Genomic DNA, 72,089 nt, shown 5'->3' on the forward strand with positions numbered 1-72,089 from the left:
CAAAACATGTCATCATGATGCTATCAAAATAGCGTGGGAAGCTACACAAAAAGCGTGCATTCCTAGTTAATAGTTCACTGGCACATGGGAAGACCTTGTTACATGGCTACCAGGTTCTTGCTTAATGGCTTTCTCTAGTCTGTCACAGCAACCACATTTCTAATTTGATCTTTCAATGCACATCTCCCCCTTAAAAGTTTTTGCATCTATCACCATAGGTCAACCACATTTCTGGTTCCTCTAGTTTGTTGGCAACCACATTTCTAATTTGGTCTTTCAACGCACAACCCCCCCTCAAAAGTTTTTGCATCTACCACCATAGGTCGACCATTTTGGGTCTAATAGACATTGCAATAAACTTCTATTTTTGTTATAGCTTTCGAGCCCCTTCGGGTGCCCTTTTGGGGATGTTTAAGAATAAATCCAACCAACCCCATGTGTGGGGACCATTATGGTAATAATGGCAGGATGTTTAAGAATAAATCCAACCAACCCCATGTGTGGGGACCATTATGGTAATAATGGTCCAAGTAAGCATGTATCCTAATTAGCAGTATTCAATAAGCATGTATCCTAACAGGCAGCATTCCATACCTATCTAAGTCGTCTGTCTCTCCACCATTTGTCGTCGTAGACTACCATCATGGTAATAATGGTCCAAGTAAGCATGTATCCTAATTGGCAGTATTCAATAAGCATGTATCCTAACAGGCAGCATTCCAAACCTATCTAAGTCGTCTGTCTCTCCACCATTTGACGTCGTAGACTACCATTGTTAGTATATATTCAATGCCTGCCTCTTAGCACGTATCTCACATTGATGTATGGTGCACATTTGTACGGTCCCCATTATGAGAGGAGAAGCCATTGGTGCACATATCTTTAGTGGGAACCCCAGCTTGGATGCTAGAAGGGGCTGTAGTTGTAATCGTTGATGGTTAGGAGATGATAAGGGGTACAAGTGTTAGTTGGGGTCCAGGGAATATTCTCGAAAAGGTATAAGGAATATTCTTTAGAATATTCTCTCGAATACTGATTTCGTCATTAGTGGGCGGTGGTTGGTTGGGATGTGTTACGGATATGCGGGCGGTGAGCCATGTCAATACAATGTAGACGCATCCATCTTAGACGCATGTCAATACAATGTAGGCGGTGGTTGGTTGGGATGTGTTACGGATATGCGGGCGGTGAGCCATGTCAATACAATGTAGGCGCCCACATCTTAGACGCATCCATCGCACTACCTGTAGCACTATAAATGGACATAATTAGCACAAGTTAAGGCATCCACCAGTGCTTGTGAGCATATATTTTCTATATTCTCAGTATGCCCTCCATCTAGAGTTTATCTAGATTATCATCTAAGCTCTACGCTAGAGCGCATGGGTGGACAGCACCATCATATTGTACCTATCTCTTGTTTGTCATAATTAGAATTTTAAAATTCTCTCCATTCTCTGTATTGCATTGTCTAGTGTACTTTCTCTTGTATCTCTTTCTATTGCGCCATATTCTTATATGGCATCAGAGCTGTAGGTGCTCTTAGCAACAATAGTACACAAAGTGTAGTCTTTCTTTGCATAGAAGTAGCTCAGAGTGATGTCTGCTTTAGGGTCCAGTGTTGCATTACTATTGCTATTCCAGTGCTGCGCATCCATCCACCTGCCTCATTGAAGACAAGTTAGATGGGACAAACTATAGTCTTTGGAAGTTCAAAATCAACACCATATTTGATTCTTATGAGCTATTAGAGATCGTTCTACGAATGAACCAAGAAGCGGTGGAAACCATTGACCCTAGTGATAACCAAGAATGATTCCATCGGATGCTACTCTTCTTCGGGCGGCATGGAAGCAACGCAATGCAAATGCACTTTACGCCATCGTTACCACTATAAGTGATTTTATTCTTACTCTGATTCACACACAACCAAGTCATCTGTGGCTTGGAATACTAAGAAATTAGTATGAGACCTAGAATTATACTCGAAATCAAATTAGGATTCAAAACCTGGAGAATCAGCTTGCTGCTAAAAAGTTTGTTGAAAGAGAGGCTACAGAAGCGTTTATCTCTCGGATCAAAAACCTGCAAGACCAAATGGCTGTGGGAATCCTGAAGACCAGCAAAGAGTTGGCTCAGAGATGCATCTTAATTCTATCGCATAAGTATGATGGCTTGGTTACACTATTAAATACCCAAGTTAGAGTACCACCTCTTTTTTTAAAAGAATTTAGTACTATGCTATTTGAGGAGGAGATGCAGTTGAAGACCCCATGGTGGTGACACTGCATTTACAGCAGCCAATGCAAAAGGCAAATGCGAGGCTACTTCTGAAGACAAGAAGAAGAAGAAGTTTTTTGGTACGTGCTACTACTAATAAGGGTCCGTGCTACTACTACTGTGACAAGAAGGATCATGCCATCAAAGATTGTGGAAAGAAGCAGGCTGATGAGAAGAATAGCACCATGAATATTTCATGGAAGGGAAAGGAGTCAGCCAACAACACCCAAGCTAAGCTGGAACTCTGGGTCACCATAGAAGAGGTATGCTTATTGGCTTAGGCTCCAAGTTGTTGATTGTTCATAGATTTTGGATAGTGGGGCATCCCGACATATGGACCAGCAAAAAGGACTGGTATAGTTCTTGGCAGCCTTTACAAGAATCTATCAATGTTATTGTTGGGAATAATGCTAAATGTCCAACCAAAGTGTTTGGAACCATCTCATTTATGGCAGCTATAGGTGAAGAAAAGAAGGTATCCAATGTGCTCTATGTGCCTCAAACAAAGAGAACTTGCTCTCAGTTTTTCTACAACAATAACAGATTGTGAAGAAAACATGAGTGGAGATTCTACACGATTTGGCCATCTGAATTATGACAGTTTGTTATGCCTTCAAAGGCATGATATGGTGTCTGACTTGCCAACTCTTGAGACCCCTACTAGACATGTATGTGAGGGGTGTATTCTTGGTAAAATGCATCGGGTATCATTTCCAAAGGATGGATCTGTGAGAGCTGTTAAGAAATTACAGCTTATACATAGTGATGTATGTGGTCCTCTGAGGACATCATCTATTGGGGGATATCTCTACTTCGTCACTTTTATTGATGATTACTCCAGATATAGCTGAGTGTATCTATTAAAGCAAAAGTCAGAGGCTTTTATGTGCTTTAGGCACTTCGTATCCATGGTTGAAAATGCATGTGAATGTAAGGTTGGCAACCTTTGTTCAGATCGAGGGGGGGAGTATATGTCCAAGGAATTTCATGCATATATGGCTGAAAAAGGCATAAGGCATCAATGTACATTACCATACACACCTCAGCAAAATGGTGTGGCTGAGAGGAAGAACATGTCTCTCATGGAGATGGCACGATGTATGGTGAAAGCCCAAGATTTACCTCATGGTTTTTGGTTAGAGGCAACTATGTGCGCAAACTATGTGTTGAACAAATGTCCTACCAAGGCCTTGCAATCTAAAACTCCTTATGAAGCTTGGCATGGCAGGAAGCCTTCTATGGCTCATTTGCGTGTTTTTGGTTGTCTTGCTTATGCTCTTGTGCCTGAGCAACAACACAGTATGCTTGATGATAAGGTAGTTAAATGCATATTTGTGGGATACAGTTCAGAAAGCAAGGGATATAGACTCTACCATCCGGTCTCAAAGCGGATTTTGGTAAGTAGAGATGTTGTTTTTGTTGAAAACTCAGTTCAGCCCATGCTTTCATGCAAAAAAATAGCAGAATGTATGCTCACAGGACATGTTTGATTCGCCCCTACCTTTGTTTAATGGAGGGTAGCCATATGTAGATCAATTGAATGCTCAACCAAGTGCTAAAATTCAGCCTTTGCAGGTGCAAAATCAACCTTTTGATGAGGTAATTATTGAGGATGTAGTGGATGAGGAGAGATCAGCCATAGAAGAATCTAGGCGTATGCCAAAATGGCTTGTGCAAACATTGAGGGATAGCAAGTCGGTAGCTCCTTTACCTAGCAGAACTCATGCAGGTTCTCATCATGCAGATTATTCTCATGTGGATCATGTTCTCATTTCTACTTTATGTAATGAGGAGAAACCTGTTTCCTTTGAGGAAGCACAGTATGATGATCATTGAATGCATGCTATGCAGGATGAGTATAACTCTATACTCAAGAATGACACCTGGTATTTGATAGATCTACCTCATAGTAAGAAGGCCATTGGTACTACAAGTTAAAACACAAATCAAATGGTAGCATCGATCGCTACAAGGCCAGACTTGTTGCAAAGGGGTATGCCCATCAAAAGGGCATTGATTATGATGAGACCTTTGTACCCACATCTCGTATGACTACCATTAGGTGTCTTATTACTTTGGCAGCACATCATGGGTGGAATGTACATCAGTTGGACATTAAGACTGCATTCTTGAATGGTGATTTACATGAGGAGGTGTATGTATCGGAGCCTCTTGGTTTTGATGTGAAAGGAGAAGAGTCTAAAGTATACAGGTTGAAAAAGGCTCTTTATGGCCTTAAGCAGGTTCCTAGAGCATGGTATGAGAAGATTCATGCATACTTGGTTGCAAATGATTTTTGCAATAGTCCAATAGAGAGTACCCTCTATGTGAAGAGGAGTAAGGACACATTTTGGTCATCGTTCTATATGTTGATGACATGTTGCTCACGGGACCTGATATAGATCAGATTTTAACCTTTAAGGCTGATTTGCAATCATCGTTTGAGATGTCAGATTTGGGGCCCTTGCATTATTATTTGGGGATTCAATTTATACAGCACAATGATGGCATTATTATGCTGCAGCCTAAATATATACATAGGCTATTGAAGAGGTTCAATGTTGAAGACTGTAAACCTGTGGCTACACCTATGGAGACATGTACTTGACTTAGTCTTCATGATGATGCAGGAGACACTTTTGATGCTAGTTTGTATTAGCAGGTTGTTGGATCCCTTCTTTATGTATGCAACACGAGGCCAGATATATAGTATGTGGTCTCACAGTTGAGCAGATTTATGCATAGCCCAGGTACAAGGCATTGGCAGGTAGGTTTTTTGCTATTTGCAGGGCACTCAGTATTTTGGATTGTTTTATTCAAAAGAGGGTGAGTCACAGCTGTACGCTTTTAGTGATTCAGATTGGGCTGGATGTTATGACACACGAGTGTCCACTAGTGGGTTTTGCTTTTGCCTTGGTGATTCATGTATACCATGGCTCAGCAAGAAGCAGCCTACAGTGGCCACTTCTAGTTGTGAAGCTGAGTACAGGGTAGCTTTTACAACTATAGTTGAGTGTGTGTGGCTCAGACATTTTATGGGCTGATTTGGGTGTTGGACACTCATCTAGCACTACAATTTTCACTGACAGCCATAGTGCATTAGTAGTTGCGAGGAACCCAGTGTTTCATGCTCACACTAAGCACATTGAGGTGCATTACCACTTTGTTAGGGAAACACTCTCTGGCAGAGATCAGCTTGGTCTATGTGCCTACACATGACAACATGGCAGATTTATTCACAAAGGCTCTTCCTCGTGAAAAGTTTGAAGCTTTTTGTAAAGCTTAGGGCTTACTGCCTTTTCAGGATTGATCGGCCATACCCTGTACATGTTCACATTATCACTCCATGGGAGATTTGTAGCATTATATGGTAGTGATGTGTATGAACACACTTAGGACCTCCGGGATACTTTTTCCCTCGCTAGGAGGTTTTTCCCCCCGTGCGTATGTACACCCTCTTATCTACTCATTTTGGGGTGTGTACTTATCTTTTGTACCATAGCTTGCCATTGTTAGACTTGTAGACTGACAACACAAAGAATGAGGAGGAGGACATAAATAGAGATAGAGAGAGGCCCCTTCTACTAGTTCTATCCATAGACCTAGTGAGAATAGTAAAGTTTTAAAATTTTATGTATACTTAGCAATTATAAATGTATAGTATGTATAAATGTAAAAGATAATATATTGGCCATAGGAGGTCAATGCTAGTTAGCTACTTTGAATAGATTTGATATAAGTTAGCAGTTAGGTTAGCATAGAAAAGTACAGGTTAACTAAAATTCACATTAGCAAGCGTAGTAAGGTTAATCAACTAACTTCCCTTAGTAATTATAATAAATAATTGGCTTAACTAATTGATTATAGTTGGGATTTAACTTTAGAGTATCTCTAAGAAGCTAACTAGCTAACTATAGCTAGTTTTAGTTAATAAGGTAGTTATGATAATTAGTACTAGTTAATAAGTGCTAGCAATAAGTGGTAGATCGAAAAGATTAGAATTAGTTAAAATATTTAGCAATAGGTGTTAGATCAAAAATATTAGAATTAGTTAAAATATTTAGCAATAAGTGGTAGATTAAAAAATTAGAATTAGTTAAAATATTTAGAAAGTTTAAATTGAAACCCCCACAAAAACATTTACATGCCCTATGTGCGCCTAGAATTGCGAAAGAGAGATGGAAGAATTTGCTCTCACAAACACTGAACATCCAAGGATGAAGGAGCTTGGGTAAGGAGAAGTGTAAAAGTTGTGTGTACATGAGTTTGCTCTCACATCCAAGAATGGAGGAGCATAGGCAAGGGAGAAGTGTGAAAGCTCTGTGGAAGATTCAAGATGTCCATTGGAGTCAGTAAATCGGGCCAACCTAATTTGATATTAACTTATGGTGGTAGAGGGGGCATTATAATGATAGGGGGCACTATATTAAGTTTTTACAGTAGAGGTTAGTTTTGTTCTTTTAAAGTTTTGACTTGATGGCTTGGAGCACTTCAGGAGGGTGAGCAAGAAAGAAGAAGCGCCTAGTCTATAGTTTCCTAATGAGATTTGGGAATTATAACTTATTGTGCAAACCATTCACAACCACCATTGACCATTTCTAATTAAATTCTAATCAAATGAAGGTGGCCTCAACACATGAATCTTGTAATGGGCCCTCTTTCCTTTTAATATGGGGCCAACCAGCTCACAAACCTAGAGATGAGGTCTCACATCAAACATTTTTTCGCACACATTACACCACATGAAACCTCGACATGCTTCCTAACTCAACGGCAAACCAAATCCTATCTCTAATAGACCCCCAAGTATGTGGACTGATCTCATCACACCGATTATAATAGATCCTGAAGCATGTGGACTGGTCTCATCATACTAATTATAATGGATATCAAAGCATATGGATTGGTCTTGTCCTCTAAACCCTCTCTATGATCATGCATTAGGAAGGGGGGTATGTTAACCACTTCATGGGTTAGCAGCATGGTTTTACCTACATTACTATAGTAAGGTGCTTCGTCAACTTACCTGCATGTAACAGAATCCCAATTCTTATAAGTTAGTGCTAGACTTTATAAAGTAGCCTTACCTTGACCTTAACATGGTTTTACCTACATACCTACCGCCGTAAGGTGCTTTGCCATCTTACCTACATGTAACAGAATCCCAACTTATAAGTCGGTGCTGGACTTTAAAAAGCTTATTATGGTTTCATTAATTGAGTGGGCCTCCTAACATGATGTGGCCCATGGGAAGCCTTAGGGAAATCCTCTTATACAACGATTGCAGGCATTAGGGAAAGCTAAGATTTAATCAATGTTTGAATGGGATTAAGAGATTGCTATGCATTGCTTGTTCTCTTGATTAGTGTAGTGGATTTAAGGGATTGAGAGATTGATTGAGGTGTTGAATGGTTGAATCGTCAAGTGGTGGTTTGTGTATGTGAGCTCTCCCTCATGGGATAAGCCTTCATGCACTAATCGGGTCGAGTCCTCGGATTGACATTGTGTTTCTTAACACATTTGTTGATCAGTAGTACTCTATGAGCACTATATTGCACCGTAGAGAGAACTGCTCTACAAAACCCTCATCTAAAAAGAGTAGATCTAATCATTAAAATGGTAGACGGAACATTTTCAAGGCCCATTGAGCTTTTGGCGAATGTGAGACTTTATGTTTCGCTACTACCATCATACATTTGTAGTAATGGACTTTCTGCACCAACCAGACTCATATGACATAATACTGGGGAGACCCTTCATGAGGGAATCCAAATTGGTGCACGATTGGGCATTAGATCATGTGTACGTGCGTAGGGATTCACAAATTTTAAAGATAGATCGAAGATCATAGAGCGAGCACACCCCATGGAAGGGCAACTGTTCGGTAATGATTCAGTCACAACCAAGCGGACCACATCCGTAGAGATCTGCCAACCCACGATGGAAAATTCCAAAGAGCAAGAGGAAACGGAAATGTATGCATCACTTCCGCCTTTAGACTTTAGTGAAAACTGGATGCATGTGCTAGCTACCATAGATGTGAGGGAACCTCGAGAAACACAATATGTGGAATCTGGAACTGTTCCCACTACCTCTGTCTATATGGTTAATTGGCAAACCATTGGTGAGGAATCAGAAGAGGAGGCCTCTAGCATAGAAGGGTCTGGATCACAAGGTCGTACCAGTGCCCAATGCCTTAGAAGATGGCGAAAGCATAAACAATATATTGCTCAACGAAAAACCCATGGATGCCTAGTGGCGGAGATACCTCGAAGCCACTAAGGTACACGATGAGTTTTCTAAGAATTGGGGTGAGGAATTGAGTAAGATATCACTTGAAGGGAAACATAAGGAGAAAGTCATCCTTCAAGAGCTAGAAACACCTAAGCTTGCAAAATCTGGGCATCGAAAAACGAAACAAAGCTTTGGCAGAAGCTGAGCGAGAGGCCAACAAAGTCATGGCTAAAACAAAAAGTGAGAATGAGGATAAACCAGACTTGCTTTCCGTACCAGACCACTTCAAGACCTACACTGTTTGACAAACGGAAAGTGATCCAACTAATGAAAAAACAGAGTTAAGGAAGATGGGCTGGCCACATCTACGATGGCCTAGCTGAAGACAAGGAAGTTGATATTGTGGGACCAGGGGAGGAAGCCAAACCTGTTTATATCGCTAAGGAATTGACTTCAGTTGAGGAAAATGAGCTTGTTACTCTTCTTAAGGAGTTTAAGGATTGTTTTGCTTGGAACTACAAGGAGATGAAGGGTGTATCACCTGAGGTGGTGCAATATACGATCCCAATCATGGAAGGATCAAGGCCAACCAAGCAGAAACCATACCAGATGAATCCTAAATATGTGGCAATTGTAAAGGAGGAAATCAATAAACTCATTTTGCCGCGGATTTCATCTATGAGATAGAACATACGGATCGGTTGTCTCACCAATCATAATAGTGCCAAAAAAGAATGGGAAACTTAGGGTATGTGTCAATCTTAAAAAGGTCAACGCAGCTACTATGAAAGGTCATTATATCCATTGCCCTATACGGAACACGTCTTGGAGAGAGTCGCTGGTTAGGAAGCTTACATCTTCTTGGATGGATTTTTAGGCTATAATCAGGTGTCTATAGCACCATAAGACCAGCATAAGACAGCTTTTAATACAATGTGGGGGATGTTTGCATACAAAGTCATGCCTTTCGGTCTCACCAATGCCCCGGCAAAATTCCAACGATTGATGTGCACAACCTTCAAAGACTACTTTGCAGAAGTTGTTGGAGGTATTCATTGATGATCTGTGTGCACACTCTCGATGGGCAGACCATCTGGCTTGCTTAAGGGAAGGTGTTTGAGCGATGTCAATTATATCGTATATCCCTAAACCCTTTAAAGTGTCAATTTTGGGTCAAACACAGTGTGATATTGGGACACATTGTCTCTAAGAATGGTATATCCACAGATGACAACAAGGTCAAGTTGATCTTGGAACTGTAACCACCCACTAATTACAAAGGTGTGCAAAGATTTATGAGCCACGTTGGGTATTATCGCCGCTTCATAATCTTCTATGCTGAAATTGCTAGGCCATTTTACAAGCTACTCATTGTCTTTGAATGGACTGAGGAATGCCAGGAAGCATATGATCGATTGAAGCAAGCATTGGATAGCACGCCAATTCTAAGACCACTCAATTGGGACCTTATATTTCATGTGCATATATCGATGCATCGAACTTTGCTATTGGTTGCGTACTAGCATAGCTTGGTGAAATTGGACTATCCAGTCTACTTCGCTAGTTGTCATAATTGAATGATATAGAAGTGAATTATACTACCACAGAGCGAGAAGGGTTGGCCATGGTTTATGCAGTAAATAAGTATCGACATTACCTATTGGCCAACAAATTTGTATTCTTCGTGGACCATCAGGCCTTATTATATTTGGTGAACAAGCCTTGCACCACGGGAAGAATCACATGTTGGTTGGTTGCTGTTACTATTTGAATTTTACTTTACAGTTACGGTAAGAAAGGGAACACAGCATGTGTTGGCCAATCATATGTCAAGAATTCCAAATGGGAAACCAACAAACTGGTGTTGATGATGACCTCCCTGATGCTTGTTTGTTCAAACTGACATGTTGCCCGAATGGAACAAGGAGATATTAGATTATCTAGTTTGTGGTTTTTCGCAAGAAACACCCTTGAACAAAGATAAAATGCGACAGCTTATCAAGCTTGCTGCACCTTATCAATTAATTGCAGGAGAACTATATAAACTAGGTAAGGGAAATGTCCTAAGAAGATGCATGAGAGAAGATGAGTTCGTCCTCAACGATATTGGATGAAGCTCATTTAGAGGACATTTTGCTGGAGAGATTATGGCTTGCAAGGTACTTCAAACAGGACTATGGTAGCCTACGTTGTTCGTAGATGCCATAGAGTTTGTCAAAAGGTACGAGGAATGTCAATGATTTGCTATCCCACAACAAAGGGGCAGGATGCACCCTCTGTTATTGTAAGACAACCTTTCGAGAAACAGGGGATTGATTTTGTTGGACCTATTAGTCCAGCGGCACATCCATCACAAGCTCAATATGTAATCGTGGTTGGCCATGGACTATTTCACCAAATGGGCAGAAGCCAGAGCCTCGAAGAAGCGAGCTGATACATGAACAACATCAAAATTCTTATATGAGAAAATTATCTCAAGATTCAGCTACCCATTAGAATAAGTTAGTGATCGCGGTTCACATTTCATTAATGAGGTGATTGATCATTTACTTGCTGGATTCTTACTAGTCCACCGGAAATCATCACCTTATTATCCACAGGCTAATGGTCAAGCTGAGAGTACAAACAAGATTTTGTGTACTATCTTGGACTGGGAGCATAAGCTCACAGTAGCCTTATGGGCATACCAAACATCATATAAGGTAGCGAGCGACGGGATACAGTCCCTTCCGTCTAGCTTATGGTGTTGAGGCAGTAATGCCTATGGAATACCTAGTTCCGAGCTTAAGGATTGTAGTGCAAGAACGTCTGATGGGGAATGTATTAGTTGAAAGGCTAATCGATTTAGAGAAGATTTATGAGACCAGACTAATTGCATTGCATGGACTCATTGTCGAAAAACTAGGAAGAAAACATTGGTTCGACAAAAACATGAAACAAAAAGAACTAGAAATGGGGGACCTTCATGTATGCTGTAGGGAGCACCAAAAAAAAGAAACTCAAGTGCAGAGGCCTAGGACCCTTCTGAGTGTCTGAGGTCACACCTCAGGGGTTGGTTAGAATTGAGACAATTGAGGGCATACAGATGGAGGGTTATGTTAATGGGAGCAAACTTAAAAAATATTTTGGACCACTGACCCAAGAGATGCTCTTGCGAGAACATCTCTTAAAACAATAAAAGCAGCTTGCAAAAGAAAAAATATAGCAAGCTCAAGAAGAGGCTAAGGCAAGGGGGGCCAAAGCCAAACAAATACTCCAAAAGAGAATGTTGCACGTGAACATGGCTTCACTTACTCTCCTGGACGAAGAGGAACTAAACATTGAACCAGCACGACTTAGGGTGGGACTCTCTACTACAGATAAATGTCATGCAACAAGCATTGCATTGAAAGATATGGGATCAAGTCATAACTTGATCTCATATGAGACATGGGTAGACTTAGATAAACTGCACCTTAAAACCACCAACGCACAAGTACGCAGTGTGCACTTGACAACTACAAAAGCTGAGGGATTTGCAAGTGTTAATATTTCCATCAGAAATAATTCCTTGGTTGGGAAGGTGTTTGTCATGCTTGCAGGTTCCATGGAAGAGGAAATGATAGTATTTCCATCATAAATAATTCCTTGGTTGGGAAGGTGCTTGTCATGCCTGCAGGTTCCATGGAAGAGGAAATAATCCTAGGACAATCCTGGATTTGTTCCAGCAACTGTAATATCCAATGGGAGAAGAGGACAACACTGCTAAATGAGGGCAACAATGTCATATCCATGCCCTTATGCAGCCCGATAAACATAGGGAAGCAGGCCATGATTGAGGAGATAGAAACACCAAGCATGGTAACATCAACTCATGAAGCAAAAAAGGCAGCATTTTTGTAATCCCTACGCAAAAAACAGCCCAAGTCATAGGGTACACAGCATTGGGTGCCTAAGGATCAACTTAGAAACTAGCTCCACAAGGAGGAGGAGAAGGGGGTCAATAAGGAATCAACAAGAAGGGTTCAAAAGGGAGACAAGGAACATAAATGGTCTTCACAGATAAGTTGGCAATACTCTAGACAAATCAACACTCCACAAAGCATTCGTAAGCAATGGGTCCGAAAACACTTGCTAATGGCACAAGGTTACTACCAAGGCAATATGACAGTATGGGTGCCCAAACCCCACCCAGTGGCCACCGTTGTGCAAACACCTCCGAATACAAAGGAAAGGGTAGTAAAGGTATTCAGAGCCAACTCCCAAATAAAACCAATGCTAAAAGTGCACAAACACTGGTGTGGAGGAAGAAGCCAATGCAACAATGTGGGTTAAATATAGCCAAACCTATATCTATAACCACCTCGATCGAGGAGCTGGACAAGGACCTTGAAAGGAGAAAAAAGATGGTTCAACGAATGGACACTGATACAAGTCCCAATAATCCATAGGACTCAGTAGAAAAACTGTTCAGTTGGGTGGAGGGAAGAATCAAGCACTCCCACACGGAGTTAAAACGCCTACAACAACACCTACCCAAAAGTGCCAAAGTGCCACCTTGGTTCCCATGGCAATAAAAAGATGAAGGTATCCATTAGTCACAAAATGGATATAAGGTAAAACTGGGTATCATTCACTTCTTTAAATGCATGTTTGAATGTCTGAGAATGAAGAGAAATAGAAGGCATCAATCTTGCACACACATGATCCAAAAAAGTTCACACGCCGCCGTGAACTGGTACAAAAAGGTTCACGCCGTGAACCGATCTTAAAAGGTTCACACCATGAACTAATCCAAAATAGTTCATGCTGTGAACTGATCCAAAACAGTTCACGCCATGAACTGGTGCAAAACAATTCATGCCATGAACTGGTCCTCCAAAGTGCTTCACGCTATGAAACGGTTACTTTTTTCGGACCAATCGTAGGACAACACATGGCATTCTTCATTAAGGTAGTTGCCCAGTCCAATGGCTATGCCATAAATTCAAAATTCTTTCCTTTTTTCGTCATTTTTCAATCACCTTTCATCGTGTGCACAAACGCAATCACACTTTCTTTGCATCGCATCCTTCCTCGCTTCTTCGAGTTTAGTTGACACCTATGTATTGAGGTGGGAGCTTGGACCTTTCTTTGTTTTTTACATACGGATTGGTTATCACTAATCGTAAATAGTGCCAAAGAAGAATGGGAAACTTAAGGTATGTGTCAATCTCAAAAAGGTCAATACAACTACTAGGAAGGGCCATTACCCATTGCCTTATACTGAACATGTTTTGGAGAGAGTAGCTCTGGTAAAGAAGCTTACAGCTTCTTAGACAGATTTTCACGTTACAATCAGGTGGAAAAGCACCCAAAGACCAGCATAAGACCAACCTTCAATACAATGTGAGGGACGTTTGCTTTACAAAGTCATGCCTTTCGGTCTCACCAATGCCCCAGCAACATTCTAATAATTAATGTGCACAGCCTTTAAAGACTACTTGCAAAAATGGTTGGAGATATTTATTGATGATATGTGTAGACACTCTCGATGGACAGACCATTTGACTTACTTGAGAAAGGTGTTTGAGCGATGTCGATTGTATTGTATATCCTTAAACCCTTTAAAATGCCAATTTTGGGTCAAACACGTTGTGATATTGGGACACATTGTCTCTAAGAATGGTATATCCACATATGACAACAAGGTCACGTTGATCTTGGAATTGCCCCCACCCGCTAATTACAAAGGTGTGCAAAGATTTATGGGCCACGTTGGGTATTACCGTCGCTGCTGCTTCATAATATTTTATACTGAAATTGCCAGGCCATTATATAAGCTACTCATTCTCTTTGAATGGACTAAAGAATGCTAGGAAGCATATGATAGATTGAAGCAAGCGCTGGCTAGCGTGCCAATTCTAAGACCACCTAATTGGGACCTTATATTTCATGTGCACATCAATGCATCGATCTTTGCTATTGGATGCGTATTGGCACAGCCTGGTGAGTTCAAATTGGACTACCTAGTCTGCTTCGCTAGTCCACCAATTGAATGATGCAGAGGTGAATTATACCACCACAGAATGAGAAGGATTGGCCATGGTTTATGCAGTCAAGAAGTATCGACATTACCTATTGGCCAACAAATTTGTGTTCTTTGTGGACCATCAGGTCGTATTATACTTGGTGAACAAGCCTTACACCATGGGAAGAATCACACGTTGATTGTTATTACTATTGGAATTTGACTTCACGGTTATGGTGGTGAGAAAGGGAACACAGCATGTGTTGGCCGATCATGTGTCGAGAATTCCAAATGGGGAACCGACCAACGGGTGTTGATGATGACCTCCCTGATGCTTGTTTGTTTAAACTGGAAATGGTGCCCGAATGGAGCGAGGAAATATCCGATTATCTAGCTTATGGTTTTCCACAAGAACGATCCTTGAACAAAGATAAAATGTGGCTGCTTGTTAAGCTTGCTGCACCTTATCAATTAATTGGAGAACTATACAAGCTAGGTAGGACAATTTCTTAAGGAGATGTGTGAGGGCAGACGAGTTCGTCACGATATTGGATGAAGCACATTCAGGGGTAGCTGGAGGACATTTCCGTGGAGAGATTACAGCTCATAAGGTGCTTCAAGCATGACTATGGTGGCCTACATTGTTCGGGGATGCCATAGAGTTTGTCAAAAGGTGCAAAGAGTGTCGGCGATTTGCTATCCCGCAACAAAGGGACAAGATGCCACTTACCCTTGTTATTGTAAGACAACCTTTCAAAAAATGGGAATTGATTTTATTGGACCTATTATTCTAGCTACGCATCCATCACAAGCCGTAGCCACAAACTATTTCACGAAATGGGCAGAAGCCAGAGCCTCTAAGCAAGCTGATGCATGAACAGCAGCTAAGCTCTTATATGAGCAAATCATTTCGAGATTTGGTTGCCCATTAAACTTAGTCAGCGAGATCACAGTTCACATTTCATTAATGAGGTGATTGATCACTTACTTGTTGGATTCCGTGTAGTCCACCGCCACAAGTCATCACCTTATTATCCACAGGCTAATGGTCAAGCAGCGGAGAGTACAAATAAGATTTGTGTACTATCTTGACAAAAACATTGCAAACAGATTGGGAACATAAGCTAATAGCAGCCTTATGGGCATATCAAACATCGTATAAGGTAGCGACGGGATATACTCCCTTCCGTCTAGCTTATATGGTGTTGAGAACTCATTGTAATCACCAAAGGTCTCATTGTCTTCCTCATGTTCATCTTCAATGACCTCAGATAAGACCATATTGATAGTGACATTTCTGAATTTGCATGTCTTATTATGCTCCTTATGCCACTTCTAACCACATTTATAGCAAAGGCCCTTGTTTCTCAACTCATTAATTTGATCTTCCTTTATGAACTAGCTTTTGTTACCACCATTGTTGGCTTTCCATCCCCACCACGAATACTGGAAGCTCATGGTAGGCCCTCCATAAAAATAAACACGAGAAGAATACTCAAGGCTCAAAATAGATGAAAAGCTTATGCACGGGACACAAGAATGGGTTAAATCTCCCCCACCATGAGAGTGACTCACATCCTCTTCATGGTGTATTTAAATATATTTCCTTGTACAAAAAGCAAGAGCCAAAAATACATGTTGCCAAAAATATGGATCTCCACTTTGGGCTTGATAAGCCTAAATACAAAAGTGTGAACACTCTAAGGTTCACTCATGAAATAGAACTAATGTATATCAAAATGTTGCACACTAATGTGCACATAAAATATCATTGCCATTGCCGATCATAAATAATTGCCACGTGCCATGCGGATCCATGCACATCCTGCACACTAACCTTGCCATTGATCTGCACTGGCATTCACAATATAAGCTCAAAATACGTGACAAGTTAGAGGTGATTAGTCTCGCTTGCACATAAAATAAATATCCATCAAATAAATCTATAAATGCCAAATAATTCTAATAATTCTAACATTCCTCCCTCGTGAAAAGCAAATGTCCTCAGTTGCTAAACATGCAATACCTCAAAGTCGGTACCTTTGCATATTTAAACAACTACGTGCAATACCTCAATTCGGTGACCTTTGCACACAAAAGAAAACATCTAGTTCAAAATATCCATCACAAAAAATCTGATTCCACAATATCAAAACCTCATGCAATACCTCAATTCGGTGACCTTTGCACAGAAAATAACCATGTGTGCCACATCAATTCGGTGACCTTTGAACAGAAAATACCATGTGCGACACATCAATTCGGTGACCTTCACACATACCCATGCCAAATACCAAAATAAAGTGCCAATCGTGTGATACCTCAAAGCGATGACCTTCACACGACTACACCGGTCTCAATATTAAGTGTAAGATTCACTACAACTGTTTGTGAAAGGAGTCAATCAGGATGGTAGAGTGTGTAACAAGGGCATGGTCTAGAATCCACTGAGATTCTTCTACAAGATGAAGAAGAATCTCAGTGGATTAGGGCAGAGTGTGTAACAAGGGCATCTTGTCGGTGGCCGGTGCACTGGCGACTGTCCAGTGTTGCAGTGTCTACTATAGATGCGTGTCCACTCGGGCGGTGCTCTGACAAACTATTGTCGTACTGGGTTTCGTGGCAGTGTTCCTTATCTTCACGCAAGGACAATAGTCTCGGGCCATTTGGGTGCCGAATTCACAAACTTTTTTTTCCTGACAGGAAGGTACGATGATAGAAGTACAACAGATCTCACAGTAGGCCCTTCATAAAAATAAACATGAGAAGAATACTCAAGCCTCAAAATAGATGAAAAGCTTATGCACGCGACACAAGAATGGGTTAAATCTCCCCCACCATGAGAGTGGCTCACGTCCTGTTCATGGTGTATTTAAAGATATTTCCTTATACAAAAAGCAAGAGCCAAAAATACATGTTGCCAAAAATATGGATCTCCACTTTGGGCTTGCATACGCCTAAATACAAAAGTGTAAACATTCTAAGGTTCACTCATGAAATAGAACTAATGTATATCAAAATGTTGCACACTAATGTGCACATAGAATATCATTGGCCATTGTCGATCATAAATAATCGCCACGCACCATGCGTCAATAAATTTTTGTCGATGCAAGCCCCTAGTGGATGCATGCACATCCCGCACACTAACGCTGCCACTGATTTGCACTGACATTCACAATATAAGCTCAAAATATGTGACAAGTTAGAGGTGATCAGTCTCGCTTGCACATAAAATAAATATCCATCAAATAAATCCTTAAATGATAAATAATTCTAATAATTCCAACAACGAAGCTTTAGGAGTCAAACCAAATCTAAAATTTGGGTTGGAACCACCACCATAGATGGTGGGACACCTAATAGGAATGGTGGGAGTTGATGAGATTGCTTCTTGGAGAGTAGAAGGCCTTTGTGCTCTTACATCTACCCCGATGTTTACTTTGAGACCCTTGATGTATTTTAGAATCTTAAACTTTTTACTAAATCCATCCACATGGAGAATGAGCCTCAAGAACTTTTGTGTGTAGTCCTTGACCTTGCTAAAGCCTTGTTCCAAGTCATCCCATTCACCAATCAACTTGGAAGTAAAGGCATTTTGCATTTCACCCTTAACCTTGACCTTGACCTTGCTAAAGCCTTGTTCCAAGTCATCCCATTCACCAATCAACTTGTTATTTCTTAACTTAGAAGTAAAGGCATTTGTATTTCACTCTTAAAAGCATCCAATGTGGAGATCTCATACCCATTGTTATGCAACTGTCGGCACCAAGTGTGTGCATAACCCTCCGTGTGGAGTACACCTTAGCACGATCACTTCTTAGGTTCATCTCAAAGTACATATCCAACTTATCAACCCACTCATCATATTCTTCATCTCAAAGTACATATCCAACTTATCAACCCACTCATCATATTCTTCACTGCTTGATCCCTCCTTTGAGAAGACCTCCTTATCCTTGATACCCTTGAACTCATCATCACCCTCTTTGGCATTACCCATGCGTGGCCTCATGGGTGAAACATCATGATCCCAAGACCCACCCACATGTAAAATCAAATGCTACCTGCTTCCCTTTTGCATCAATGTAGATGGAATATTTGTAGGCAAAATCCCAAAAGAGAATGGCTTTGGTGGTAAATTTTCCTTGTTGCCCAATTGCACATGCATATTGCTGTCCGAATTCTTGTGTTGATTCATGAAGTCTTCAAGTTGTCGAGAAGGACTCAAGGATTTGCCCTGGTCCATCAAGCCTTTGTCTCAGTTCATCAGATTTACGTCACGTTGCATCGATGACTCCTCCACCAAATCTCGTTGCTTGGAAGCATTCCCCTTTGAAAGCCTATAGCAAGGATGCAAGATTTCGGTTCGTGCTTTCAACCAAGGTGGCTTGATTCTTGTTCATACTTTCAACCAAGCTCCCAAATGCATTAGCTTGTTGAACTTGAACATTGTTGATGGTCTAAACACACATCATTTCAACCATTGATTGCATTTCATTGTTCACCGTAGCCATTTGTATACTCGGGCTAGCATGCCCACTTGCATTCACAATGGTACTACTGGTGGACAGCTCGCCAATAGCATGCACCAATCCTTCGTCAACTTTAAGTATTCTCTTCTAGTATAATTTGCCATATCCTCCAGCTCTTCAAGTATTGCCTCTTTTGCTTTACGAGGTCTCTCTTTGGGCATCTGAAAATGGGAAATGGAAGTCGAAAGCCCAAAACTTGTCAGAATTTAGATTTTTTTGGTTCTATAGAGAGCTCTAGGTGTGTACTACGCAACTATAAAAAAATAGTAAAATTCTGAAGTGTCATAATCTTCTCTATTTTAGGGTTTATGTGATAGTGTTGAAAATCACTTTTTAGTCCTAAAACATTGGTCCAAATCTTGATTTGTTTACTTGCGGGGGAAAGCTATTGTAAGTAATATCTAGTAGACCCCAAAAGGTTTCACTAAAGTCAAAGTTTAGGTACACTTTGTTTTGACTTTTGCAAAAAGTCAACTATATCCTTTGACCAAGTCAACAATGTCCAAATCAAGCGATCTTGGGTTTGTTGTTGGCGAAGCTAATGGCATGTATTATCCAACCACATGCCCAAATACCAAAATCAACTCATTGTTTACTGGGCCCACTTTTGTCCTTGTGGTGAACCGTGCCGGTTGGACAAGAAAATGGTATCGGAATTGGACACTTGAGGGCTCCAAACGTAGGTATTATAATGCTATGCAAACACCTTGAAAACATCCCCAACCATTCTGGACTAAATTAGGGTTTCATGCTAGAGCAGAAAAGTGCCCCTAGTTGCTATTGAATCCTCCCAATCACATTTGCGATGTCTTGGAGCCTTTCAAAAGCATGTGTAACACCAATTGGTACCCTTATAAACACCCAATTTCAACTCCAAGTGTAATGCATGTGTATTTTGGAAAAAACTTTGCATCATCTCCTTTGTTTTGGCAACCAAATCTCAAATGAAAAATTACATCCAATATCAATTTTCAATGCCTGCACCAATTATCTCAATTGCATTTGCTCGTTTTACCACTTGTGATATGTTGAAGAAGCACTCTTGCTTGCTGATCTCCTGGCCAAGCCTTCCCACCCCCTTACTAAAGTTTATAGTTCGATGGCAAGGGTTGAGGCCATGTCTTCACACATGTACCTAATCCCTCTCCGACAGCTTTTCCAAGGCAATCACGGCAAGAAGAGTTCAAGTTGCTCTCCCCCTTGGCCTCTTCACCAACACCAAGGGTACCCTCACACACATTCTAGATTCTAGGAATGAAGTGTACAATTAGGGCTCATAGTTATCTTATATGCTCTTGTCCATGTTCACACTTATTACCCTGGCCCCCACATTGGACCATGCTCATGGCCCTTTTTATGCCTTAGCACTTCATTATAGCTTTGTAAGCTTAAAAAAAAACCTTTTTTAAGTTATACGGTTGGGATCGGTTGGGAAGAAAACAATTTTTGTAGTGATGATTCGTCACCAATTGTAATCAGATGATTGCTTACGATTTAGCTTAGTCAAAGTTAAAATTTCAAGAATTTGCTTTGGTAGATAAGCTTGGGTAAAAGCTTTAAATTTTGATTCAATTAAATGGTAGTCTGCAGACGATTTGTTGAGAGAGGAGGATAAAAAATTTGTGCGCCCTTTATTATGGATATCCTACTGTGACCACCAATCCAAAAACTTAGAGTGGGGTAATGATCCTCAAACTTTGCTTGCGTTTATTCTTTTGAACCTTGTCCACTCTTTCAACACATGTTTACCCTTTTGACCCTTATCCAATTGGCCATAGAGAGCATCTGCTAACGAAAAAGGCAGCCATGTGTTCATCCTTTTGACCCTTGTCCAGTCTTTCAACACTTGTTTGTCCTTTTGATCTGTGTCCACTCTTTCAACCCTTGTTCACCCTTTTGACTGCCCCCTTATCCAAAAGGGTGTGTCCACCCTTTTGATCACCTCTTGTCTAAAAGGTCACGTGTCTACCCTTTTGACTGTTAGCTACCCTTTTGGATGGCCAAAAGGATGGTCGTCTGAAAGGGCAAAGGGCAAAGGCCAAAAGGATGGCCTTTGTAATCCCACCCTTTCCAACCTTTTTTTTTGGGTAGTGCTCCCTTGTCCACTTCCACCCAAACCTGTACAAGCTAGCTAGGCAACAAATTACCTTAACTACAAATACTAACTTGCCTTAATATTTCTAAATTGCTCTCGATAGGGATAGTTATACCCTTCTTTCCAACCTCCTATCTCCTATGCCACAGTTCTCCCACCCTTACACCTGTGTAGCCCTCCAAGGCTTTTTACATGTGGAAAGAATTTACTCCATTTTGAGCTACTAAGCTCCGCAAGTTGTGGAGGCTTGGAGGACACCACCAACTTGCTGATGGAGAATGTTCCTCGTAGATATGCACATGCGTTTGATGTGGGTTGCTAATTGCTCAAGGTGAGCTATGTTGTTGTTGTTGTTGTACCGAGTGTTGGTGGACATTATCTGATGCATCTCCTCCACCCGTGGAGGGGATGCTCGTTGTTACTGACTGTTAAGGTTTTTCCCTACTACTGTTGTTCAAGGACACTCAACGCTTGTAGTGCTCCTACTCCAATCTTGCCATTACACTCCTTCACACCCCTTACTAGCTGACCTGCTTGTGCCTTCCCATCCCCTCTAGAGCCGACCATTCTCCATTGAAAGGTGGGTAGGGCCTTGAGTATTTTCCTTAATGGTGTAGGTATATTATGTGTCTCTCACAAAGCCATTAAAGTGCGTGCTAATACATTGAATAATAATATCATTTAGAAAAATAGTACACTACTTTTAAAAAGATGGTAGCATGGCTCAGTTTAGAAAAAGAACAAAACGTATTTAGCACTCTTACACATGCGTAGGTTCCAGAAATTAAAAATTCATTCGAATAAATCATAAATCAAAACAAACACAACCGTTGGATCCTCATAGATGTTGCCCACCAGAACCCGTTTTCTTTCTAGAGAAGATGAATCGCAACCGTTTGTCGTTTAGAATCGAACGATCATTAAACCTCGCAAAAACGGTTATATTAGGCAAGCCAATTAGAATTTACCACGTAGCCCTAAAGGCAGGTCTCCAATAGACGATAAGAACAGCCCGGGGTAGCTTATCTTTCATCGCCCCCTCCCTGAACCTCCCTTAGTGCTTCCTGTACGCAGCCATGCAGATCTTCGTCAAGACCCTCACCGGCAAGACCATCACCCTAGAGGTGGAGAGCTCCGACACCATCGACAACGTCAAGACCAAGATCCAGGACAAGGAAGGGATTCCGCCCGACCAGCAGAGGCTCATCTTCGCCGGAAAGCAGCTTGAAGACGGCCGCACCCTCGCAGACTACAACATCCAGAAGGAGTCCACCCTGCACCTGGTCCTGCGCCTCCGCGGCGGCATGCAGATCTTTGTGAAAACCTTAACCGGTAAGACCATCACCCTGGAGGTGGAGAGCTCTGACACCATCGACAACGTGAAGACCAAGATCCAGGACAAGGAGGGCATCCCTCCAGACCAACAGAGGCTCATCTTCGCCGGAAAGCAGCTAGAGGATGGTCGCACCCTTGCAGACTACAACATACAGAAGGAGTCCACCCTCCATCTCGTCCTTCGCCTTCGTGGGGGCCAGTGAAGACCGTGGGTTGTTTCCATGGTTTGCATGTCTCCTGCCTCCCCATGTCTCAGTTATGTGTCCGCATTCGTACATGTCTGTCTGTCCAAGCGTGTCTTGTCTATCGTGCATGTCACCGTAGCTGTTTTCTCCATCTCGCCTTAACGTATTTTGTTCGGTCCTTGTAGTCGCAGCTATTCGTAGGCAGTCATATGTAATGAGTGTCATATGTAATTGATAGAACATATCATGTGCAATACAAGTATATGGAGGTAAACAGTGAATGTGTAGTACTTGGCAAACATTGAGAGAGGGATTGTGATAGGGTTACATGTTCATATCATTCTTCACCAGAGAGAGAGAGAGAGAGAGAGAGAGAGAGAGAGAGAGAGAGAGAATGGTCTTATCCATTATCAACGCAGGCCTGCTAGTGGCCTATTGCTGCCGTCAATAGCATTGCCTCCTGTAGTTGCCTCGATGCACTCAAAAAAGCAGCAGTTGCACTTCTATTGTTGCATTTTGCTGAAGAACGAGATGCTATACCTTGTTGGGATCCTGGACATGTGGATTAGCCTTTCTAATTTACATTTTCTCGAGATCCCTACATGCTTGTGCTGTTATGCACTTCTCGTACTCCCCATTATGTTTAGATAATGTGTCGTGATGGAATAATGGTAGTATTTCTAGGTGGTGTATATCCGACGGGGAGAGTAATGGTTGCAGGTCTTCTTTGTCCTTGGTGGTCTGTCAAACTAGCAGCAAACTAGCAGCAGTTGCTACCACTTCTCCAGACTACCTCGAATAGCATAGGTGATGGCAGGATGCCACCGGTGTAGTGGGAACGGGTGTGGGGTGTACCATCCATTTTGGGGTGGATTAGGCACTGGAAGGGTTTTGCCATTTTGCAACATGAGGAAGGGGTTTCGGATAAATTCCAAAAGTTTTTCAGTCCCCAATTTGGGGTGTCAGTCAAAGCGGTTTCGGATAAATCCCAACCCCAAAATTCGGGTTTCAGTACTTTACAAGTTGAAGAACTGAAGTAAGGCAGCTGAAGAGGTCGTTGAGATATTTGCATGGCTGTTTTTACAAAATGATCGAAAAGTAATGTTTGATCAAGAGTAAAGAGAGGGGAAAAAAGATAGAGAGAACTTTGGTGTGAGGGAGGAAGTGAAGGAATGTACTGCCCAGACAGATTTAGGGAGAGAGGATAGAGGACACAGAGAACCATGGTGTGAGGGAGGAAGGAAAGGAAGATATAGTGAAACATGGTATGCAAAACAAATGAACTGTCATGATCCCTAGCCAAGCACATCTCAAGTGATATTTAAACGGTCCTGTTTTGGACCAACGTCCTTTGTTCTCAGTGTATTCTACATGTGACGTGGGTTGCCCTGTATGTCATGTGGGTCGTCGTGTGTTGATGGAGTCTCATCTCTTCTCTTTGGATTTTAGTAGAAAGTTTGGTATGCCCCTGATTTGCCCTCTCTACGGCTTGTGAAATTGGGCACTGCAGAGCTTGGGTAGGGCTTGTGGAATTGGGCAGTGATTTTGATTTGTGATGCGTTATATTTTTGGTGATTTGGATCACCAATTTGGCTTGCTTTTTTGCTCTCATCATTTCTTTCTTGTGCTTCATTTGAATTGCTTGCTTTTGCTCTCATCATCAGCATTTTGATATACATAGTTGTGCTATCGCATCCTTTAAGGAAGTTTGTACATTCATCACGCGGGCACTGTGGGGCGTGAATTGGGCAATGTGAGGATTTGGATAACCATATGGCTCGTTTTGCTCTCATTGTTAGCATGCTGCTACACGTAAGGTCTTTCTTGTCCTTGGTCTGAATTGCTTCTTTTTGTTCTCAACATCAGCATTTTGTCCTACATATTTGTGCTATCGTGTCCTTTGAGTAAAAGCTTATACTTTCATCATGCCTTGTTTTGATTGTGTCTTACGTCTTTTTTGGAATATGGTTAAGCTAGGTGTGCTCTTGCTTTACACTCCCTAGGGCTTGATTAGTTGTGCACTCTGATTTAGATGTGATAAGATGTTTGATTGATTGTGCACACTCTGATTTAGATGTGATAACATGTGTTACTATGGATTTGCTTGGACATATGGATTTCTTTTGCTCTCATTGTTGGCATTCTGCTTTTCTTGTTCTTCTTTGAATGAGCTTACTTGCTTTTATCACACGAGGAAGTCTTTTTTTGTCCGCTATTTGAGTGAGCTCTTGGCTTGTTTATACTTTATCACTTTCACCATCATTTGATACTTTTCTTTCTTGTCCTTTCATATGACAAAGATTGTATTTGTCCATTGTTTGAATTGTTACCAAAGAAGTGGAAGGTTTAAGAGCCTGTCCCCGGTGTATGGATTTTTATCAAAGAAGTAAAATGTTTGGTAATTCATGTCAACTCAGACAATTACCTTCACCTTCACTATCATTTTATACACAATATTGTCCTTTCATATGTCAAACAAAGTGTATTGTCTTTTAATTCCCACCAAGGAAGTAAAATGCGAAGAGTGTATTTGTTTATTACTTGAAATCTCACCAAAGAAGTGAAAAGATTGAAGAAAGAGTTTGTTGCTTGAATTCTCACCATAGAAGTAAAAATGTGGTCCATCATCATCAAGATGTACTATAGTGTACATTTGGAAATGGTATGATAAGTAGCTTTGAGATGGATAGTATTGGTAGCTGAGAAAAGTTATGTCAAGTTGAAGCATTGCTATCAATTGCTTGGCTTACAATTATAACCTAGCAAATGAAAGCATTAATTGCTTGGCTTACAATTATAACCTAACAAATGAAAGCATTGGTAACTGAGAAATGTCAAGCCAACTGATCGATGATAACACCTTCATATATGTGTCAAGCCAATGTTAATAATGGCCTTGGCTTTAAATTTGAAGGTGTATTGTTGAGATGGATATAAGGGGATAGTAAACCTTTGCAAATGACAGCGTTGTTAACTAAGAAAAGCCAAGCCAAGCCAAGCCAAGCCAAGCCATTGATAACACATTCAATTATAAGCCAAGCAATTGATAACACATTCAATTATAAGCGAAGCAATTGATAACACATTCAATTGGAAGCCAAGCCAAGAGTATGATGAAGCTTGGCCAACGGATAAGATTAATAAAAATAATGTACTACTATTGTGAAAGCTGTGTGATTTAACCGAGTTAAAGGTGCATCCATGAAAAATTCCTATAGTAGCTTGTTAGGTTGCAAAGCGCGGAATCAAGGGTGCATCCATGAAAGATTCCTATAGTAGCTTGTTAGTTTGCAAAGCCCTAGAACTTCTTTTTTGTGACATATGTCAGCATCTTTAGTATACACTTGGTTTATTTGGTTTCTCGTTGATTTGGCACGACTTAACTACTTGTGAATCTTCTTGAGAAATTTCCTCTATTGTGTCATGTGTTAATTTCTTGAGAACTTATCTTGTAAATGATCTTGAACTTTCCTTGTGCATGATTTGGTGGAAGAGGTGGTATATTCAACTTAGTTGTATGAAACGTGTTAGGATATCGTGAAAGCTATGTGAGTTAAGCGAGAGTATATATGTTGATAGCTTTGTTAGATCTGCAGTTGCGGAATCAAAGGTGCATACATGAAAGATTCCTAAAGTAGCTTCATAGTTTGCAAAGCCCTAGAACTCTTCTTTATTATGACATGTGTCAGCTTCTTTAGTAAACACTTTGTTTATTTGGTTCATCATGTGTTAGCTTCTTGAGAACTTTTCTTGTGAATAATCTTGAACTTTCCTTGTGCACGGGCTAGTGATTTTACTAAAAAAAGTATATTGTGGTGTAATCTTGCACATCGAGCATATCGTGAATGGCAACATAGTTGTGTAAATTACATTCATCATGTGCAAAGTAAATATATGTTAATGTACGTTACATCTATTTTGATAGTTGGTTGGAGTGGCTATCTCTATGCACTTAGTTAACTTATTTCACATAGTTCCATGTACATTAACATTTATTTTGTTAAATGGTTGGAGTGTCTCCTAATCCTTCTTTTTTGGACACAAATGAACCCTACAGACTACCCCACCAGCTTGTAAGATCTTCAGCAACAAATAAACTTTCTATATCTTAATAGAGTAGGGAAAGGCCAACTCATGTCCTTACAATTTTTCAAATTTCTCAATGTGGTTAAATTTTTTAGCTCTCTATTTTCTCTATTTTTAACATAAACCATGGTCTTGTGGAGTGAAACAAATTTTCTCTTTTCTCCTTATTGATGTGGCAATTTTTTTTAGCTCTCGATTTTTTAACTTAACATGTGTTTATGTATCAAGGTTTTATTGGCCTTACATTATTAAACATTTTCATTGCTTATGTGCCACATCCACCCAATTGCTCTCATTTAAGTAAAAAATTCATGACATTGTCAATGTGTCATATATTGAGGTGTTGTCAACTCCACATATCAACACACAAGCGGGATTAGCCAAGTACACATAAAGATGTTTCTTCCAACACTCCCTATGTAACAAACGAGGAGAGGGTGATGTTACGTTCTTGTTGTACAAAGTAGAGGCACAACCAATGAACTAGCTCAGAGATGTATGGCACTCAGATCAAGGTAAGTGTTGGGATTTGCAAAGTGTGTGAGGTGAAGGTAGGTGAGGCTTTTGGGAAAGGAGGGCAAGGTTATGGTGCCAAAGAAGCAGCCACCTTAAAGGTCCAATGTGTGAAGAGGCTATAAGCTAGCAAGGTAAGAAGGCACGGGGCTACATACATAACTACAATCTTCTTTGTCTAGACACATAGGAAGTTGAAGAGTCGGGACCTTGTCGGATGCCTTATTGTAGGTGTTGCAACTCACAACACTCTTCCCATGTCTTGAACTGTGTATTTTTCTTTCTTACATGTTGCGCCGCAACTCTCTTTAGATCTAGAAGAGCTTATTTTTCTTGTAGACTAAATGTATACCACCCTATAATAGCATTTGATATCAATACACCCAATATTAATTTAGAGGCTCAAAATAGTTGTAGGGAAAGAAACATTAGGTTGCACATTAGGGAGGGAGAGAGAATCAAAACTAGAGAGAGAAAAACATTTCAATTTGTTACCAGTTCGGCCTTCCACTAAGTCTTCAATCATCATCAAGAAAGTAGCCTTCCCCTAATTAGGCCATAGCATTCACTTTAATGAACTGTTTTAGAGAAACCAAGATCAAGGACTATTATTCCACTTTAAGGTAAAGGATGCAGGTCCAAAAGTAAGAAGGTAGAATTGGCTTTTTCACACACCTAAACCCTTAAAAGAGGTACTAGAGGTCTCATTCTGACATGAATGTGTTGATGTGGTGAGCGAGTATTAGATTTGTTGCATAAAAAGTTGTGCAAGAAGAGTGTCCTTCTACTCACCTTCACTCAATACATTCTTATGGGCTTTTTTTGAATAATTACGTGCATTTTATCTGCTTTAATAATCAAGAAAGTAAGGGCTATGTTGAGCTTGGAGAAAAAGTTACGATTGAGGTCAAGGTAGGTGAGGCTTTTGGGAAAGGAGGGCAAGGTTATGGTGCCAGAGAAGCAGCCACCTTAAAGGTCCAATGTGTGAAGACGCTATAAGCTAGCAAGGTAAGAAGGCACATGGCTACATATAGTAGTACAATCTTCTTTGTCTGGACACATAGGAAGTTGTAGAGTCGGGACCTTGCCAGATGCCTAATTGTAGGTGACACCTTGCAACTCACAACACTCTTCCCATGTCTTGAAATGTGTATTTTTCCTTCTTACATGTTGCGCTGGAACTCTCTTTAGATCTAGAAGAGCTTATTTCTCTTGTATACCATCTTATAGCATTTGATATCAATACACCCAATATTGATTTTGTGGCTCAAAATACTTGTAGGGAAAGCAACATTAGGTTGCACATTCGGGAGGGAGAGAGAATCAAAACTAGAGAGAAATAAACATATCAATTTGTTACCAGTTCGGCCTTCCACTAAGTAGGCCATAGCATTCACTTAAATGACTGTTTTAGAGATACCAAGATCAAGAAGGACTATTATTCCACTTTAAGGTAAAGGATTTAGGTCCAAAAGTAAGAAGGTAAAATTTGCTTTCTTTTACAAGAGAGGTCTCATTTCTGACACGAATTTATTGATGTGGTGAGCGAGTATTAGATTTGTTGCATAAAAAGTTGTACAAAAAGATTGTCCTTCTATCCACCTTCACTCAATACATTTTTATGGACTTTTTTTGAATAACTATGTGCATTTGATCTGCTTCAATCATCATCAAGAAAGTAGCCTTCCACTAAGTAGGCCATAGCATTCACTTTAATGACTGTTTTAGAGATACCAAGATCAAGAAGGACTATTATTCCACTTTAAGGGTTTAGGTGTGTGAGAAAGAAAATTCTACCTTCTTACTTGTGGACCTGATCTTTGTTGATGGGGTGAGAGAGTATTAGATTTGTTGCATAAGAAGTTGTGCAAGAAGAGTGTCCTTCTAAACACTTTCACTCAATACATTTCTATGGGTTTTTTTTGAATAACTATGGCATTTTATTTGCTTCAATAATCAAGAAAGTAAGGGCTATGTTGAGCTTGGAGAAGAAGTTGCGAGACGACTGAGGTCAAGGTAGGTGAAGGTTTTGGGAAAGGAGGGCAAGGTCATGGTGCCAAAGAAGCAGCCACCTTAAAGGTCCAATGTGTGAAGAGGCTATAAGCCTTCAAAGGTAAGAAGGCACGGGGCTACATACATCAGTACAATCTTCTTTGTCTGGACACATAGGAAGTTGAAGAGTCGGGACCTTGTCGGATGCCTTATTGTAGGTGACACCTTGCAACTCACAACACTCTTCCCGTGTCTTGAACTGTGTATTTTTCTTTCTTACATGTTGCGCCGCAACTCTCTTTAGATCTAGAAGATTTTATTTCTCGTGTAGACTAAATGTATACCATCGTATAGCATTTGATATCAATACACCCAATATTAATTTAGAGGCTCAAAATACTTGTAGGGAAAGCAACATTAGGCTGCACATTAGGGAGGGAGAGAGAATCAAAACTAGAGAGAAATAAACATTTCAATTTGTTACCAGTTCAACCTTCCACTAAGTAGGCCATAGCATTCACTTTAATGACTGTTTTAGAGATACCAAGATCAAGAAGGACTATTATTCCACTTTAAGGTAAAGGATTTAGGTCCAAAAGTAAGAGAAGGTAGATTTTGCTTTTTCACATACCTAAACCCTTTAAAGAGGTACTAGAGGTCTCATTTCTGACACGAATTTACTGATGTGGTAAGCGAGTATTAGATTTCTCGCATAAAACGTTGTACAAGAAGAGTGTCCTTCTACCCACCTTTACTTAATACATTTCTATGGGTTTTTTTTGAGTAACTACGTGCATTTGATATGCTTCAATCATCATCAAGAAAGCAGCCTTCCACTAAGTAGGCCATAGCATTCACTTTAATGACTGTTTTAGAGATACCAAGATCAAGAAGGACTATGATTCCACTTTAAGGTAAAGGATGCAGGTCCAAAAGTAAGAAGGTAGAATTTGTTTTTTCACACACCTAAACCCTTAAAAGAGGTACTAGAGGTCTCATTCTGACATGAATTTGTTGATGTGGTGAGCGAGTATTAGATTTGTTGCATAAAAAGTTGTGCAAGAAGAGTGTCCTTCTACTCACCTTCACTCAATACATTTCTATGGGCTTTTTTTGAATAACTCCGTGCTTTTTATTTGCTTCAATAATCAAGAAAGTAAGGGCTATGTTGAGCTTGGAGAAGAAGTTGCGAGACGACTGAGGTCAAGGTAGGTGAGGCTTTTGGGAAAGGAGGGCAAGGTTATGGTGCCATAGAAGCAGCCACCTTAAAGGTCCAATGTGTGAAGAGGCTATAAGCCTTCAAAGGTAAGAAGGCACGGGTCTAGATACATCAGTACAATCTTCTTTGTTTGGACACATAGGAAGTTGAAGAGTCGGGTTCATGCCGGATGTCTTATTGTAGGTGACACCTTGGAGCTCAACAACACTCTTCCCATGTCTTGAACTGTGTATTTTTCCTTCTTACATGTTGCACCGCAACTCTCTTTAGATCTAGAAGAGCTTATTTCTCTTGTAGACTAAATGTATACCACCCTATAGCATTTGATATAAATACACGCAATATTAATTTAGAGGCTCAAAATAGTTGTAGGGAAAGCAACATTAGGCTGCACATTAGGGAGGGAGAGAGAATCAAAACTAGAGAGAAATAAACATTTCAATTTGTTACCAGTTCGGCCTTCCACTAAGTAGGCCATAGCATTCCTTTTAATGACTGTTTTAGAGATACCAAGATCAAGAAAGGACTATTATTCCACTTTAAGGTAAAGGATTTAGGTCCAAAAGTAAGAGAAGGTAGAATTTGATTTTTCACACACCTAAACCCTTAAAAGGGGCACTAGAGGTCTGATTTTTGATGGGAATTTATTGATGTGGTGAGTGAGTATTAGATTTGTTGCATAAAAAGTTGAACAAGAAGAGTGCCTTTCTACCCACCTTCACTCAATACATTTCTATGGGCTTTTTTTGAATAACTACGTGCATTTGATCTGCTTCAATCATCATCAAGAAAGCAGCCTTCCATTAAGTAGGCCATAGCATTCATGTTAATGGATTGTTTTAGAGATACCAAGCTCTAGAAGGACTATTATTATCTTTTTTAGGTAAAGGATGCAGGTCCAAAAGTAAGAAGGTAGAATTTGCTTTTTCACACACCTAAACCCTTAAAAGAGGTACTAGAGGTCTCATTCTGACATGAATTTGTTGATGTTGTGAGCGAGTATTAGATTTGTTGCATAAAAAGTTGTGCAAGAAGAGTGTCCTTCTACTCACCTTCACTCAATACATTTCTATGGGCTTTTTTTGAATAACTACGTGCATTTTGTTTGCTTCAATAATCAAGAAAGTAAGGGCTATGTTGAGCTTGGAGAAGAAGTTGCGAGACGATTGAGGTCAAGGTAGGTGAGGCTTTTGGGAAAGGAGGGCAAGGTTATGGTGCCATAGAAGCAGCCATCTTAATGGTCCAATGTGTGAAGAGGCTATAATAAGCCTTCAAAGGTAAGAAGGCACGGGGCTATATACATCAGTACAATCTTCTTTGTACTGAACAAGACCTTGCCGAATGCCTTATTGTAGGTGACACCTTGCAGCTCAACAACACTCTTCCCATGTCTTGAACTGTGTATTTTTCCTTCTTACATGTTGCGCCGCAACTCTCTTTAGATCTAGAAGAGCTTATTTCTCTTGTAGACTAAATGTATACCACCCTATAGCATTTGATATAAATATACCCAATATTAATTTAGAGGCTCAAAATAGTTGTAGGGAAAGCAACATTAGGGTGCACATTAGGCAGGGTGAGAGAATCAAAACTAGAGAGAAATAAACATTTCAATTTGTTACCAGTTCGGCCTTCCACTAAGTAGGCCATAGCATTCACTTTAATGACTGTTTTAGAGATACCAAGATCAAGAAAGGACTATTATTCCACTTTAAGGTAAAGGATTTAGGTCCAAAAGTAAGAGAAGGTAGAATTTGCTTTTTCACACACCTAAACCCTTTAAAGAGGTACTAGAGGTCTCATTTCTGATAGGAATTTATTGATGTGGTGAGCGAGTATTAGATTTGTTGCATAAAAAGTTGAACAAGAAGAGTGCCCTTCTACCCACCTTCACTCAATACATTTCTATGGGCTTTTTTTGAATAACTACGTGCATTTGATATGCTTTAATCATCATCAAGAAAGCAGCCTTCCATTAAGTAGGCCATAGCATTCATGTTAATGGACTGTTTTAGAGATACCAAGATCAAGAAGGACTATTATTATCTTTTTTAGGTAAAGGATGCAGGTCCAAAAGTAAGAAGGTAGAATTTGCTTTTTCACACACCTAAACCCTTAAAAGAGGTACTAGAGGTCTCATTCTGACATGAATTTGTTGATGTGGTGAGCGAGTATTAGATTTGTTGCATAAAAAGTTGTGCAAGAAGAGTGTCCTTCTACTCACCTTCACTCAATACATTTCAATGGGCTTTTTTTGAATAACTCCGTGCATTTTATCTGCTTAAATAATCAAGAAAGTAAGGGCTATGTTGAGCTTGGAGAAGAAGTTGCGATGACTGAGGTCAAGGTAGGTGAGGCTTTTGGGAAAGGAGGGCAAGGTTATGGTGCCAGAGAAGCAGCCACCTTAAAGGTCCAATGTGTGAGGAGGCTATAAGCCTTCAAAGGTAAGAAGGCACGGGGCTACATACATCAGTACAATCTTCTTTGTCTGGACACATAGGAAGTTGAAGAGTCGGGACCTTCCCGGATGCCTTATTGTAGGTGACACCTTGCAGCTCAACAACACTCTTCCCATGTCTTGAACTGTGTATTTTTCCTTCTTACATGTTGCGCCGCAACTCTCTTTAGATCTAGAAGAGCTTATTTCTCTTGTAGACTAAATGTATACCACCCTATAGCATTTGATATAAATACACGCAATATTAATTTAGAGGCTCAAAATAGTTGTATAGGGAAAGCAACATTAGGCTGCACATTAGGGAGGGAGAGAGAATAAAAACTAGAGAGAAATAAACATTTCAATTTGTTACCAGTTCGGCCTTCCACTAAGTAGGCCATAGTATTCACTTTAATGACTGTTTTAGAGATACCAAGATCAAGAAAGGACTATTATTCCACTTTAAGGTAAAGGATTTATTAGGTCCAAAAGTAAGAGAAGGTAGAATTTGCTTTTTCACACACTTAAACCCTTAAAAGAGGTACTAGAGGTCTCATTTCTGATAGGAATTTATTGATGTGGTGAGCGAGTATTAGATTTGTTGCATAAAAAGTTGAACAAGAAGAGTGCCCTCCTTCTACCCACCTTCACTCAATACATTTCTATGGGCTTTTTTTGAATAACTACGTGCATTTGATCTGCTTCAATCATCATCAAGAAAGCAGCCTTCCATTAAGTAGGCCATAGCATTCATGTTAATGGACTGTTTTAGAGATACCAAATCAAGAAGGACTATTATTATCTTTTTTAGGTAAAGGATGCAGGTCCAAAAGTAAGAAGGTGGAATTTTCTTTTTCACACACCTAAACCCTTAAAAGAGGTACTAGAGGTCTCATTCTTACACGAATTTGTTGATGTGGTGAGCGAGTATTAGATTTGTTGCATAAAAAGTTGTGCAAGAAGAGTGTCCTTCTACTCACGTTCACTCAATACATTTCTATGGGCTTTTTTTGAATAACTCCGCGCATTTTATCTGCTTAAATAATCAAAAAGTAAGGGCTATGTTGAGCTTGGAGAAGAAGTTGCGACGATGACTGAGGTCAAGGTAGGTGAGGCTTTTGGGAAGGGGTACATACATCAGTACAATCTTCTTTGTCTGGACACATAGGAATTTGAAGAGTCGGGACCTTCTCGGATGCCTTATTGTAGGTGACACCTTGCAGCTCAACAACACTCTTCCCATGTCTTGAATTGTGTATTTTTCCTTCTTACATGTTGCGCCGCAACTCTCTTTAGATCTAGAAGAGCTTATTTCTCTTGTAGACTAAATGTATACAAGCCTATAGCATTTGATATCAATACACGCAATATTAATTTAGAGGCTCAAAATAGTTGTGGGGAAAGCAACATTAGGCTGCACATTAGGGAGGGAGAGAGAATCAAAACTAGAGAGAAATAAACATTTCAATTTGTTACTAGTTCGGCCTTCCACTAAGTAGGCCACAGCATTCACTTTAATGACTGTTTTAGAGATACCAAGATCAAGAAGGACTATTATTCCACTTTAAGGTAAAGGATTTAGGTCCAAAAGTAAGAGAAGGTAGCACACACCTAAACCCCTAAAAGAGGTACTAGAGGTCTCATTTCTGACACGAATTTATTGATGTGGTGAGCGAGTTTTTGATTTAGTGCATAAAAAGTTGCACAAGAAGAGTGCTCTTCTACCATCTTTACTCAATACATTTCTATGGGCTTTTTTTTTAATAACTATGTGCATTTGATTTGCTTCAATCATCATCAAGAAAGCAGCCTTCCACTAAGTAGGCCAAAGAATTCACTTTAATGACCGTTTTAGAGATACCAAGATCAAGAAGGACTATTATTCTACTTTAAGGTAAAGGATGCAGGCCCAAAAGTAAACCTAAACCCTTAAAAGAAGTACTAGTATAGAGGTCTTATTCTGACATGAATTTGTTGATGTGGTCTGTGAGTATTAGATTTGTTGCATAAAAAAATATGCAAGAAGAGTGTCGTTCTACTCACCTTCACTAAATACATTTCTATGGTCTTTTTTTTAATAATTACGTGCATCCTATCTGCTTCAATAATCAAGAAAGTAATAGCTATGCCGAGCTTAGAGAAGAAGTTAGGACTGAGGTCAAGGTAGGTGAGGCTTTTGGGAAACACGGGCAAGGTTATGGTGCCAAGAAGGAGCCACCTTAAAGGTCCAATATGTGAAGAGGTTATAAGGGAAGAAGACATGGGGCTACATACATCAGTACAATCTTCTTTGTCTGGACACATAGGAAGTTGAAGAGTCAGGACCTTGCTGAATGCCTTATTGTAGGTGACACCTTGCAACAACTGTATATTTTTCCTTCTTACATGTTGCGCCGCAACTCTCTTTAGATCTAGAAGAGCTTATTTCTCTTGTAGACTAAATGGATGCCACCCTATAGCATTTGATATCAATACACCCAATATTAATTTAGAGGCTCCAAATAGTTGTAGGGAAAGCAACATTAGGCTGCACATTAGGGAGGGAGAGAGAATCAAAACTAGAGAGAAATAAACATTTTAATTTGTTACCAGTTCGGCCTTCCACTAAGTAGGCCATAGCATTCACTTTACTGACTGTTTTAGAGATACCAAGATCAAGGACTATTATTCCACTTTTAAGGTAAAGGATTGACATCCAAAAGTAAGAGAAGGTAGAATTTGCTTTTTCACACACCTAAACCCTTAAAAGAGGTACTAGAGGTCTCTTTTCTAACACGAATTTATTGATGTGGTGAGCGAGTATTAGATTTGTTGCATAAAAAGTTGTACAAGAAGAGTGCCCTTTTACCCACCTTCACTCAATACATTTCTATGGGCTGTTTTTGAATAACTACGTGTGTTTGATCTGCTTCAATCATCATCAATAAAGCAGCCTTCCACTAAGTAGGCCATAGCATTCACTTTAATGACTGTTTTAGAGATACCAAGATCAAGAAGGACTATTATTCCACTTTAAGGTAAAGGATGCAGGTCCAAAAGTAGAAGGTAGAAAATGCTTTTTCACACACCTAAACCCTTAAAAGAGAAACAAGAGGTCTCATTTCTGACACGAATTTATTGATTAGTGAGTATTAGATTTGTTGCATAAAAAGTTGAACAAAAAGACTATCCTTCTACCCACCTTCACTCAATACATTTCTATGGGCTTTTTTTGAATAACCACGTGCATTTGATCTGCTTCAATCATCATCAAGAAAGTAGCCTTGCACTAAGTAGGCAGTAGCATTCACTTTAATGACTGTTTTAGAGATACCAAGATCAAGAAGGACTATTATTCCACTTTAAGGTAAAAGATGCAGGTCCAAAAGTGAGAAGAAGGTAGAATTTTGTTTCTTACACACCTAAACCCTTAAAAGAGGTACTAGAGGTCTCATTTTGACACGAATTTGTTGATGTGGTGAGAGAGTATTAGATTTGTTGCATAAAAAGTTGTGCAAGAAGAGTGCCCTTCTACACACCTTCACTCAATACATTTCTATGGGGTTTTTTTGAATAACTACGTGCATTTTATTTGCTTCAATAATCAAGAAAGTAAGGGCTATGTTGAGCTTGGTGAAGAACTTGCGAGACGACTGAGGTCAAGGTAGGTGAAGGTTATGGTGCCAGAGAAGCAAGGTTAAAGGAAAGGAGGGCAAGGTTATGGTGCCAGAGAAGCAGCCACCACCTTAAAGGTCCAATGTGTGAAGAGGCTATAAGCCTTCAAAGGTAAGAAGGCACGGGGCTACATACATCAGTACAATCTTCTTTGTCTGGACACATAGGAAGTTGAAAAGTCGGGACCTTGCCGGATGCCTTATTGTAGGTGACACCTTGCGACTCACAACACTCTTCCCGTGTCTTGAACTGTGTATTTTTCTTTCTTACATGTTGCGCTGCAACTCTCTTTAGATCTAGAAGATTTTATTTCTCGTGTAGAGTAAATGTATACCACCGTATAGCATTTGATATCAATACACCCAATATTAATTTAGAGGCTCAAAATACTTGTAGGGAAAGCAACATTAGGCTGCACATTAGGGAGGGAGAGAGAATCAAAACTAGAGAGAAATAAACATTTCAATTTGTTACCAGTTCGGCCTTCCACTAAGTAGGCCATAGCATTCACTTTAATGACTATTTTAGAGATACCAAGATCAAGAAGGACTATTATTCCACTTTAAGGTAAAGGATTTAGGTCCAAAAGTAAGAGAAGGTAAATTTGCTTTTTCACACACCTAAACCCTTAAAAGAGGTACTAGAGGTCTCATTTCTGACACGAATTTATTGATGTGGTGAGCGAGTATTAGATTTGTTGCATAAAAAGTTGTACAAGAAGAGTGCCCTTCTACCCACCTTCACTTAATACATTTCTATGGGTTTTTTTTTGAGTAACTACGTGCATTTGATATGCTTCAATCATCATCAAGAAAGCAACCTTCCACTAAGTAGGCCATAGCATTCACTTTAATGACTGTTTTAAAGATACCAAGATCAAGAAGGACTATTATTCCACTTTAAGGTAAAGGATGCAGGTCCAAAAGTAAGAAGGTAGAATTTGCTTTTTCACACACCTAAACCCTTAAAAGAGGTACTAGAGGTCTCATTCTGACATGAATTTGTTGATGTGGTGAGCGAGTATTAGATTTGTTGCATAAAAAGTTGTGCAAGAAGAGTGTCCTTCTACTCACCTTCACTCAATACATTTCTATGGGCTTTTTTTGAATAACTCCGCGCATTTTATCTGCTTCAATAATCAAGAAAGTAAGGGCTATGTTGAGCTTGGAGAAGAAGTTGCGAGATGACTGAGGTCAAGGTAGGTGAGGCTTTTGGGAAAGGAGGGCAAGGTTATGGTGTGCCAGAGAAGCAGCCACCTTAAAGGTCCAATGTGTGAAGAGGCTATAAGCCTTCAAAGGTAAGAAGGCACGGGGCTACATACATCAGTACAATCTTCTTTGTCTGGACACATAGGAAGTTGAAGAGTCGGGACCTTGCCGGAATGTTGCGCCGCAACTCTCTTTATATCTAGAAGAGCTTATTTCTCTTGTAGACTATTATTCCCCTTTAAGGTAAAGGATTTAGGTCCAAGAGTAAGAGAAGGTTGAATTTGCTTTTTCACACACCTAAACCCTTAAAAGAGGTACTAGAGGTGTCATTTTTGACACGAGTTTATTGATATAGTGAGCGAGTATTAGGTTTGTTGCATAAAAAGTTGTACAAGAAGAGTGCCCTTCTATGTACAAGAAGAGTGCCCTTCTACCCACCTTCACTCAATACATTTCTATGGGATTTTTTTGAATAACTACGTGCATTTGATCTGCTTCAATCATCATCAAGAAAGTAGCCTTCCACTAAGTATGCCATAGCATTCACTTTAATGTGACTGTTTTACAGATACCAAGATCAAGAAGGACTATTATTCCACTTTAAGGTAAAGGATGCAGGTCCAAAAGTAAGAAGGTAGAATTTTCTTTTTCACACACCTAAACCACTAAAAGAGGTACTAGAGGTCACATTCTGACACGAATTTTTTGATGTGGTGAGCGAGTATTAGATTTGTTGCATAAAAAGTTGTGCATAAGGAGTGTCCTTCAACTCAACTTCACTCAATACATTTCTATGGGCTTTTTTTGAATAACTACGTGCATTTTATCTGCTTCAATAATCAAGAAAGTAAGGGCTATGTTGAGCTTGGAGAAGAAGTTGTGCGGACGAGTGAGGTCAAGGTAGGTGAGGCTTTTGGGAAAGGAGGGCAAGGTTATGGTGCCAGAGAAGTAGCCACCTTAAAGGTCCAATGTGTGAAGAGGCTATAAGCTAGCAAGGTAAGCAGGCACGGGGCTACATAGATCAGTACAATCTTCTTTGTCTAGACACATAGGAAGTTGAAGAGTCGGGAAACATGCCGGATGCCTTATTGTAGGTGACACCTTGAAACTCACAACACTCTTCCCATGTCTTGAACTGTATATTTTTCCTTCTTACATGTTGCGCCGCAACTCTCTTTAGATCTAGAAGAGCTTATTTCTCTTGTAGACTAAATGTATACCACCCTATAGTATTTGATATCAATACACCACACCCAGTATTAATTTAGAGGCTCAAAATACTTGCAGGGAAAGCAACATTAGGGAGGGAGGGAGAATCAAAACTAGCAAGAAATAAAGATTTCAATTTGTTACGAGTTTTGCCTTCCACTAAGTAGGCCATAGCATTCACTTTAATGACTGTTTTTTTAGAGATACCAAGATCAAGAAGGTATAATTTGCTTTTTCACACACCTAAACCCTTAAAAGAGGTACTAGAGGTCTCATTTCTGACACGAATTTATTGATTTGGTGAGCGAGTATTAGATTTGTTGCATAAAAAGTTGTATAAGAAGAGTGCCCTTCCACCCACCTTCACTCAATTCCTTTCTATGGGCTTTTTTTTAATAACTACATGCATTTGATCTGCTTCAATCATCATCAAGAAAGCAGCCTTCCACTAAGTAGGCCATAGCATTCACTTTAATGAGACTGTATTAGAGATACCAAGATCAAGAAGGACTATTATTCCACTTTAAGGTAAAGGATACAGGTCCAAAAGTAAGAAGGTAGAATTTTCTTTTTCACGCACCTAAACCCTTAAAAGAGGTACTAGAGGTCTCATTATGACACGAATTTGTTGATGTGGTGTGAGTGAGTATTAGATTAGTTGCATAAAAAGTTGTGCAAGAAGAGTGTCCTTCTAGTCACCTTCACTCAATACATTTCTATAGGCTTTATTTTTATAACTACGTGCATTTTATCTGCTTCAATAATCAAGAAAAAAAGGGCTATGTTGAGCTTGGAGAAGAAGTTGCGGACGACTGAGGTCAAGGTAGGTGAGGCTTTTGGGAAAGGAGGGCAAGGTTATGGTGCCAGAGAAGTAGCCACCTTAAAGGTCCAATGTGTGAATAGGCTATAAGCTAGCAAGGGAAGAAGGCACGGGGCTACATACATCAGTACAATCTTCTTTGTCTGGACACATAGGAAGTTGATGAGTCGGGACCTTGCCAGATGCCTTATTGTAGGTGACACCTTGCAATTTTCAACACTCTTCCCATGTCTTGAACCGTGTATTTTTCCTTCTTACATGTGGCGCCGCAACTTTCTTTAGATCTAGAAGAGCGGATTTCTCTTGTAGACTAAATGTATACCACCCTATAGCATTTGATATCAATACACCCAATATTAATTTAGAGGCTCAAAATAGTTGTAGGGAAAGCAACATTAGGTTGCTCATTAGGGAGGGAGAGAGAATCAAAACTAGAGAGAAATAAACATTTCAATTTGTTACGAGTTCGGACTTCCACTAAAGTAGGCCGTAGCATTCACTTTTCACTGTTTTAGAGATACCAAGATCAAGGACTATTATTCCACTTTATGGTAAAGGATTTAGGTCCAAAAGTAAGAGAAGGTAGAATATGCTTTTTCACACACCTAAACCCTTAAAAGAGGTACTAGAGGTTTCATTTTTGACACGAGTTTTTTGATGTGGTGAGCAAGTATTTGATTTGTTGCATAAAAAGATGTACAAGAAGAGTGCCCTTCTACCCACCTTCACTCAATACATTTTTATGGGATTTTTTGGAATAACTACGTGCATTTGATCTGCTTCAATCATCATCAAGAAAGCACCCTTCCACTAAGTAGGCCATAGCATTCACTTTAATGATGTTTTAGAGATACCAAGATCAACAAGGACTATTATTTCACTCTAAGGTAAAGGATGCAGGTCCAAAAGTAAGGTAGAACTTTCTTTTTCACACACCTAAACCCATAAAAAAGGTACTAGAGGTCTCATTCTGACACGAATTTGTTGATGTGGTGTGAGCGAGTATTAGATTTGTTGCATAAAAAGTTGTGCAAGAAGAGTGTCCTTCTTCTCACCTTCACTCAATACATTTCTATGCGCTTTTTTGAATAACTACGTGCATTTTATCTGCTTCAATAATCAAGAAAGTAAGGGCTATGTTGAGCTTAGAGAAGCAGTTGCGAGCGACGACTGAGGTCAAGGTAGGTGAGGCTTTTGGGAAAGGAGGGCAAGGTTATGGTGCTAGAGAAGCAGCCACCTTAAAGGTCCAATGTGTAAAGAGGCTATAAGCTAGCAAGGTAAGAAGGCACGGGGCTACATACATCAGTACAATCTTCTTTGTCTAGACACATAGGAAGTTGAAGAGTCGGGGCCTTGCCGGATGCCTTATTGTAGGTGACACCTTGCAACTCACAACACTCTTCCCATGTCTTGAACTGTGTATTTTTCCTTCTTACATGTTGCGCCGCAACTCTCTTTAGATCTAGAAGTGCTTATTTCTCTTGTAGACTAAATGTATACCACCCTATAGCATTTGATATCAATACATCCAATATTAATTTAGAGGCTCAAAATACTTGCAGGGAAAGCAACATTGTTGAGATATTCGAGCTCGATGTCAGTATGAGCCAGCTATGCTATGTGCTGGCAGATTAGGTAGGAACATGTGTGAGACATAAATGACCGCGTGTCCAGCTGGTCATAGTGTGTGGACATTAGCTAGGGTTAGTAGAGTGTGGACACAACTCATTGTGTGTTGTGTGGATTATGGATTAGTGCATTATGCTTTGTGTGAGAGTGGACATGGCTTCCCTCTATGGTTAGGGTTTGGAATATACATTAGGGTTTGCTCCTGTGTGTGTGTCTCCTCCTCTTCTACCGTTCTTTCAACATGGTATTAGAGCCTTGTGCTGTTTATTGGGGTTTATGAGTGAGTGAGTGAAGAGGGAGAAGAAGAAGCTGTGAAAAGAAGCTGTGAAGCTGCCATTGGAGCTGTGAAGCTTGTGGAGCACACCGAATCTTATCAGATCTGAAAGCTAGGCCTACCGGGTAAGGTCCTCTAAACATCCTTGAGCGGATTGCAGGTGAAACAGGCAAAAGCAAAGCATTTTAGAGCAAATCAAAGCAAGGCAAAATTCTGGTTTTTGAAGCTTTCCATTAAAGCTTGGCAACATTGATGTATGGTGGAAATATGTGTGATTCTGGCAAAGCAAACATGTATCTGACAATGAGGGATGTAATGGCAACTCTTTTGCAAGCCCTACTGTGTTTTTTGGAGCAATTTACATGCATTTAATTGAGAGAAATTACTGGTTTTTTGAGCTCTCACAAAACAGAGAGAAGAAAGTCAAAAATTGATGCATTTGGAGCCTATTTTTGGTGAAAATCAAAGCATTGGTGGATTGCACATGTACCTAGGTGTCTTGGGGACTTGCTTGACTCATCAATTAGCAAGTTAATCACTCCCAAAGAGCTCTACAGCAGGCGGCGCAGCCAGACAGGGGAAAACAGAGCATTTTTTTGGTTTTTTCACCACGAGGAGGTCGATTATCACTCGGTTGCTTGATATCTTCCACAACTCTCTTAGCAATTGGATGATTTACACCTTGGAGAAGAGGGCTATGTGATTTGTTTGGTCAATGATGCTTAATTGAGCTGGGAATGAGCTGATTAAAACAGGCTGTCCACTGGTTGCAGAGAAACAGAGCATTTTAATCGAGCAATTAATCTTTGGTGTTTTACAATTGGACAAATTCCTCTTACATGGAGTTGATGGACACTATTGCTAAGCCAATGAATACCTGGTTGCCCAATTTGGTGAAATATTGAAGGAATTAGAGCCAAATCATTACTGGTTTTTCTGGTTTTTCCAAAAACAGAGAAAGGGGTTTTCAAAAAATTGATAATTACACATGTCAAATGGAGTTGATACTCAACATTGAGGTTCATTAGGTGTCAATGAAAGTTGCCTATACTTGATTGCACCATTACATTGCGATTTGGAGCCTTGGAAGGCGTGTCAATTCAGGGTATCCCGCACTGCGTGAGTCAGTTCATCTTGGGTGATTACAGGTTGATTTTCTACATCAAATTTGGAGTTTGTTGGCTACCTTGGAGTATCTGGAACATTAATTGGAGTGTGGTTGAGCTGAGGAAGGCTCATTTACAGATTTGAAGTGTGCGGAAGGTGTATGCATTGAGCAACATGTCGGATAATCCAGTTCAGATTGTTGGTGAGAAGCTGGATAGGAAGAACTTCCAGGCATGGAAGTACAGGATAAAGAGTTTCTTGAAAGGGAAAGGATTTTGGAATCTCATTATAGGTGCTGAGCCAGAGCCAGAGCTACCTCGGCAACCTACACAGCAGCAGCTTATTGCTCATAAGCAGTGGTCAGAGAGAGCATTCAAAGTGCTGCATTATTTGTCTATATGTATATCTGATGCTATGCTCATACACATTCAGGATGCTGAGAATCCCAAAGATGCATGGGATACTTTGGTCAAAATGTTTGATACAGATACGAGTGCTCGCAAGTCTCAATTGCGACAGCAGATACACAATGTGAAAAGGAATAAAAGGAGCATACATGATTATGTGCAAGAAATCAAGAAGTTTGCAGATGCATTGGCCACAATAAATGCCCCCATGCCTGATGATGATTTGGTGGATATTACCTTGCGTGGTCTTGGCAAGGAATACAAATCTTTTGATACATCTATCTCAGTGAGGAGTACAGGTCTACCCGACTTCGATGAGTTGGTTTCACTCTTATTGGTTGAGGAAATCAAGCTCAGTGATTCATTTTTGGATGCATCTTCTAGCCATGATGATGGCAGAAATCAGGCATTTTACTCGCAGAGAGGTTTTAGAGGCAAGGGGAGATTCGTATCACGTGGACGTGGTGGTAATGGTCGTGGATGGCAGGATAGGCCTCCACAACAGAATTTTCAGCCTTCTTATGGTGCTCGAGGTGGTCGTGGTTATGCACCTCAGCGAGGCAGAGGTAACCCCCGTGGTCGAGGACGTTGGCAAGGCCAACAAAATTCTATGCAAGATGTGGAATGCCATTATTGTGGTAAATATGGTCATATGGCGAGAGATTGCTTTCGCAAACAGAATGATTTGAGAGGGGGAAGAGCACAACGTGGTGGTCATTATGGTGGAAACTATGCACAACATGGTGGCAACCATGCATCAAGTAGCAATGATGGAACTGCAAATCATTTGTTTGCCATGAAGCATGTTGTGGGTTCTATGACGACAAATGCTGAGAATGATGATACATGGTACATGGACTCAGGAGCATCAAACCATATGACATGCCATGGTGAATGGTTTGAGCACATGAAGCCAATGGATGTCAAAGGCTATGTGGAAACAGGTGATGATACCCAGCATGTCATTACACATGTTGGAAGTGTACCATTGGTCATGCATAATGGTCAGACAAAGTCTATGTCAGATGTGCTGTATGTGCCTTCGATCACTAAAAGCTTGGCCTCAGTTGGTCAAATGGTAGAACAGGGATTACAGGTTAGATTCAATGAGCATGGATGCTTCGTTGAAGACTTTAAACATGGATGTAGAGTGATTGCTAAAGGCAAGAAATAAGGAAGACTGTTTAAGCTGGATGCTGGAATTCCTGAGCTAAAATCAGCCATGTTCTCAAAGAGCAGGAATGTGGTACAGGATATTGATATGTGGCACAAGAGAATTGGCCATGTAAATATACAAAGATTAAAGAACATGCAAACAAGAGGCATTGTCAATGGATTGCCTAGGTTCAAATATGATGGACATATGCATGTTTGTGAAGCCTGTCAGTTTGGGAAGCAGGCAAGATTGAGATTTCCTAGAGAAGGAAATATGAGTAACAGGCCACTTGAGATCGTGCACAGTGATGTATGGGGTCCTGCACAAAACCCATCTATCAAAGGCAGTCTATACTATGTTACATTCATTGATGACTTTAGCAGGATGACATGGATATACTTTCTCAGGGAGAAGAGTGAAGTATTGGAAAAATTCATGGATTTCAAAGCTTTTGCAGAAAAGCAGTATGGCTGTTGGATTAAATGTCTGAGGACAGATGGAGGTGGTGAATACACCTCAAAGGCCTTTGAGCATTTCTTGAGGAAGCATGGGATAAGAAGACAGTTGACATGCAGGTATACACCTCAGCAGAATGGTGTGGCTGAAAGAAAGAATAGAGTTATATGTGAAGTGGCAAGGGCGATGCTTAATGAAAAGAGCATGCCAGATTACTATTGGGCAGAAGCATGTTGCTACTGCAGTATACATATTGAACAAAACACCTACAGCAGCCATTCATGGAAGCACGCCAGAGATGCGGCTCACAGGTTACAGGCCAGACATTGGACATCTTAAAGTTTTTGGATGCATAGCCTATGTGCATGTGCCTGATGAAAGGAGAAGAAAGTTGGATCCTAAGGCAGAGAAATGTATATTTCTTGGATATGCACAGGATCGAAAAGCCTACAAGTGTTATAATCCACAAACTAGACAAGTGGTCATCTCACGTGATGTGGTGTTTGATGAGCTTGCTAGTTGGTATAAGGCAAAAGATGAAGGTGTTATTGAGTCACTTGAGGCTGATGTACATGTGAACTTGCCATCACAAGCAAGTTCTAGTTCAACTACTATGTCTGGGCCAGCAGGCAGAAGCTGAGAGTAGTAGTGTACGTCCATGGTCAGGACGTTTGAGGCATGAGAGCGTAAGCACTGGGAGTAGTGCTATGGATAAAGGCAAAAAGAAAGTCGAAGGAATTGGAATCACAGGATATGAGTCATCCAGTTCTGAAAGTTTGGATGAGGAGCTTGGCATACCTGTTTTACGCACACCTGGTGCTAGACAGGACAGATATGTGCCACCACATGCTAGAGTCACAGGTGTACAGAGTGACCCGCATGCATTGCGGAGATCCCAGAGGGTCAGATATCCTGTTGACAGGTTGACATACAGAGATTTTGCTATGCACTATGCATACATGACATCTATGGTGAAGCATGTGGAACCTACATGCTATACAGAGGCTATTGAAGAGCATGTATGGGAAAAAGCAATGGATGTGGAGATGGACGCATTGGTCCATAATGATACATGGGACTTGGTTGCACTACCAAAGGACAAGAATGTTATTGGATGTAAATGGGTTTACAAAGTAAAGTGCAAATCTGATGGGTCTATTGAGAGACATAAAGCAAGATTGGTAGCAAAGGGTTATGCACAGACCCAAGGATTGGATTATGATGAGACGTTTAGCCCAGTGGCTAAGATGGGCACAGTGAGAGCAGTCATTGCTATGGCTGTAGCTAATGGCTGGGAAATGCATCAGATGGATGTCAAGAATGCATTTCTGAATGGAGATCTACAAGAGGAAGTATACATGGCACAGCCAGAAGGGTATGTACACCCTAGATATCCCACTCACGTATGCAGGTTGAAAAAGGCATTGTATGGTCTAAAGCAAGCACCTCGTGCTTGGAGTGATAAGATGAGCAGATATCTTATCTCACTTGGTTTTCAGATTTCTACAGCAGATTCTTCACTCTATGTGAAGAAGACACAGCATGGGATTGTTTTACTAGTCATCTATGTGGATGACTTGATTATTACAGGTGATCACCTTGACCTCTGTCCTCGCTGTTGAAAATACAAGTGAATATGGTGTATGCGGGAACAAGCCCTTGGATAGAGGCTGTAAAAGAGGATGTGTAAATGTGAAAGAACCCGTGAAAAGGTGAGAAGAATCTATTGGGAGAGAATAAAGGGTAGCATGAGAAGATTTAGGAACTGTGGAGATATTCTGGGAGATATTCTGAGAAAAGTGAAGAGGTGGAGAGAATCAAGCAAGAGGTGGAGATATTCTGGGAGTGAATCAAGGAGAAATCAGTGGGATTTGATGCTTGGATGTAAACTCTATAAATTGAGGCATTGGCCTAATGAGAATTTGTTGGTTTTTGATTATCCATGCCTACATTAATCTATTTGTTAATTATCCACTAATTACGTCTTAATTATTTACTAATCACTTTGTTAATGATATTGATTCTAGTGTTTAATCCACCATAGCTCATCACAATGCTCTAATTTCAACATGGTATCAGAGCCATGCCTAGAATCCATCATTTTGTGAGCCCATTATCTTGCTAATTATTTTGCTAATTAGGATTAGTAGAAAATTATAAAATTTTCCTCTTTTTTCAACTAGCCTCTGTACCCCCAGCCAGTGGAGGAGCTCCCTCTCCTTGCACACATAAAATTAGCCCAAACCCTTCTAGCCATAGATAGCTAACTCATTGCTCCTCCAGCCAGTCAAATCAAAAGCGCAAATCGCCAACCGAATGAAGAGAAATCGCGTTTTTATCAAGCTCCATTTTTCTACAGCAAATCAATAATTTCCACTTCATCAAATCAAATTGCTCTAATTCCTCTTAGCCCCAAGGGTTTTCAAGCATGCTCTACAAGCTGGTGAAGACAGAATTCAATTTCATCAAGTCTACAGTGAGATCCAAGCTCTTCATCAAATCTGCAGGTGACATTGGTAAAACAGAGATTAAGCTTTCAATATTTGGTCAAATCTTATGTTTCTTGGCTTAATCCTCTACTAGACTCATTGCTATTGATGGCTTTGAAAGCATTTGAGCTCATTTGAAGTCTAAGGCACCAGATCTAGACTCCCCGCATACTCTATTTTTTGCACACAAAATAGTGGATTAATTTGCTAATCAGTGATTAATCAGTGTTAATCACTATATTTTGGTACAATTGAGGGTTCAAATTAACCATTAGGTATCTGATACAGATCCCTATAACTTCAGATTGCAATTCGGAGTTGGTTTGATACTCCAATCATTCCGTACAAATTGGTTACCCTTGATTTAATGTAATTTTTGAAAAAATTATGCTGATAAATTTGGGATAATCATCATTTTGCATTTAACCCTTGGTTAATGCCTATAAATCTCACTCAAATTCAAGATTATTCACAGCCAGAGTTGCATTTGGAATGTGCATAAGAATAAATGCTATACGCATTATGTATTGGGCACATTACATCAGTGTAAAAATGGGATCAGACACTGCCCTTGTTCAGAATAAGGCAAGAGGTAAGACCTCCCGCATAAATTTGGGTTTGCATTGTATAATGACACAAGATGAACATAAAAAGCCCACAGAAACTGTCAGTAAAACATTTAAACATGCTGCTCACATCATGGAGCAAGAAGACCTGACGGACAAGCTCATGGCCCTAGCCATGAAAGAAGAAGAACATCTCCTTCCAAGAGGAAGATCCACACCAAGAAAATCTAAAGGAAGCATTGAAGGAAGACATGGACACGAGAAGAGAAGCTACCCCAAGAAGACTGAAAGAAGACATGGACGCATGGAGAGAAGCTACCACGACAAGAAGACTGAAGAAAAGAGAAGATGTGAGGCTCCAAAGAGTGAGGAGCCATGTGAAAATCTTTGAGAAAGAGAGAGAGAGAGACCCCACAACCCAATGTAACCTGCCCCAACAAAGTAAAACCACCTCTGAGCCACCGATGATGTAGGCCACGTGGTAGATAGATGTATGTGTGAGCACTTTAGTCAAGGTCGCGGGCACTTATAGTAGCCTTGGACACATAGAGAGAGAGAGTGTCAAGGACTATGGAGTTTAGGGACTTGAGGCACTCGTCGCTCGCGGACTGTCAAGTAAGAAAGAAACTTGATATAGAGTCCAGGTGTGCTAAGTTAACTTGAGGGGAGGAGCAGACACTGGTCGCGGACTATCAAGTAAGGGGAGGCAAACTTGGTATAGGGTCTAGGTGTGCTAGGATTATTCACTTGAGGAGAGGTGTTGAAAATACAAGTGAATAGGGTGTGTGCGGGAACAAGCCCTTGGATAGAGGCTGTAAAAGAGGATGTGTAAATGTGAAAGAACCTGTGAAAAGGTTAGAAGAATCTACTGGGAGAGAATAAAGGGTAGCATGAGAAGATTTAGGAAGTGTGGAGAAATTCTGGGAGATATTCTGAGAAAAGTGAAGAGGTGGAGAGAATCAAGTAAGAGGTGGAGATATTCTGGGAGTGAATCAAGGAGAAATCAATGGGATTTGATGCTTGGATGTAAACTCTATAAATTGAGGCATTGGCCTAATGAGAATTTGTTGGTTTTTGATTATCCATGCCTACATTAATCTATTTATTAATTACCTACTAATTACGTCTTAATTATTTGCTAATCACTTTGTTAATGATGTTGATTCTAGTGTTTGATCCACCATAGCTCATCACAATGCTCTAATTTCAACACTCGCAACTTCTTCTCCAAGCTCAACATAGCCCTTACTTTCTTAATTATTGAAGCAGATAAAATGCACGTAGTTATTCAAAAAAAGCCCATAGAAATGTATTGAGTGAAGGTGAGTAGAAGGACACTCTTCTTGCACAACTTTTTATGCAACAAATCTAAAACTCGCTCACCACATCAATAAATTCGTGTCAAAAATGAGACCTCTAGTACCTCTTTTAAGGATTTAGGTGTGTGAAAAAGCAAATTGTACCTTCTCTTACTTTTGGACCTAAATCCTTTACCTTAAAGTGGAATAATAGTCCTTCTTGATCTTGGTATCTCTAAAACAGTCATTAAAGTGAATGCTATGGCCTACTTAGTGGAAGGCCGAACTGGTAACAAATTGAAATGTTTATTTCTCTCTAGTTTTGATTTTCCCTCCCTCCCTCATGTGCAGCCTAATGTTGCTTTCCCTACAAGTATTTTGAGCCTCTAAATTAATATTGGGTGTATTGATATCAAATGCTATAGGGTGGTATACATTTAGTCTACAAGAGAAATAAGCTCTTCTAGATCTAAAGAGAGTTGCGGCGCAACATGTAAGAAGGAAAAATACACAGTTCAAGACATGGGAAGAGTGTTGTGAGTTGCAAGGTGTCACCTACAATAAGGCATCCGGCAAGGTCCCGACTCTTCAACTTCTTATGTGTCCAGACAAAGAAGATTGTACTGATGTATGTAGCCCCTGCCTTCTTACCTTTGAAGGCTTATAGCCTCTTCACACATTGGCACCATGACCTTGCCCTCCTTTTCCAAAAGCTTCACCTACCTTGACCTCTATCCTCGCAACTTCTTCTCCAAGCTCAACATAGCCCCTTTTTTCTTGATTATTGAAGCAGATAAAATGCACGTAGTTATTCAAAAAAATCCCATAGAAATGTATTGAGTGAAGGTGAGTACAAGGACACTCTTCTTACACAACGTTTTATGCAACAAATCTAATTTTTGCTCACCACATCAATAAATTCGTGTCAGAAATGAGAGCTCTAGTACCTCTTTTAAGAGTTTAGGTGTGTAAAAAAAGCAAATTCTACCTTCTCTTACTTTTGGACCTAAATCCTTTACCTTAAAGTGGAATAATAGTCCTTCTTGATCTTGGTATCTCTAAAATCCTTTTCGAAAAGCCTCACCTACCTTTGACCTCAGTCGTCGCGCAACTTCTTTTCCAAGCTCAACATAGCCCTTAATTTCTTGATTATTGAAGCAGATAAAATGCACATAGTTATTCAAAAAATGCCCATAGAAATGTATTGAGTGAAGGTGAGTAGAAGGACACTCTTCTCGCACGGCTTTTTATGCAACAAATCTAATACTCGCTCACCACATCAACAAATTCGTGTCAGAATGAGACCTCTAGTACCTCTTTTAAGGGTTTAGGTGTGTGAAAAAGCAAATTCTACCTTCTTACTTTTGGACCTGCATCCTTTACCTTAAAGTGGAATCATAGTCCTTCTTGATCTTGGTATCTCTAAAACAGTCATTAAAGTGAATGCTATGGCCTACTTAGTGGAAGGCTGCTTTCTTGATGATGATTGAAGCATATCAAATGCACGTAGTTACTAAAAAAAAACCCATAGAAATGTATTAAGTAAAGGTGGGTAGAAGGACACTCTTCTTGTACAACTTTTTATGCAACAAATCTAATACTCGCTTACTACATCAGTAAATTCGTGTCAGAAATGAGACCTCTAGTACCTCTTTAAAGGGTTTAGGTATGTGAAAAAGCAAAATCTACCTTCTCTTACTTTTGGACCCAAATCCTTTACCTTAAAGTGGAATAATAGTCCTTCTTGATCTTGGTATCTCTAAAAAAGTCATTAAAGTGAATGCTATGGCCTACTTAGTGGAAGGCCGAACTGGTAACAAATTGAAATGTTTATTTCTCTCTAGTTTTGATTCTCTCTCCCTCCGTAATGTGCAGCCTAATGTTGCTTTCCCTACAAGTATTTTGAGCCTCTAAATTAATATTGGGTGTATTGATATCAAATGCTTTAGGGTGGTATACATTTAGCCTACAAGAGAAATAAGCTCTTCTAGATCTAAAGAGAGTTGCGGCGCAACATGTAAGAAGGAAAAATACATAGTTCAAGACATGGGAAGAGTGTTGTGAGTTGCAAGGTGTCACCTACAATAAGGCATCCGGCAAGGTCCCGACTCTTCAACTTCCTATGTGTCTAGACAAAGAAGATTGTACTTATGTATGTAGCCCCGTGCCTCTTCACACATTGGACCTTTAAGGTGGCTACTTCTCAGGCACCATAACCTTGCCCTCCTTTCCCAAAAGCTTCACCTACCTTGACCTGAGTCGTCCGCAACTTCTTCTCCAAGCTCAACATAGCCCTTACTTTCTTGGTTATTGAAGCAGATAAAATGCAGGTAGTTATTCAAAAAAAGCCCATAGAAATGTATTGAGTGAAGGTGAGTAGAAGGACACTCTTCTTGCACAACTTTTTATGCAACAAATCTAATACTCGCTCACCACATCAACAAAATTGTGTCAGAATGAGACCTCTAGTACCTCTTTTAAGGGTTTAGGTGTGTGAAAAAGCAAATTCTACCTTCTCTTACTTTTGGACCTGCATCCTTTACCTTAAGGTGGAATAATAGTCTTTCTTGATCTTGCTATCTCTAAAAAAGTCATTAAAGTGAATGGTATGGCCTACTTAGTGGAAGGTAGCTTTCTTGATGATGATTTAAGCAGATCAAATGCACGTAGTTACTCAAAAAAAGCCCATAGAAAGGTATTGAGTGAAGGTGGGTAGAAGGGCACTCTTCTTGTACAACTTTTTATGCAACAAATCTAATACTCGCTCACCACATCAATAAATTCGTGTCAGAAATGAGACCTCTAGTACCTTTTTTAAGGGTTTAGGTGTGTGAAAAAGTAAATTCTACCTTCTCTTACTTTTGGACCTAAATCCTTTACTTAAAGTGGAATAATAGTCCTTCTTGATCTTCGTATCTCTAAAACAGTCATTAAAGTGAATGCTATGGCCTACTTAGTGGAAGGCCGAACTTGTAACAAATTGAAATGTTTATTTCTCTCTAGTCCCTCCCTAATGTGCAGCCCAATGTTGCTTTCCTTAAAAGTATTTTGAGCCTCTAAATTAATAATGGGTGTATTGATATCAAATGCTATAGGGTGGTATACATTTAGTCTACAAGAGAAATAAGCTCTTCTAGATCTAAAGAGAGTTGCGGCGCAACATGTAAGAAGGAAAAATACATAGTTCAAGACATGGGAAGAGTGTTGTGAGTTGCAAGGTGTCACCTACAATAAGGCATCCGGCAAGGTCCAGACTCTTCAACTTCCTATGTGTCTAGACAAAGAAGATTGTACTTATGTATGTAGCCCCGTGCCTCTTCACACATTGGACCTTTAAGGTGGCTACTTCGCAGGCACCATAACCTTGCCCTCTTTTCCCAAAAGCCTCACCTACCTTGACCTCAGTCGTTCGCAACTTCTTCTTCAAGCTCAACATAGCCCTTACTTTCTTGCTTATTTAAGCAGATAAAATGCACGTAGTTATTCAAAAAATGCCCATAGAAATGTATTGAGTGAAGGTGAGTAGAAGGACACTCTTATACTCTCTCACCACATCAACAAATTCGTGCCAGAATGAGACCTCTAATACGTCCTTGAAGGGTTTAGGTGTGTGAAAAAGCAAATTCTACCTTCTTACTTTTGGACCTGCATCCTTCACCTTAAAGTGGAATAATAGTCCTTCTTGATCTTGGTATGTCGAAAACAGTCATTAAAGTGAATTCTATGGGCTGCTTTCTTGATGATGATTGAAGCAGATCAAATGCACGTAGTTATTCAAAGAAAGCCCATGTCTTTCACATCAATAGGGCTGAGCTTCTTATATTTCCCGAGTGATAGAGAACTTCGTTTGGGTCGGACTCGTAGAAGAACTCTGTCTCCTTCCTTGAAGATCCTTTCAGACCTCTTGTTGTCAGCATAAAGCTTTTGTCGATCTTGGGTAGCTTTAATATCTTTTTGGATTGCCTTGTTATGTTCCTCCATTTCTTTGAGCATTTTCCTGGATGCCTCAACTCTTATGGTTGGATCAGAGAAATTTAGAGGAGACAGGCATTCTTGCCCATAGAGTGCCTTGAATGGTGACATTCCTATGCTTTGATGATAAGATGTATTGTAGGCAAATTCTACCAGAGGAAGGTATTGAATCCACCTTCTCGGTTCCCGTCCACAATATGCTCTGAGAATGTCTTCAATTACTTGATTGACTCTCTCAGTCTGGCCATCGGTCTCTGGATGATAAGCTGTGCTAAAGCAAAGTTGAGTAATGAGACCTCTAGTACCTCTTTTAAGGGTTTAGGTGTGTGAAAAAGCAAATTCTACCTTCTCTTACTTTTGGACCTAAATCCTTTACCTTAAAGTGGAATAATAGTCCTTCTTGATCTTGGTATCTCTGAAAAAGTCATTAAAGTGAATGCTATGGCCTACTTAGTGAAAGGCTGCTTTCTTGATGATGATTGAAGTAGATCAAATGCACGTAGTTATTCAAAAAAAGCCCATAGAAATGTATTGAGTGAAGGTGGGTAGAAGGGCACTCTTCTTATACAACTTTTTTTGCAACAAATCTAATACTCGCTCACCAATAAATTCGTGTCAGAAATGAGACCTCTAGTACCTCTTTTAAGGGTTTAGGTGTGTGAAAAAGCAAATTCTACCTTCTCTTACTTTTGGACCTAAATCTTTTACCTTAAAGTGGAATAATAGTCCTTCTTGATCTTGGTATCTCTAAAAAAGTCATTAAAGTGAATGCTACGGCCTACTTTAGTAGTGGAAGGCCGAACTGGTAACAAATTGAAATGTTTATTTCTCTCTAGTTTTGATTCTCTCTCCCTCCCTAATGTGCAGCCTAATGTTGCTTTCCCTGCAAGTATTTTGAGCCTCTAAATTAATAATGGGTGTATTAATATCAAATGCTATAGGGTGGTATACATTTAGTCTACAAGAGAAATAAGCTCTTCTAGATCTAAAAAGAGTTGTAGCGTAACATGTTAGAAGGAAAAATACACAGTTCAAGACATGGGAAGAGTGTTGTGAGCTACACCTACAATAAGGCATCCAGCAAGGTCCCGACTCTTCGAGTTCCTATGTGTCCAGACAAAGAAGATTGTATTGATGTATGTAGCTCCGTGCCTTCTTACCTTGCTAGCTTATAGCCTCGTCACACATTGGACCTTTAAGGTGGCTGCTTCTCTGGCACCATAACCTTCCCCTCCTTTCTCAAAAGCCTCACCTACCTTTGACCTCAGTCGTCGCAACTTCTTCTCCAAGCTCAACATAGCCCTTACTTTCTTGATTACCGAAGCACATAAAATGCACATAGTTATTCAAAAAAGGCCCATAGAAGTGTATTGAGTGAAGGTGAGTAGAAGGACACTCTTCTTGGACAACTTTTTATGCAGCAGCAAATCTAATACTCGCTCACCACATCAACAAATTCGTGTCATCAGAATGAGACCTCTAGTACCTCTTTTAAGGGTTTAGGTGTGTGAAAAAGCAAATTCTACCTTCTTACTTTTGGACCTGCATCCTTTACCTTAAAGTGGAATAATAGTCCTTCTTGATCTTGATATCTCTAAAACAGCCACCATCATTAAAGTGAATGCTATGGCCTACTTAGTGGAAGGCTGCCTTCTTGATGATGATTGAAGCACATCAAATGCACGTAGTTATTCAAAAAAATCCCATAGAAATGTATTGAGTGAAAGTGGGTAGAAGGGCACTCTTCTTGTACAACTTTTTTTGCAACAAATCTAATACTCGCTGACCACATCAATAAATTCGTGTCAGAAATGAGACCTCTGGTACCTCTTTTAAGGGTTTAGGTGTGTGAAAAAGCAAATTCTACCTTCTCTTACTTTTGGACCTAAATCCTTTACCTTAAAGTGGAATAATAGTCCTTCTTGATCTTGGTATCTCTAAAAAAGTCATTAAAGTGAATGCTACGGCCTACTTTAGTGGAAGGTCGAACTGGTAACAAATTGAAATGTTTATTTCTCTCTAGTTTTGATTCTCCTCCCTCCCTAATGTGCAGCCTAATGTTGCTTTCCAAGCTCAACATAGCCCTTACTTTTCTGATTATTGAAGCAGATAAAATGCACGTAGTTATTCAAAAAAGCCCATAGAAATGTATTGAGTGAAGGTGAGTAGAAGGACACTCTTCTTACACAACTTTTTATGCAACAAATCTAATACTCGCTCACACATCAACAAATTTGTGCCAGAAAGAGACCTCTAGTACCTTTTTTAATGGTTTAGGTGTGTGAAAAAGAAAATTCTACCTTCTTACTTTTGGACCTGCATCCTTTACCTCTTAAAGTGGAATAATAGTCCTTCTTGATCTTGGTATCTCTAAAACATCATTAAAGTGAATGCTATGGCCTTAGTGGTAGGTTGCTTTATTGATGATGATTAAAGCAGATCAAATGCATGTAGTTATTCAAAAAAAGCCCATAAAAATGTATTGAGTGAAGGTGGGTAGAAGGGCACTCTTCTTGTACAACTTTTTATGCAACAAATCAAATACTCGCTCACCACATCAATAAATTCATGTCAGAAATGAGACCTCTAGTACCTCTTTAAAGGGTTTAGGTGTGTGAAAAAGCAAATTCTACCTTCTTTTACTTTTGGACCTAAATCCTTTACCTTAAAGTGGAATAATTTACTCCTTCTTGATCTTGGTATCTTTAAAAAAGTCATTAAAGTGAATGCTACGGCCTACTTTAGTGTGGAAGGCCGAACTGGTAACAAATTAAAATGTTTATTTCTCTCTAGTTTTGATTCTCTCTCCCTCCCTAATGTGCAGCCTAATGTTGCTTTCCCTAAGTATTTTGAGCCTCTAAATTAATATTGGGTATATTAATATCAAATGCTATAGGGTGGTATACATTTAGTCTACAAGAGAAATAAGCTCTTCTAGATCTAAAGAGAGTTGCGGCGCAACATGTAAGAAGGAAAAATACACAGTTCAAGACATGGGAAGAGTGTTGTGAGCTGCAAGGTGTCACCTACAATAAGGCATCTGGCAAGGTCCCGATTCTTCAACTTCCTATGTGTCCAGACAAAGAAGATTGTACTGATGTATGTAGCCCCTTGCCTTCTTACCTTGCTAGCTTATAGCCTCTTCACACATTCGACCTTTAAGGTGGCTACTTCTCTGGCACCATAACCTTGCCCTCCTTTTTCAAAAGCCTCACCTACCTTTGACCTCAGTTGTTGCGTGACGAGTGAAGATCAATGCAAGGATGCAACAAAAAAGACACTTAGGGCTCTTGTAAAGAGTTCCAAGTTGTAGATGAATGTGGGAGTGGGCTTGACAATAATCCCACATGGGAACTTTTGAGAGTTTTAGAGTTTTTGTATAAAAAGTGGCTCATTTGAGAGCTAAGGGGACTTTTTGGTCATTTGGTTGAGAGGCTCATAGAGAGAGCTCGCTCCATAGCTCCTTCTCATGTGCTCTCCCAAGGCTCTCCATCTCCATTCTTGCTTCAATCTTGTACTCTCTATTCTCTACGTATTCAATGATATGAGGTTGTGGTCTACACACTTGCTAATCTAGGTGGATTAGGCATTTTTACATTTTTGTGCATGAAATGATGTGTAGTTGAGGCTTGTGTGATAGCTCTTTGCATGTTAGATTCTTTGCATGAGTTGCATTTTTGTGCTTAAGTGTAGCCTAATCTTGATGCGTTGATTATGTTAGATTGAGAAGGAATCAACGATTGATTGCTTGATGGTTGAAGAAGGATTGAGTAGGATTAGAAGTCATTAGTGTGTGGTTAACTAATCTTCTCCCATTCGGGATAGCCTCTATGCGCTAATCGGGTTGCATTCATGGATTGACAATCTGTGTGGGTTGGAGTGTAGCCTCCGCTATGCTATGATGTCACAAACAATGGCGCCGCTGCCGGGGAACGCACACCTAAGTTAGTGAAGGGTGTTAACCATTACTTCTTACTAAGTGCTCCATTGATTGCAAAATCGTGGATTAGGGTAGATTAGAGTTTGCAAGGGCATTGAGTGTGTGATCTCAAGGGCGCCTTGTGTGTTTTCTGTTTTTTGATTAGAAGCAAAAAAATAAATAAAATCCCATTGCGGTAGAGTAATCTCGCCATTAATTAGGTTTAAGTGCTTTCTGTTTTTGTATTTTTTGACGTGGCTGGCAGTGAGGCGCAGAAGAAAAGATAGTGAGGGCGGCTGCATCCGTTGAAGGCGGCTGAAAATATATATATATGTATATATACATATATATATATATATATATATATATACATATATATATATATATATATATATACATATATATATATATACATATATATATATATACATATATATATATATACATATACATATATATACATATATATATATTTATATATATATATACGCTGCAGCCTGTAGAAGGCGACTGAAGCACCCCGGGCGAAGGCTTGTGGGAGGTGTGGAGGTGGCGGTCGTAAGGCCGTTGGCCGTAAGCAGATGTAGGCGCGCAGTAGCCTGTAGAAGGGCGGAGGAGAGGTCGTCGTTGCGTGGGGGCTGCAGCTGACGTGGCAGTAGAAGTGGGTGGCGTGGAGGCTGCGTCTAAGTGGGAAGCGTGGAAGGCGGAAGGCTATGGCGTTGAAGCGGGCGGTAGCTAGCCGGCGAGAGGCAGCTGAGGCCGGTGAAGAAGACTGAAGCAAGAGAAGTGGAGAGGTCGTCGTTGCGTGGGGGCCGGTGGCGGCTGACAGAAGCAAATGAAGGCGGTGGTCTGACCAGCGGTGCAGAGAGAGATTCGAGGTGATAAGGTACCCGCGGCGCAGAGAGATTCGAGGTGATAAGGTACCTGCGGCGCAGAGAGATTCGAGGTGATAAGGTTAGTGGTATTTTTATTTTTTTATTATTTTTATTATTTTTATTGTTAATTTCTTTGTTAATTGAAGAAAAAATAAAAAAAAACCATAAAACAATAAATTTTATTTTATTTTTTTTAAAAAAAAAAGAAAAAAAAGGAGAGAAAAAAAAAGAGAGAAAAGCAAAAAAGAAGAGGAAAGAAAAAAAAAGAGAGAAAAGCAAAAAAGAGAAAAAAAATAAAAAAAATAAAAAAAATAAATTTTAGTCTATTTTTCATTTTTAAATTTCTGTAAAATTTTGCATAATTAAAGTAGCTTGCACTTTTTTTTAGAATTTCTGTAATTGTGTGCATAATTAGTATTTTTTAAGCGTAATTCATATTTTTATATAATTAGTATAAAATTTATTAGTTTAAAAAAAAAAACAAAAGAAAGAAAAAGGAAGAAAACAAAAGAAAAGAAATAGAAATTTAAAAAAAAAATCTATAAATTATGTGTTTTTTTAGGAGTCCATATTCTTTGCATATTTTGTAATTTTTAATTTTTTTTAATTTTTTGCATAATTAGGATTACTTGCATTGTTTTAAAATTTTTGTAATTTTGTGCATAATTAGTATTTTTTTAGCGTGATTCATATTTTTTGTAATTAGGAAAAAAAGAAAAAAAAAGTAAAAAAATAAAATCGTTCATTAAAAAATAAAAATAAAAAAAAAGAGGTTAGATAGCTACACACATACTCATTTTAGTTGCATTTAGTGGTCAGGTAGGGTAATATATATATATATATATATATATATATATATATATATATATATAACATAAAAAACCAAAAAAAATTGACCTTATGCACTTGCGGTCGGGACGTCTTATAGATTCTACCATAGGGTCTAGGGCACCTTCTAGAGTACCTACGCAGGAAAGTGGGACCCAACCGGTAGGAAATTTGGCAGATATTGTTGAAACCCTTTCCGAATCCCAATCCGATACCCTTTCCTCCAGAACAACTAGCTCATTGTCCATGGACAATCTAGGGCCGTCAAATAGTCATCCCTTAGCCCCAAATAGGACACCCACAAGATCTTTTAATCCATTTGAAGCCGACACCATGGGGTTAACACTCAATGTGAGACTCCAATATGTCTACACGAATGCTCAAGGAGCTGAGATCTTTAGGGATCCACAACAACAGTATCTTGTTAAGATCGCAGACATTTTCTCAGAACTTGATAGAGCACCTCTAGTCAATGACCAGGGTAACATGTACATGGGTGGAGATGGTGTTCGCTACGAAGTCACCTACCATCCAGAAAATGTAGACAAATTAGGGGAGCTCTATAAAACCGAGTTCTTAGACTTATCGAAGCTTTCTAAAGCAAGGGAGTCTAGAGATGACTGGCTCATTGAGCCGGACATGCCTGGGCCATCCACAATGCCCAGTCCTCAAAGCCATCCATAGATGATTTACTTCTTGTAGATCTAAATTTGGAAAGGGATAGGAAAGGCAAGAGCAAAATGGATCAGGGGGCTGAGAACCAATGGGAGTTTGTACGACAAATTCCAGTGACAAAGGTCTTATAGGATGACCCACTTCAAGAGGTCTATAAGGACTCTTTAGAGGGATATTATGCCACAACTAAATTGCCAGAGCTAGATCTTCCTCTAGCACTGGTGGTGGTAGTTGAGAAGCTTGCAGGACATATGAACAGAATAGTTGATAAATGGGCCAATGAATACCGAACCTTAGATTGGAAGGAGATTCGGGAGCTCACTTGGAAAGGACATCCATTATTCATGGAAGTGTTCTCAACAAATACAGCCAAACCAGGAGAGACAGCCTTTCTTGGAGAAACAGTTGCTTCTCCCCTACGAGAGTTCACTAGAGAAGGACCCTCAACATCTAAGTGGACCACTGCTACTAGTAGCCCAACTCTAGCACCAAGACATTATCCGACACCAAAAGTGCGACCACAGATCACACCACAACAACATTTTTCTCACTATAACAATCAGAGGGTAGGGGAGCCAACTCGGCCTCCCATAAATGCACCTCTTGAAATGCGAGTGACAAGATCTTTGGAGGGGTTTGGTGAGGCTGGTAATAGGGAACCCACACCAATTTGGGATGCATGTGGACCATCTTACCACATCGCTCAAGGCAAACAGCTCGATCCAATACAACAGTACCACAGTTTCCACCAATTGAAAGATATTGTCTAGGGTGTTGTGTAGAACACTTCCCAAAGGATTGTTTGCTGAAACCACATGAGGAAGGCACCTCTCAACCAAAGGTCTCACTCACCCTTGTAGGGGCAGTTCCATCACCACCTTCATCTGAGAATGAGGATGTCGTGCCACTTAGAGTCATGACTAGATCACAGACACGAAATGCCGAAATACAGACTGATGAGACACCTCGAACTAGGGATGCAAAGGCAAATCTAGTGGACAAGACCCTATAGTCCAATAGAAAAAAGACCACTAGGAGGAAAAAGAACCGAAACAAGCGAACTAAAAGTGCATCCACTAGTTCTCAAGAAGCCTCTAAACAAAACATGAAGGATCAATCTTTTACATCCCAAGAAGTGCATGAGGAGCATCAACCTCAACCTGGGCCTAGTGCTAAACAAGATGAGACTAGTACTACCGAGGATAGTTCTGGGGGTTCTGTTTTTGTGGATAAAGTGAATGAGACTCTAGATGCCATCATTGATGCTCATAGAAGTCGCATTGCAGCTTTGTCTGAGCTACCCAAGAAGCTTCAAGAATACCCAAACCCTCGTGAGGAGAAGATCAATCTAGCTGCACATCAGCAACTCATTCGAGAAGCTCAGTCAATACTTGAGGGACCACCACCACCTATTCCTCGGGGCCCAACCTCTCTTAATCCAACATTAGAAACCATACCAGAAGTGTCATCAAGTCGGGAAATGAGAAGTGAGCTCATCTCACAAGCTCATAGCAAGAGGTCTGCACCAATTGACCATTGAAAGAAGGAATTCTGCCACAACCTAGCCTTGCCTTCCCATGCAATGATGAAGTGATTGATGCTAACGAGGACATGGCAAATGAGATGTGGGCAGCAGTTCATGAGAAAGTTAATGAGAACATGTCCTCTATTAGTTCGCCTCCATTCTCTGAGGTGGATTTTACCAGGGGCACAGAAAACAATTCTAGTCGCCCAAGCATCCAGGAGGAAGTTCAAACAATTGTTTCTCCTAGAAGTAAGCATACAATGAAAACCTTACCATCATATTTGGGAGAATATGAGAACTGATACCCTCCATGCATAAAAGGTTGACAAAGGAGAAGGATATGAGTACCGTGCAAGCTATTTTGTCAGCACCAGTGGCTTGTACCTTACCTTTGCTTGATTTGATAAAGCTTCAACCTGAGTTGTGGAATGATATTGCCACATGTTTGTCAGAGCAGGTATTGCTACAAAAGGGTCACCATCATTGTACTATACACCCTGAGACAAAGCATGTTATGCTAGTTCCTATCAACAAAGTAGGAAAATTTTGTGAGGACGATCAGGGAAATGCTACCCTCCCATTAGAAGTGCGAAAAGTAACTTCAACTGCAATACTTGATAGTGGTGCAGGAGTGGGCACTGTGACACGGTCCATTTGGGAAAAGTGGGGCAAACCAGCTATTAGGAGTACCAGGATGCGCTTGCAGCTAGCAGATGGAAGCTTAGAATATCCCCTCGGGCTGCTTGAGAACATATTGGTCACCACATGTGGGATTGAATATGAGCACACCTTTGCAGTAGTGGATTTTGGAAAACATCCAAACTATGAAGTGATATTGGGTAGACCATTCATGCGACAATTTCAAATGATTCAAGATTGGGGATATAATTATTTGTACCTCTGACATGATTCTGTCATCACAAGGGTCAACCTAAAGAATCACTCATATCGTGATGTAACAAGGTCTCCAATAGATGAGTTTGATTCTGCTTCATTTGATGGCTCAAGAGTTACATTATCAGATGGGCGAGAAGATCTGTGGATGTGCGGAGCCTCATGTAGGGATTTCAACACTGGGAGACTTAAGGGTAATTGAAGTGTATCAGATGAGGCATACACTCTACAACCCTTCCCTGAGCATTTAATTGATCCACTAGAATGGAGTCATGTCCTTGCAACATTATCGACATGTGCTTTACCTAAGCCAATTCAATTTTGTGACTCAGATGGATATGACATTATTCCTATACGAATGGTACAACCACGTGACCTTCTAGATGATTTGTACTATAGGAATTTATCCACAATAGCACTGCATGTCGAGGAAGTCTCAGTGGAGGATTTAACACTCGAATCTGCTAATGATGCTGATAAGGAAGATGGATGGGACTCTGATTTTGATAATAATGTGATAATCCCTGAGGAAGAGTTAGGAAAGGCATGCCTACTCTTGAGAGGAAGGGAGGTTCAAGTAGAGATCCCTCGAAGCCGACCTAAACGTAAATGCTATAAGAGCCATAAGAGAATTCGTAAAAAAGATGAGAGGGAACAACGTGAGAGGCTACAAAAAGAAAAGGAGGAGGTTAAGAGTGAACACTCTCGACCACCACCTCACTTCTCAGGAAAGAACGGATATCTATATTATGTCCAAGCACAAGATAGTATCAAAGACCAAGTAAAACGATCAGATGGATTCCAAGCAGGAGAAAAGCTAAAAACTGTTAGCAAAAATCATAAAAAAACGAAGAAACAAAAACCAAAACTCAAGTCTAAAACCGATTCAAAAGAGAGTGTCGGAAGTGCAAAGACAACGGTTGAACAAAAAAATCTGATGCAAGATGGCAAAGGAGGGCTCAAAACCACATGGTCTTCAATGAGTGAAGACTCAAGTGGACAAGAACAGGGTCTCAATGTTCCCCCCAACTTCACACAGTATACTCTTCAAGATCGGAAGATTGTTCTTCAACAGCCCATGCGACAAAAACCAAGCATGCCAGGGGTTTCATATGATGGTCCAGAAGATGCAAAAAAGATTGATATTGCTAAGCCAAGAGAAGAGCCTCGCTATGTGTGGATTGCCACAGACTTGTCCTTAGATGAGGAGAAGTTATTAATTCAAACAATAAAGGAGTATCACGATGTTTTTGCTTGGAGTTATAAAGACCTCAAAGGAGTTGATCCAAGCATATGTCAGCATAAAATTCCATTGCGAGAGGATGCTAAGCCTTCCAAGCAACGTCCTTATACTTACAATGAAAATTTCGCACGGAAGATAAAGGAAGAAATAGACAAGCTCTTAGAGGTAGAATTTATCTATGAGATTGAACACACTAAATGGGTCTCCCCTATTGTAGTGGTGCCCAAGAAAAATAGAAAACTTCGAGTATGTGTAAACCTCAAGAAGGTAAATGCAGCAACTGTACGTGATCATTACCCACTTCCAATCACAGATCATGTTCTGGAATGAGTTACAAGGAAAAAGGCATATAGTTTCTTGGATGGATTCTCCGGTTACAATCAAGTGTCAATTGATCCAAAGGATCAACACAAGACAGCCTTTGCTACTGAAGATGGCATCTTTGCCTATCGTGTTATGCCATTTGGTCTAACAAATGCACCAGCAACCTTTCAGCGGTTAGAACAAGGTCTTCTCAGGACTTAATCTAACTAACGTAACTAATCGCATCTTAATTGTTTCGTAAGAATTCTCCAATCCAGCCTAGGCCCATGGGCTAGCCAACCACCCGACCACTGTATTGGTGGGATTCCTTTATAAAGATTTGGTTGTGTTTTGCCCGGGTACCGAGGAAAAGAGTTCACATGCCCCCTAGCCGGTTAATGAGTCATGTATTCAAGGAGTACCTTAGGCAATTTCTTGAGATCTTCATGGATGATTTATGTGTTCACTCACAAGAGCGTGATGATCATCTAGAACACCTCAGACTTGTGTTTCAAAAGTGTCAACTTTATCGTATATGCTTGAATCCTGATAAGTGCAAATTCATGGTAAGACAAGGAAAAATTTTGGGCCATATTGTTTCTCGCAATGGGATTTCAACAGATATGGATAAAATTGATGTCATTGTCTCATTACCTCGGCCTATCAACCCTAAAGGGGTACAAACATTCATGGGACATTGTGGTTATTATCGTCGATTCATCTAGATGTACGCTGTCCTAGCCAGACCATTATATGCTCTTCTTGTAAAGTTTAATTGGACAGATGAGTGTGAGGAATCCTTTGAAAAGTTGAAGCAAGCATTAGTGACTGCACCCATCTTACGGGCACCAGATTGGAACCAAATCTTTCATGTCCATATTGATGCTTCAAACTTTGCAATTGGATGTATTTTGGCTCAATCGGGAGAACATAATAAGGATTTCCCAATCATATGCTAGTCGACAGTTGAACAATGCTGAGAAGAATTATACCACAACAGAAAGAGAAGGATTGTCCATGATATATGCAGTAAAAAAGTTTTGCCATTACCTTTTGGCAAACAAATTCATATTTTTTGTGGACCATCAAGCATTGCTATATTTGGTCAAGCGTTCTTGAATGGAGATTTGCATGAGGAGGTGTATGTATCGCAGCCTCATGGTTTTGTTCAAAGAGGGCAGGAAAACAAAGTGTGCAAGTTGAAAAAGGCTTTATATGGTCTAAAGCAAGCTCCACAAGCTTGGTATGAAAAGATACATGCATATTTGACTGCACGTGGTTTTCAGAATAGTCTAATAGAAAGCACTTTGTATGTTAAACGTGTGGATGATGTACATCTAATCATTGCTCTCTATGTCGATGACATGCTGCTCACAGGACCAAATGAGAGTCATATTGCTGATTTGAATGCCTCTTTTGAGATGTCAAATTTGGGGCATTTGCATCATTATTTGGGGATACAATTTAAGCAGTGTGATGGAGGTATTGCTTTGTGTCAGACAAAGTATATTGAGACATTATTGCGGAGATTTGGCCTTGAAGACTGCGCAAGCCTATCGTTACTCCAATGGAGACAGGTTTGAAGTTGAGTCTTCATGATGCTGGAGATCACTTTGATGTCACACTCTATCAGACAGCTATTGGTTGCCTCATTTATGTATGCATTACGAGGCTGGACATTCAGTTTGTAGTCTCACAAGTGAGCAGGTTTATGCATAGCCCAGGGTCTCAGCATTGGAAGGCAGTTAAACGCATCTTTCGCTACTTGAGTGGCACCATACATCTTGGGTTGTTTTATCCCAAGGGGGTATTGTTGCCGCCAGATTGACATGCTTTTTCGGACTCAGATTGGGCTGGTTGCTATGACACAAGAGTGTCCATAAGTGGTTTTTGTTTCATGCTTGGTAGCTCATGCATATCTTGGTTGAGCAAGAAGCAACTAATGTGGCCACTTCTAGTTGTGAAGCTGAGTACAGGGCACCTTTCACAGCTACGGTTGAGTGTGTGTGGCTCAGATGGCTTATGGTGGTTGACTTGGGTGTTGGACAGGAGTCTGCCACCTCTATCTACACACACTGACAGTCCGAACACATTGGCAGTTGCGAGAAACCCAGTTTTTCATGCTCGCACAAAGCACATTGAGGTGCATTATCACTATGTCAGGGAGAGACTCTCGGCAGGAGAGATCAGCTTGGCATATGTGCCAACACAGGACAACCTCGCCGATCTTTTCATCACAAAGGCGCTTCCTCGTGAGAAGTTCAAAGCTTTTCGCAAAGCTTTGGGCTTGCTCCCCTTTGTGGACTGATCTACTTCGGGCATGGCACTTCCCTATACATGAGTGCCAGCTCTCGTTCACACACCATCACTCCCAGAGGGGATTTGTTGCCATATATATAGGCAGTGATGTGTGTGAACACACTTAGGACCGTTGGGGCACTTTTTCCCTCTTTAGGAGGTTTTTTTCCCCGGCTTGTATATAAGCCCATTATTCTAGGGCTAACTAATCTTTTGTACATTGACACAATCTAATACATTGTGTGTTGTGTGCATTCTTGCTTCTTCTTCTCCAAGCTTTGTGTGCTTTCCTGCAACCCTAATTCCAACATTTATAAAGAAACAAGGTTCATTTTATTTTTACCAAATTCACAGATAAGGGATTTTATATATAGGCCTAATGCACACAATGTATATGGTTCTTATATAGTGACCTCCCCGAGCCTCCCGTGCAACATGTCTTTGCACATTCTTGATTTCAAAGACATAGAGAGGGGTCTCCTTAGGACTTGAGATGATTGAAAGGGAAATTGATGACACTACAAAAATTAGCACGACGATATTGAATTTGTCACACACGATCAAGGATCCACATGATCTACCTCATCACTTCCAACATCATGCTCATCATGTCTTTCATCCTGGACATCATCATCATCATTATCTCCCTCATTTTGGTCAACATCCCCCTTGGATTTACCTAACAAAAAGGACTTTGTCCTTCACTGGGAAAAAGAAAACCATAAAAAAGCAAGAAATTGAGAATCAAAGGGCCGGAAAGACTCTTGCAAAAAATGAGAATGTAATGTTTTTTTATGCTTTGTAAAACCCTCGATAATTTGTCTTCACTCATCTTAATTTTCACGGGCTTATCTGACATGTATTTTCTTCACAAATTGCTCTACAAACCTCCTTTGATCCCAACAAGATTCTACTTTTGCATACTGCCCTCTTTCAAACTTCTTATAGTTATTGAAAAATTTCCTTTCAACATCCAGGAAACGCTCCTTTGAGCATTTTAAGGTCTGCTCGGGATTGAGATCCAATCTCTCCTCCTTACATAGCTACCTCATTTTTTGCTATGGCACATCTATGGTAATGTCATGGTTGGCTTTAGATGTTGCTCCATGTGAGTCAGCACATCACACAACGGACAATGCTCATCTCCTCGGCAAAGGAGAGCTATCCTCTTTTGTCCTCAAATTGAACTTTATAAGGACACTTTGCCTAAACATTTAAAATTTACATTCACTATCACAAGCAAAACTAATGGGATTTTATGTAAAGTATAGTAGATTGATACATACCTCATGCACTTCATGATTCAATAGGTTCTTCAATTTTTTGTCTTACCAACTGTTCCACTTTTTTCTTGACTATCACTTCTATCTGTTGTTGCAGCATGTCGTTCTCCTCCATCCACCAGGCTTTTCCTTCCGACTCTTTGTTCTCCTCAACCTCTTTGGCTTTCTCCTCTAACTCTTAGTCCATCTCCTTCTACCCCTTGTGTGCCTCTTTTGCCGTTTGATGTGTAATTTCGTCTTGAGTGTTGCGTTTGGTGACATAGGGGAAAAAGGGGTTTTATCACCCCACCTTCGCCACTTTGTAGGGGACTCACATGCTTGAGATCTTTCTAATGTTCCCTCTTTTTTAGAATAATCCCCTATTTCGACCTCCCTTTGAGTCTTTGGAGGCTCGATACGTCCCTCATTTACTTTTTCCTCCTCTTTCTCCTCCAAATATTTGTCTATCTCCTCTTGCTCTATGTCCATAGTGCCCCTCTTTTGCCGTTTGATCGACAATTTCCTCTTGAATGTTGCTTTCGGTGATGTAAGGGAAATCTGCATTTTCTCACCTCACTTTCAAGGCCGCTTTTTAGGGGACTTACATGCTTCTTTACTTTTTGTCGTTTCCCCTTTTGTAGAAGAATCCCCTACTTTGACCTCCCTTGGATTCTTTCGAGGCTCCATATGTCCCTCGTCTACTTTTCCCTCCTATTTCACACGCAAAGTTAGCCTTGCCATATCTAACAATAGAGCAAGCATTGATTTTGGAAAACACTATTTTCTATGCCACATATTAAATAGGATTGATATTTGGGGCTTACCTCATTTGGTGGACTTTCAAAATGCTAGGCAAAAGGTGCAAAGAAGTGAAGGCAAATCAATGCTAGGCAAAAAACATAGAAGGTGCAAAGAAGCCCACTCCAATCCCATGCACCGTTTCATGCACGAACCATGGTATGCCTTACATGATTCACATCCACGATGTTACAGATCGCATGCCCGACACGTGTAAAAAAGCGGCTTAGCATGGTTTACCAAGAAAGTAATCCTGACCTTAGTGTTTTAAAACTCTCACAATCATAGACCATCCAATGGCCCTCATTTGATCCCACATACTGTTCAAACCATGGTTTATGCACAATGATGCGACAGATCGCATGTGCAACACATGTAAAAAAGCAGCTTCCAGTAGGCCTAATGTCACGTAGGTTGTAACGCCTGTGAGACCGACGAGACGGCAGACCAGATGGCCAAGGATGTGGCCATCCGGGGTTCAGTGGGAGAGGATGCCCATGCGGAGTCATGGGCGGCCAGGCTAGTGTGGACGGTAGGCCACACACTATATAGCCTGGGGGTGGTAAAGAAGAAAGACGGATCTATGCGGATGTGCATAGACTATAGGGCTCTTAATCAGATAACGATTAAGAATAAGTATCTAATGCCACGCATGGATGAGTTGTTTGATCAACTCTATGAATCGAGATACTTTACAAAAATAGACCTGAGATCAGGATATCATCAGGTTAGAATTAAACAAGAAGATGTTGCGAAGACAGTATTTAGGACCCGTTTTCGGGCATTTTGAGTTTTTGGTTATGCCATTTGGGCTAACCAATGCTGGACAGCGATGTTTATGACGCTGATGGGGACAGCATTTTACGTCCATATCTGGGAAAATTCGTAGTAGTTTTCCTAGATGATATTCTTGTGTACAGTAAGACACAGAAAGAACACATAGAGCATTTGCGTCTAGTGTTCGAGTTGTTACGAAAGCATAAACTATTTGCAAAGAAAAGCAAATGTGAATTTTTTGAAACAGAAATTCACTACCTTGGCCATATTATATCCGCCGATGGTACGCGGATGGAGCCAGAAAAAGTAGAAACTATTCTTAAATGGCCAGCACCGAAGAATCTCGAACTATAGATTTTTCTTGGCATGTCGGGGTTCTACCGACAGTATGTGAAGGATTACGCGAAGATCGCAGTCCCGTTGACTGACCAGTTACGGTCAAAAACTAAAAACATTAGTTGGGGGGAAGCCCAACAGAAGAGCTTTGATAAGCTCAAGGTGACTGTAGCAGCTGCACCTATTTTGACTATTGTCGATCCAAATGAGCCGTTTGTTTTGGAAACAGACGCTGGTAATGAGGCCATTGGGGCCGTACTTATGCAAAGGGGACGCCCAATTGCATTTGAGAGTAAAAAGTTAGATCGTGCACAGCGTAACTACTCGGCTTATGAGCGAGAGTTACTAGCCATAGTTTATGCACTGAAAAAGTGGAGACACTATTTATATGGTGCTACTTTTGAGGTCCGGACGGACCATGAAAGTCTGAAATGGCTTTCAAGTCAAACTGAACTGAAGGGTCAAAAAGTTTGGTGGGCGGAGATTCTATAGGAGTTTGACCTTCAGATACGTTACCAAAAAGGTAAGTATAACGTGGTGGCAGATGCACTTAGTCGCATGCCGCAAATTAATGAACTTAGTTTCACAGTCTTCAAGAATGATTTCTTGGAGTCACTACGTGGTTTATGTGAGCATGATCCATCTTTTACAGAGGTCTGGTGCGCTATACGTGTACGCACTTCTTCACAGACGCGACCACCTCCCTCGTTGGCACGTAGTGCTAGTCCGGAGAGACTGACCGAAGGTGCAACGGGAAGGGAAGCGAGAATTAGTCCGAAGAGACTAGCCGTGTCTTCTGGGTATAGTTGGGAGCCGAGAGTTAGTCCGGAGAGACCAGCCGTGTCTTCTGGGTATAGTTTGGAACAGGAGAGCTCTGATGTAGGCCCTTCATCACCTTTGACTGCCACGGCTTCAAAGGGAAGTGATAAACTTCGTCGGGGGGAGAAATATGCTAATTACTCCATTGACGAGACAGGTACTTACTCTACAAGGGTAGAGTATGTGTACCAACTATAGGTGACTTTCGGGCCCAAATTCTTAAAAAAAGTCATGATAGTCCAAGTGCGGGTCATCCCGGGATTCACAAGACCTACGCACTAGTAAAAAGACAGTTTTATTGGCCTAGTTTGTTTAAGGACGTCCAGACTTATGTGCTGAAATACAGTAAGTGCCAGGTCAATAAACATGAATGTCTTAAGGTTGGAGGATTACTCCATTCGCTGGAGATTCCTCAAGGGAAATGGGAAATCATTTCTATGGATTTCATTACCGATTTACCCAAGATGAGTCGAGGGAATGACTCGGTGTGGGTGGTAGTGGACAGGTTAACTAAAATGGCAAAGTTTATCGCCACACGAAGAAAACTGTTAAAATGCCAGAGTTGGCAAAACTCTTATTGAACATCTCTACAAGCTATATGGCCTGCCTGCAGATATAGTGTTGGATAGAGATAGAAAGTTCAACAGTCATTTTTGGAGGGAAGTCTTCAAAAAGTTGGATACTACTCTGAGTATGAGTATGGCGGATTATCTGGAGTTTGATGGTCAAACTGAAAGAGTTAACCAAATTCTAGAGGATATGTTGCATTCTTATGTTAGTAAGAAGCAATCTAATTGGGAAGAGTACTTGCCCTTATTGGAGTTTGCCTATAACAGCTCCAAACACTCAGCGACTGGATTTATACCATTCATGTTAATGTATGGATTCCAGCCGAGATCTCCGATGGCTGTAGGCCTAGAAAAGGAGAAGATTCAATCTGTCAAGGATTTCCTTGAAGATATGAATGATATGCTCAGAGCCGCACCTGAAAGCATTCGTAGTGCTCAGGATCGCGCTAAAACTTATGCGGATAAAGGATGTAGAAAGGTGACCTTTGCAGAAGGTGACTTTGTATTCCTCAAGGTTCCTGCGCAGTTAGAAACCATGAAAACGAGAAAGTGTGATAAACTTTCTCCGAGATATTGTGGTCCTTTTAAAATCCTTAAGAAGATTGGGGACGTAGCATATAAACTTGAGTTATCGGAGAGTTCTCAAGTCCATCTTGTCTTCCATGTCAGTAAACTGAAAAAATCAGTTCACGGGTTAGAGAACGCAGTTTCTCCAGAGATTTTGGTGGACTTGATAGAGCCACCAAAGATACCACATGAACCTGAAAAGATTCTAGAGTATCGTGATAGACAAACCCGATATAAAGTGTACCAGGAGGTACTTGTTAAATGGACAGATAGGGATGAGGAGGTAGCTACCTGGGAACACCGTAGTGCAATTTCCAAAAGGTTTTCCCAGTTTGTTTTCGAGGACGAAAACCGACCGGATGGCCAAGGACGTGGCCATCCAGTGGGAGAGGACGCCCATGCGGAGTCATGGGCGGCCAGGCTAGTGTGGACGATAGGCCACACACTATATAGCCTGGGGGATGAGGGGCAATCCTCATTCTTCCTCTATGGCTGGGTGGTGAGCTAGAGGCCGTCCCCTCTTGTGGTAGCGCCCGTAGCGGTGTTATAGCGACCTAACACCTAGTTTACTAAAATAGTAAACCTGGCTCCATTTTTAAAACTCTCACACCTGCAGACCATTCGTTCAAACCATGGTTTATGTGTGAACTATGGTATGCCTTGCATGATTCGCATGCACAATGATATGACAAATCCTATGGCTGTGGCACGTGTTAAAAAACGGCCTCCATTAGGCTTGGTTTACCAAAATAGTAAACCTAGTCCTGTTTTGAAAAGTCCATCCGACAACCCTCATTTGATTAGGCTTCGTGCTGAGATTTCCAACCTGTTGATCCCTTGCCTCCAGTTCCATAAATGCCCCATGCCTTATAGTGTTAAGGCCATGCCACGCTGCCCTTTCCCAAGTCTTATGCACGCACGCCCTTGCATTTTGCTGAAAAAGAGGGCTGCATCTTTCTACCACTCGATAAAACGAGTTTACCGAAGAAAGTATGGCAGCCACTATGTGGCATCGTGCAACCATCCCCCTATCCGAGGAGAGGTAATGCACAAAGATATAATAAATTTTCAAATTAAGAATAAACCCTACCATTGCCCCCTAAGAAGATTGGAAAATCAAAAAAAAAGTGTACATAAATTATGGTCTAATAATTGCTCTGGTCCACTACAAATTTATACTGCATTGTTCATGGTCCTAGATAGTAGAGTAGCTTCGCGCAGTGACGTAACTAAAAAGGGTCTTTTAGAGAGAACTC

At 40.4% G+C, this 72,089-nt stretch overlaps 1 protein-coding gene across 1 annotated transcript; it reads left to right on the forward strand.

Moving 5' to 3' along the window:
- The first annotated feature begins 22,155 nt into the window (after positions 1-22,155).
- LOC147638988 (polyubiquitin) lies at positions 22,156-22,934 on the forward strand. The gene has a single exon (XM_086786291.1). It carries the CDS (start codon positions 22,210-22,212, stop codon positions 22,669-22,671), a length of 462 nt encoding a protein of 153 aa, XP_086642417.1. The 5' UTR covers positions 22,156-22,209; the 3' UTR covers positions 22,672-22,934.
- Positions 22,935-72,089: the final 49,155 nt, after the last annotated feature.

Source organism: Cibotium barometz, chromosome 4 (genome assembly GCF_041138505.1).
Source record: "Cibotium barometz isolate CiBa-2024 chromosome 4, ASM4113850v1, whole genome shotgun sequence".
NCBI lineage: Eukaryota > Viridiplantae > Streptophyta > Polypodiopsida > Cyatheales > Cibotiaceae > Cibotium > Cibotium barometz.

What these genes read in the sequence shown, in the direction of transcription:
- LOC147638988 (XM_086786291.1), top strand. Translation starts at nt 22,210, where the DNA reads ATGCAGATCTTCGTCAAGACCCTCACCGGCAAGACCATCACCCTAGAG.